Source organism: Ambystoma mexicanum, chromosome 13, assembly GCF_040938575.1.
Source record: "Ambystoma mexicanum isolate Mex_15411 chromosome 13, UKY_AmexF1_1, whole genome shotgun sequence".
NCBI classification, from domain to species: Eukaryota; Metazoa; Chordata; class Amphibia; order Caudata; family Ambystomatidae; genus Ambystoma; species Ambystoma mexicanum.
The window spans coordinates 572,397,114-572,469,202 of NC_090938.1; positions in this window are offsets into that span (position 1 = coordinate 572,397,114).

Sequence of the window (72,089 nt, forward strand, 5' to 3'; positions counted from 1 at the left end):
CTTTTGAGAAGATTTATCAGATTCTCCACCCTCCTTATCTTTGGACTTTTTCCCTTCCTCCTGCTTACCAGGATGAGTTTTGTCCTTATGGGACACTCAATGTGACACCCATAAATCTGCTGCAATGGCAAGCTTCTTAGGATCTATCTCCTTAGAATCCGCCAAATGCTGCTTAAGCTCTGGGGAAGAAGATGCAAAAATATGTTCCAGCATGACAAGACTTATCATGCCTTCAACGGTAGAAACCTTATAACTTTCGACCCAGCCAGTCAAGTTTTTTAAGGATTCGGTTACATAAGATACCCAAGTACCACCTTCTTTTTTCTTATACTCTCGGAATCGTTTTAAATATTGGGCAGGAGTCTTTCCAAACTTTAAAATGAGAGTTTGCTTCAACATTGCAAAATCCGCTCGCTCAGCCTTCGACATTTCCATAATGGCACTACAGCCAGAATGGGGCAGTCTGCTGAGTAACCAGGCAATCTTATCAGCATTGTCAACTTGTTGAACTTCACATGCATACTCAAACATATTCAGCCAGTCCATAATGTCATTCTTTTCCTCATAAACACTGAGCAGATCTTTTGGAAACCTTGGATGAGAGGAGGCCCCAGACCCATGTCCAGGACCCTTGGATCCATTTGCAACCTGAAGCTTGGCCGGTTTCAACTGGTGATCCCTGTCTTTCTGTTTTTCTGCCTGTTCGATTTTTAGTTTGGCCCTATTGAACTCAAGCTCTTCCTGGAGTTTGGCCATATTGAACTCAAGCTCCTTCTGCCTAAACAGCAGCTCTTGCTTCTTGAATTCAAGCATGGCATCCCCATCAACACTGGCAGAGGAAACATTAGACATCTCATCCTCCCTGTCCTCATGGTCGCAGTGGACCAGTGCAGCGGCAGAACCGTCGGTTCTACCAGTGAGAGCAGCCCCACCTCCTTCTGCACTGTCCTCGGAAGCTATAGCGTCAAGCTGAGCTTCTTGCCACGCCACGATTCTTTGGATCATATCCAATTTGGTGCCTTGAGAGGAGGCACCTCTCTCGGCACACATCTTTTCAATGTTTTGGATTTAGAAGCATTTAAAGTTAACAAGGTATTTGTTTCCATACTGTTAGATAGGACTATGGCCTTTTAAAAGTTATACTACAACAATTCACTATGTGTCCTGGTAGGAATAACTTGAAATGCCTTCGCTCGTGCGCAACACTGGAAACCTTCAGTCGTATCCCACCGCTGTACACCAATTTGTTAAGATGGATTTCTGAACACTGTCCTGGAGGCGCAGAGGTTCAGAAGGCCAGCCTTGTTTCTTGGAACAGGGTAACCTCTGGACAAGCCAGACCAATCAAGGTAGCGATCGCGGCGGTCAAGACTAGGTTTCAAGAGGGGTGAGGGTGACTGAAAGCCCGCAATGAGCACACAAAGCAAGGGCGCTTACAAATTACTCCACGCAGGTGTTATATTAAAAATATAGACACATTTATTACAAGGCCTTTGTAACATTGACCATAGTAAAGAATCACGATAAAACTCTAGTAAACCAACACATCACAATCAAATACAATATATATACAATTATCGAAGGGTCTAAAGAGTTAGAAGCACGAAATATGCAGACCACCTAGATGGGGAGGAAAACAGGCAGTGCAAGTAATCGTTTAGACCCAGTTCGCCTTCAGAGTCCACCTAACTAGAAGGAAGTCCGAACCCTACGAAGAGTGAAGCCTTGTGCTCAAAAGTACCTGCACACGCTGGTGCCAATGGGCCAAGGGGGAGTCTCTTCAAGGAAGTCAGGCAGTTCAGAGCGGTGAACAAAGGAGGGCGAACAGATCTCCGCTACTCAAGCGCGGCCTCCACTTGCGGACAGAAGCAGAGCGCGAGTGCGAAAAAGATGTGCTGTTTAACAAAGCGAGGAAAAGCTGCTGGCTACTGCAGGAGTGCGACCAGTTCCTAGCGTTTCTACTCACCGGTCCCCGATGCAGGCAGACCCAGGCTTCTCCACGTCAGTTTCAGTGCTGGCAGGTTCAGATACGAGCAGGGGACGTCTCGGCGTCGTGTAGATTCCGCGGCAGCAGAAGTTAGAGTTGAGGATGTCCCAAACGCAGTGAGCCCGCACAGATTGTTACCACAGCAGGGCAACGAAGCGGCCGTGTGTATTTCAGCCCAATGTACACTTCTCACTTCAGACCTGGGAATGCCAAGTGTACGAATCGTGTGAGAGTGTCAAGGACTCGGAATACAGCAGCAACCTGATGGCAGTTACAGAGCAAGACTCCTGGGTAAGCTGGTCAGCCCACTGGATGGTCCAGAGATGCTTCCGAAGGCTTACGTGCAGGAGATGATGTAGATGCCGAGAATAATTGTTCCCACTATTCCAAAGGGTCGAAGTACCAGTACAGGCCTTCTCGTTCAATCAGAGGCAGAATGGTTTCACAGAGCGGCAGCAGTGCAGAGGAGCAGTCCTTCAGCGGGTCACAAGCAATTCCTCGGTTCAGCCTCTTAGTTGCAGGATACTTGGCTCCTGTAACCGTTGTTCGTGAGAACTCAGGAGATCGACATGGTAGTAGTGTTTCCAGCCTCCTCTTATCCAGAGTTCCCTTCGCGCCAAAACAGAGAGGACCCAATGGGAGATCTTCTCACAAAACACACCATACATGGACCTATCACGGACCATGGTGGTCCCAGGCATTCAAGACACACTAGACTCTCTGGCACCCAGGATGTGTATTGGGACCAGACATCCTAGCCCACATCCTGGAGGCGCACACAAGGCATGCAGAAGCCTGTGAAAGCATCTGTGTTTCGCGGGAAAGTACATGCCCAAATAAGGATGGCCCCAGGTAGGCTCGACCTGGGGAAGGTGAAGGGGCAAGACGGTCAATGGACAGGACAAAGAACCTCGTGGCAGGGCCATTTTGGAAGCCAGGCCACCCATTTTGGCCAAACGCGAGAAGCGCAGTTAACAGGGCAAAAGGGAGTTCAAAAACACAAAGAAACGATCGCTGCCACCAGTCCCGTCCGTGACATACTTGCACAGTTCGTTATAAATCCATCGAGAGTTTCTAGGGCCTGTAGAGTGACTAGAGACCCAAGAGCGCGGTAATGTAAGTTACGGTGCACTCTTGTGCCATGTTGCGCGAAAGCTGCAACATGAGAAAAGAACTGCGGAAAAAAACGTTTCCAGGGCATTTCAGTTTCCCTGTAAGAATGGAGCGAAAGCCCAGAGGAGTGCGGCGGAAGGCTGCGCTTCTCTGGCAAAGTCTAGATCAGGGTGAAAACAACAGCAAAAAGTTTAGGGGTTGCCACATGGAAGGAAAATTGCCTACAATTAAGAAATCTTTCCTAACAGCAAGCAAAGCAGCTCACTCACATGGCACAACGGTGCCAGTGCTCCCGTGAAAAGTCTGCCTACCGTGGCCACTTCTTCCGGCAGGGTCAGACCTGTCCGGCACAGTTGCTCCGACCGGCAGACTTGTAGTTTGGCAGTCCAGAAACAAGGGTGCCGGTGAGCTTACCGACACCCTTGTTTCTGGACCGGCAACATTGTAATGAGGCTCATAGTCCAAAAGGGATGCTTATTCTAAATGCTTTTTGGAAGTTTGTGTCTGTTTCTGAAGGTAAATTTGAGGTGTTTAAGAACAGACTAAATCAGTGACTAACCCCCCACCAGTCCACACACCCACCAACCGCCCCTGAAGTGTGCCTGAAATAAACCTTACACGAGTCTAGCAATTATTGTATAGAATTCCAGAAAGACAAATGATTAATTATTCCTATTCTTTCTTATTTGTGGTTACTGCTCCAAGTGTTACACTTGTGGTACCCCCTGTTTTATTTAAGAGGCCTGAACATAAACGCCAGCCACTCCAGAAACAAAGAGCCACATGGCACTGGCCACAGCCCAGGAGCTTCAATTTAAAACACACATAAAATGTTTTTATTTTGTTGGGGTAGCCAGGGAGACCACAGGGGTAGCAATGGAGACCACAGGTACGACCCCCAAATTATGTCCCTGAGGAGCCCATACTTTAATGGAAGAGCCCCTAGTCTCTGTTTACAAGATAGCTCGTGCTTTAATTGAAAGTCCATGGCTCTGTTCACAAGAAGAGCCCACGCTTTAATAGAAGAATCCATTGATTTGTTCACAAGAAAAGCCTGTGTTTTAATGGAAGCGGCCATGGCTCTGTTCACAAGAAGAACCCGCGCTTTAATAGAAGTGCCCATGGCTCTGTTCACAAGAGGAGCCGCGCTTTAATGGAAGCGCCCATGGCTCTGTTCACAAGAAGAGCCCTCGCTTTAATGGAAGCGCCCATGGCTCTGTTCACAAGAAGAGCCGCACTTTAATGGAAGTGCCCATGGCTCTGTTCACAAGAAGAGCCCACGCCTAAATGGAAGAGCCCCTAGTCTCTGTTTAGAAGATAGCTCATGCTTTAATTGAAGAATCCATTGATTTGTTCACAAGAAGAGCCAGCGCTTTAATGGAAGCGCCCATGGCTCTGTTCACAAGAAAAGCCTGCGCTTTAATGGAAGCGCCCATGGCTCTGTTCACAAGAAGAGCCCGCGCTTTTATGCAAGCGCCCATGGCTCTGTTCACAAGAAGAGCCTGCGCTTTAATGGAAGCGCCCATGGCTCTGTTCACACAGAAGAGCCACTGCTTTAATGGAAGCGCCCATGGCTCTGTTCACAAGAAGAGCCCAGGCTTTAATGGAAGCGCCCATGGCTCTGTTCACACGAAGAGAAGAGCCCACACTTTAATGGAAGAGCCCCTAGTCTCTGTTTACAAGAAAGCTTATGCTTTAATGGAAGTGCCCATGGCTCTGTTCACAAGAAGAGCCCGCGCTTTTTTGCAAGCGCCCATGGCTCTGTTCACAAGAAGAGCCTGCGCTTTAATGGAAGCGCCCATGGCTCTGTTCACACAGAAGAGCCACCGCTTTAATGGAAGTGCCCATGGCTCTGTTCACAAGAAGAGCCCGCGCTTTTATGCAAGCGCCCATGGCTCTGTTCACAAGAAGAGCCTGCGCTTTAATGGAAGTGCCCATGGCTCTGTTCACACAGAAGAGCCACCGCTTTAATGGAAGTGCCCATGGCTCTGTTCACAAGAAGAGGCTGCGCTTTAACGGAAGTGCCCATGGCTCTGTTCACAAGAAGAGCCTGCGCTTTAATGGAAGCGCCCCTAGTCTCTGTTTACAAGAAAGCTCATGCTTTAATTGAAGAGTCCATGGCTCTGTTCACAAGAAGAGCCCTCACGATTTAATAGAAGAATCCATTGATTTGTTCACAAGAAGAGCCAGTGCTTTAATGGAAGTGCCCATGGCTCTGTTCACAAGAAGAGCCTGCGCTTTTATGCAAGCGCCCATGGCTCTGTTCACACAGAAGAGCCACCGCTTTAATGGAAGTGCCCATGGCTCTGTTCACAAGAAGAGGCTGCGCTTTAACGGAAGTGCCCATGGCTCTGTTCACAAGAAGAGCCTGCGCTTTAACGGTGGCTCTGTTCACAAGAAGAGCCTAGGCTTTAATGGAAGAGCCCCTAGACTCTGTTTACAAGATAGATCATGGTTTAATTGAAGAGTCCATGGCTCTGTCCACAAGAAGAGCCCACACTTTAATAGAAGAATCCATTGATTTGTTCACAAGAAGAGCCTGCTCTTTAATGGAAGCACCCATTGCTCTGTTCACAAGAAGAGCCCCCGCTTTAATGGAAGCGCCCATTGCTCTGTTCACAAAAAGAGCCTGCGCTTTAATGGAAGCGCCCATGGCTCTGTTCACAAGAAGAGCCCCCGCTTTAATGGAAGCGCCCATTGCTCTGTTCACAAAAAGAGCCTGCGCTTTAATGGAAGCGCCCATGGCTCTGTTCACACAGAAGAGCCACTGCTTTAATGGAAGCGCCCATGGCTCTGTTCACAAGAAGAGCCCAAGCTTTAATGGAAGCGCCCATTGCTCTGTTCACAAAAAGAGCCTGCGCTTTAATGGAAGCGCCCATGGCTCTGTTCACAAAAAGAGCCTGCGCTTTAATGGAAGCGCCCATGGCTCTGTTCACACAGAAGAGCCACTGCTTTAATGGAAGCGCCCATGGCTCTGTTCACAAGAAGAGCCCAAGCTTTAATGGAAGCGCCCATTGCTCTGTTCACAAAAAGAGCCTGCGCTTTAATGGAAGCGCCCATGGCTCTGTTCACAAGAAGAACCCGCGCTTTAATGGAAGCGCCCATGGCTCTGTTCACAAAAAGAACCCGCGCTTTAATGGAAGCGCCCATGGCTCTGTTCACAAGAAGAACCCGCGCTTTAATGGAAGCGCCCATGGCTCTGTTCACAAAAAGAACCCGCGCTTTAATGGAAGCGCCCATGGCTCTGTTCACAAGAAGAACCCGCGCTTTAATAGAAGCGCCCATGGCTCTGTTCACAAAAAGAACCCGCGCTTTAATGGAAGCGCCCATGGCTCTGTTCACAAGAAGAACCCGCGCTTTAATGGAAGCGCCCATGGCTCTGTTCACAAAAAGAACCCGCGCTTTAATGGAAGCGCCCATGGCTCTGTTCACAAGAAGAACCCGCGCTTTAATGGAAGCGCCCATGGCTCTGTTCACAAGAAGAACCCGCGCTTTAATGGAAGCGCCCATGGCTCTGTTCACAAGAAGAACCCGCGCTTTAATGGAAGCGCCCATGGCTCTGTTCACAAGAAGAACCCGCGCTTTAATGGAAGCGCCCATGGCTCTGTTCACAAAAAGAACCCGCGCTTTAATGGAAGCGCCCATGGCTCTGTTCACAAGAAGAACCCGCGCTTTAATGGAAGCGCCCATGGCTCTGTTCACAAAAAGAACCCGCGCTTTAATGGAAGCGCCCATGGCTCTGTTCACAAGAAGAACCCGCGCTTTAATGGAAGCGCCCATGGCTCTGTTCACAAGAAGAACCCGCGCTTTAATGGAAGCGCCCATGGCTCTGTTCACAAGAAGAACCCGCGCTTTAATGGAAGCGCCCATGGCTCTGTTCACAAGAAGAACCCGCGCTTTAATGGAAGCGCCCATGGCTCTGTTCACAAGAAGAACCCGCGCTTTAATGGAAGCGCCCATGGCTCTGTTCACAAGAAGAACCCGCGCTTTAATAGAAGCGCCCATGGCTCTGTTCACTACAACCGGAAAATTCAGTACATTTAGTTGGTGCTTATCCCTATTATAAATAATTCGAAACCACACAAAGGGGCCCATTAAAAAAAAAGTGCTGGTGGTGTATAAAATAAATACATATTCCATATTGTATTTCTGCTAGTTGTCAAGACCACATGGGCGTCTTCCTCGGTAAGGACTGCCCGAGGAAGAGACCCATATGGTGCTGAAATCTAGCATACACAAATATGGATACATGTATCATTGCTGCAATATCCACTGTTATTTTAAATAAAGAACCTTCATTGTTTTGTCAATGTACACTTCTGTGCATTTGTGCCCCTTCCATGCAGTTTTCCTCATTTGCAGTATTAAGGAGCATTGAGTAAGGCTTTTACGCCTTTCATTAACGTCATGCCTGATTTTCATCCATTTGTTTTTCATCCATTTGTATGGTGAAGAGCGGGGGCAGAATCCAACTTGGGTTCCCGCCACCCTTCTTCAACGCCATACAAATGCCACAGCATTTGCGCTGGCAAGCATTTTCATGCCGATACAAATGCTGGGGATTCCGATGGAGCCCACCTGCTTAATGCAACAGCATAAAGCAGGCCGACTCCATCGGTATCCAATGTAAACCCAGCCTGGCAGCGTGTACATTAAATGCTGCCCACCGTGCTCGCATGGCAGGCAGCCCTGACAATTACAATTAAATGCTGCCTACCTTGTGTGCTTGCAGGCATGTGTGCCTGATAGGCAGCGTTTATTCAGTTGTACTGCAGAATGTAAATCTTCAGGGCAAAAGGCGGCGTGCATTAACATTTGGCAGCGGGACATGGCTACACCTGGGCACGTCCTGCCGTCAAATTTCATTCATCTAAAAATGTGTTCTGAAAATCAAAAAAAGTGTTACAACTGGGGGATACAGGTTAACCTGTTTAGTTTTGCTTATAACGTGGTGCTTTAGTGCCACCTATAAGCCAAACCAATACATTGGAATAACGCTGGGGAGAGATGACATATGAGGTGGGATCAAAGCTTGTTAAATGTTAAATGTTAAATGCTTGTAGATGTTGTTTGGTTATTTACCCATCCATTGACTGGCCATGCTAATACCTATGACAATTACTACCCACTTCCTGCTGCTCCCAGTCCAAAACAAATCCTCCTGGATCTTTTTAAACTAACTTTAACAAGCCTTAAAATCAAACTTTGCACTCAGTGACTGCACGGGTTATTTCAAAGCAGTCTTCTGAGAGCTAATTGGTACTGCAAACATGCTACTGGTGTAATAAAAATGTCTTAATCAGGTCTGCCTTTACCAACTTGATTTATGAGCAGTATTCATGCACTTCACTAGAGCCTGTTAAAAACAAGAATTTGCAAAGCCAAACATTTTGGCTTGTGTGCCTGTATTAGATCAGCATGTGCCAGGCATTGCTGCCATATGCCCAGACTCATTACAAGGTCACCCTTTAGCCTGGCTCTAATAGACCTCTGCAAGGTCTAGTCTCCTAGATGCACTATATTGACTATATTCTTACTAAGGAAGACACAAGACAACAAAAAACGTTATATGGAGTATTTGTTTCCAAATACGAGGTGTAGAATCGTGCGCACCTCTTAGAGTCTCATACTTGAGATTTGCCTCTGTATATATTTACAATGTTTGATATTGAATGAGAAATTTGCATGAAGTAATGCTTTTGTTTTTGTTTTTGGGAATTTTTCCTCGCATGTGAAAATAACTTTTTTCTGTACCTTTCTCAATCATGAGATAGCTTGCATTGTGTTCTGTGAACCCCATTTGTGTCTTTGCTTACGTTGTTCACAGCCTTTTAAACTTATGTTTATGTTAAAAAAGCTTAAAAAAAATGTGTCAGCAATAAGAGAAAAAAACGGACTTCCACTAACCATATACAGTGTCTAGTTGTATTTGTACACAGCAGTGCATTACATGATAGTAAATAGAATGCTGCCAGTTTGCCGTATATGTAAGTAAATTTGCATTTGAATGAGTCGCAATGGAATAGAATTTTGACAGGCGGGACCCCCCCCCCTTTTCCTTGTTTACAGCATGTGCCCAGCCACGTCCACGATTTTCAAGCTGCTACAATTAATGGCCAGTTAGTGCCACTACGGCAATGCCAGACAAATATCTTTCCCATATCTATGCAAAAGTCCAAACTGTTGGCCTTGTCAATGCCTGTTTAGACTTAGGAATGCAAAGTTGTAAATGCCTTCCACTGTGTAACTAGTAGCCCATGATACGTCATTATCATATTTCTTGCTTGACTGTTTTCTGACACAAGGGATCTCATTACAAGTTTACCTGTAAAAAAACATTTTCCGTGATGTCAGTCCCTCTGTTTCCGGCAACCCCTGATGCCGGAAGTAACGGACGATCACAGGTTGTCGGGGGCACACATTCCGGCATGCCGGAAATGGTGGCACCGCCATTCCCGGTAACTCAATGAAAAGTGGCAAAAACTACTTCACCCTCACCGCCCGTGCCCCCAGATCCGGCATCAGGATGCCGGACCCAGTGTCACTGGAAACAGCAGCATCGGAAACAGCGGCACCAGTATTACCGTGACCGGAAATAATGTGATCGCCGGAACAGCAAACAGTCCGCCAGCCATCATAAAAACACAATCCCTTGCAATCTGCAGCATTCAGTTGCCATCCTCCCCTCCTAACTGCATAAATCCGTAGTGGACCATGTTAACTTGCATCCATGAGACCAGGCAGTGCAAGCAACGCTTCTCTGAAGTGGAGCTGAATATGCTTGCTGATACCATTGTCCTGCATGGAGGGGGGTTGTTTTCAACAAACCTGCGCTGCCAAACACAGCAGCGGAAAAAGTCCATATGGGAACAAGTGGCACAGAAGGTCTCAGCAGTGGGAACAAGCCCATGTACAGACAGGGATTGCCACAAGCAGTGGGATGACCTCGGCCTGAGGGTTCGGAACCTCCTATCTGCCCATCGCAGACAAAGCATGGCCACAGGTGGTGGACCCTCCTCGCCAATTAGGCTCATGCCCTGGGAGGAGAAATGAAGCAGTGTGCTGCACATGGAGTCCATAGAAGGGGTCAGCGCTGCGGAGGGCGGAACCGGGACACCCGATGACGCCGGTGAGTACACGTAGCCCCAAAATACTGAACAACTCCCCTGGCCACCCTGCCCCCAACGCTGTACCACCACATCACTGAGATGGGAATTGCACTGTCTCCATCCCCCAGAATTCACCCTGCAGGCACACACCCCCACACCTGAACCAACACCCAGGGAGCTGTTGTGGCCATACACCTTGTGCCCCTCAAAATGACCCATGCCTGTAATACATGTTAAACACTGCACAGGGACTCTGTACTGCAAAATGTGTAGAGTCATCTTCCCCCACACAGACACATGGCACCCTGCCACAGTGTACTGAATGCCTGCCTGGCATGCCACTACTTGCACCAAGAAACAAAAACGTTGTCCCTCAGCTCCACCCACACATTTCCACCCTCCCATACAATCGCAATGACCCGTGTCCCCCATGTCCCTGCCAGACCTGCCAAAGACCCCCAATACACATACTGGCCCTACAACTGGCTCATCCATTAGGCCCAGCCTTACCCCATCCAACCCCCCCCCACATCCCAACACCCCGCACTCTGACAGATCCCCCATACCACCATCCCCAGCAAATGTCAGGACACCATACGAGTAGTCCCAGTAGAGCAGTGTATCATGTACCAATATCCCACAACCTGCAACTGAGTTCGCACATCTGAAGCATGTGTGCACCATGCCATGTTCAATGCCATGTTCCCTCGCCAGCATGCATCAGAACCTACACATTGCATGTATCACTGCATCTTGAACCCACACTGGTCCCTAACATCATGCCTTTCTTCCATCCTCAGGCACCTCAAGGGGCACAAGACACCGACGACCGACAACTCCACAGACCACCACCACCATTCAGGAAACTGTAGAAACCACTGCAACTGTCACAACTGCCACTCCAACCCAGGCCGCACCTGCTGTGGCTACACCTGCTGCCCCCTCCACCCTTGCAGCACCTGCTGCGGCTACGCCTGCTGCCCCCTTGTTCTTGAGGTCCTAAGACCCCGATCTTGCCTTTTAACACCTCTTCCTCTCTTATAGGCTCTCCTGGACATTTGGGGCTCTCTGGGGTCTCTGGGGCTCTCTGGCATTTCAGCAAATGTACTCAGATAGCAGGCAGGAGACAGAGTCAGGTTCATCAGGTTTTATTCACGCCAGACTGACACAAACAGCATTGTTGTCAAGTACACAAACTCTGCCCCTCGCTGAAAACGGAGCTTCTTTTTATATATTTCTGAGAACAAGCGTCGAACCCCCACCCTTTTCTGACACATGCCCGGACAAAACTCTCCATTGACTTTACTTGCGTACCTGGCAATTATTTCTTATGTGCTTAAACCTCCAAATTGAAATACATGTTGGCACCCATCCTAGGATTGTCCCGGCCACACTACCCAAATATGGTCACGCAGCTGCCTTCCTTGGTGAGAAACTCAGACATGGCCTCATTATATGTCTGGTTTCAGACTGCTTATCTGGTTTCTGCAGGGCACCGTGGCCTTGAATTTTTCAAATCCAGGGCTGTCTCATGTTACCACCGCCCCCAGAGAGTTTCTTCATTTAATGCATTTGTTTTACTCTTTAAAGGTATTGTCAGTTAAAGGCATTGTCGGTTACACAAATCGTAGAGTTATTTTCTGTCTGGGTATAGTAAAAAAACATAATTATTTTCCTACTCAATTTTTAATAATATGCATTCTGTATCTTGCCTACTTACTAAACCATGATAAAAAATAATTTTCGACTTTATAAACACAACACCATTTAAAGTACTAATGTGTTCGTGAACATTTGGAAGGTGCTCTTCATGATTGGAGCGTTTTAAAGTTGCCTGCAAAACCCAACTTGTGCCCTGCAGCACTGCGAGCCGAGCTCTTGCTGCTTCCCCTGCTTCCTGGAGGAGGCGGGGCCTAGCGCGCACACGTGAGTGGTCACGTGATTCCAAGCCAGCATAAATTGCCGGGATATCCGCCCGAGCGGCGTGTGTTCGTGAACATTTGGAAGGTGCTCTTCATGATTGGAGCGTTTTAAAGTTGCCTGCAAAACCCAACTTGTGCCCTGCAGCACTGCGAGCCGAGCTCTTGCTGCTTCCCCTGCTTCCTGGAGGAGGCGGGGCCTTGCGCGCACACGTGAGTGGTCACGTGATTCCAAGCCAGCATAAATTGCCGGGATATCCGCCCGAGCGGCGTGTGTTCGTGAACATTTGGAAGGTGCTCTTCATGATTGGAGCGTTTAAAAGTTGCCTGCAAAACCCAACTTGTGCCCTGCAGCACTGCGAGCCGAGCTCTTGCTGCTTCCCCTGCTTCCTGGAGGAGGCGGGGCCTAGCGCGCACACGTGAGTGGTCACGTGATTCCAAGCCAGCATAAATTGCCGGGATATCCACCCTTGCGGCGTTAAGCCCTGGAGGAAGTAAGGGCTGGAGTCGCTGTTATGCTGTTCGGCTGTGAGCGGTGAGTGGTCTGAATCAAAGCTCTCAACTGCTAACCACACTTCCACTTATTTGACTAGTTCTCAGGGTTTGGGGTGGAGAGTCGGACTCTGGCAGCTCCATAAGCTGTCGGGCGTTCCCTTCCCTGGAAACCGAATAACTGCCTCAGACTATTTGGATGAATATCATTGCTTCGTGAAGAAAGAGGAAAAAAAGCTATCCTTTCTAATTGAAATAGCAATTCAAGTGCTCTTCTGGGTGGCGTATTAAATGCGCCGACGCTTTTATTATCTTAGATCAAACAAGCTGGCGGCAGCTCCATCCTCTTCCCCTCCTTTAGTTTCTCAGAAAAGAACAATAATGGGCAGTACACCGCGTCCACAAGTGACTTCAGCTTCCCGAGTTCCTAAAATTGCGAGATCTAAAGCAACAGTAGCGTCTCGTGATATACAGGAGATGCTTGCCATTATGGGCAAAGACAAAAGGCCCTGTAGCAGTGAATTACCTGATAATTGTGCTATGTCTGATATTCCATCGTCTATAATGCAGCCTAAACCCAAGCGCTCTATTTCAGATATAACTATGCTGAAAGATAGTGAAATTCCGATACAACCGGCTTCTTTGACAGATTCCTATACTGATCTGGGAAAATCAGTAAGCGACAAAGATCCACAGGCCACAAAAGAAGTGAGCACACAGTTACCGCAGAATGATAAATTTATGCCCATTAGCAAGCCTTTAGTTACATCTGGGTCAAATGGTCTATTAACTCCTGCTGCTTCGTGTATTCCTTCTATGTGTGGTACACCTTTTAACCCTACGGTTATAGTATTGGCTGATGAGTTTATAAAGGTTCAAGATGAACTTAACCACTGTCCTAATTCATCCTTTATCGATACTAATGTGGTGCTTGAAGCAAACTACGAATTACCAGAAATCTCCCACATATACTCTGATGATGAGAAACATATGTCTGTATCCTCATATTTAGCACCTACTCCCAGACGGTCTGACACCATGCCGAAACCCATTCTTTCTCCTTCCATGCCCTTGCCTTCTTTACCCCCTCCTTCTACTGCATGTCTGTCTTCTACAGTACTAATTGAAACCACCTTGCACGCTATGAATCTGGCTATATCATCATTGTTTAAACTATGTGAGACCTTGGATGAAAAACTTAAAATCCAAGATAAGCAACTTATTAAATTAAATAGATGGCAATCACAACTACGTTTACAACAGTTGAAATCATTTAATGACACTGCCCCCTTCTCTCCTAAAAAATCAAAGTTAACTTCTGCTGTATTATTACAGCAGGAAGCAACTAATGATTCTTCCCATAATCCATTAGAAAAACCAAAACTGTCCATGACAAATACGGCTACATCTGTCCAATTTACCCTCCCTACATTTCCACATATTATTCGGGAACTTCATTCCCCTACTGAGAAGTGTGCTCCTGTATGTCCATTTCCTAATACTGTGTTGCTCTCACCATCAGCGAATGAATCACAACCTTCCAAAGAACTATTCACAATTTTCTCGGGTGCTGTCCCGACCAAACAGACTCATACAAACCCCTTAAAAAAGAAAACAAAAAATCAACCAAAGCAGCACATTCCCTCCTCGATCGCCAAATCTTTTTTGAAAGGGCTAAAACCACCTGCCAAAAATAAAATGACTATAGCTGCTAAAGCAGTACGAGATAAATATGCAAAAATCGCTGCAGAGAAAAGCTTAAAAGAACCTGTAAATGTACAACCTCCAGCTGAACATTCACCCCTAAATAATATTGTGGCTTTGATTGACAATGAGTCTGCGATAATTGATAATCACCCAACATCAATCAGTGCTGCAAAAGTGAAAGATCTATTTGATACTGAGTTGTGTTTAAAACGCTCAGAGCTGCGTAAAGAAATAGACCTTTATTTAGAAGCTAAAAGCCTTAAACTTACTCCGGCTGAATCTAATATTAGTGGTGGATCTAAAATCAAAGATAGTGCTCTTTCCCAAATTGGAGCCAATAAGTTATCTCAACTTAGATTACCCTCTACAATAAAATCAGTACCACAGTCGCTTTCTCTTCCCTCCTTGGCAGATGCGAATAAAACGGAACAATGTAATTTATCTTCCATGCCATCAACCTTAGATCATATTATAGCTTCAGCCATTGAACAATACATGCTAAAATATCACCAGTCCTCTGATAATGGCACTAAGTACGACGAAGGCGGGCAGAAACTACCTTCATCTATTACTACTTCGAATCTAAACCAATCTGTATTTGCTGCCTCATCTTCAAAACAAACTCCATTTGCCCCTACTAAACACGTAAGTCCTCATGCGACACTCACCTCGAATCCAGATAGTACTCTAAATAGACTGAAAAAACCCGATGTAAAACAAAATCTTCACTCATTAATTATTAAATGTAGACCTTTGCCGTATCACTCATATGATTTGAATCGTGCTACCCTTTTAGCTATTTTTGGTGATATATACGCATTGGAGGATATCAACTCTGCTGATATTGAACAAGTTGAATTCTTAAATAATAACGACCTGTCCTTAGTGCGAATCTGGCTCCGCTCAAGAGTGGTTCTAAACACTCTTTGGGCCGCTCGCGCAGCCTTGTGGGATCTGGGTTTTGAGCTTACGATTGACCATCAAAGAAGCTCTGCTATTACAGTCCCATATAAAGATGCACAACTAACATTGGTTACCTCCACTAAAGTGAACTCGAGTGGTTCACAATGTAAACAACAGTGTGAATGTCGGTGTTCTACCTCCCAAGCATAGCGTCTCCCCTAGTAAGCATCTTTCATTGTTAAGCTGGAATACTAGAGGCTTCAAACATCTTTTCTCCGATGCTGTCATTAAACTAAGAGAGTACAATTTTATATTATTACAGGAAACATGGCTAACTAACTGCCCATCATGGGATGGATATTATCCCATCCTAAATCCTGCTATTTCTGCTATTAAAGGTCGACCAATGTCTGGCCTGTTAATCATGCTGAAAACATCTCCATCCATGAGTGTTATTTCACATGAATTCTTGACTCCGTATCTCCAGCTAGCACAACTATCTATTGACGATTGTCAATACTCTTTGATTAATACATATTGGAATCCAGTTGCTCTTTCCACTGATTCCTACTTGCGCTCCCTTGAACGCTTATGGGAAAAAATACATCAATACAAGAAACAAACGCACATAATTTTAGCGGGAGATTTAAATCTCCATTGTCTAAATAGTAGCAAAGTGTTATCTGACGATCGAGTACGAAGCTGGAATGCGTTTATACAATCGAAAGACATGTTCATGGTAAACGGATCATTTCCTGAGGACTCTCCTCCCCATCCGACATGGAAAAGGGGTAGTTCTGTGGCTATTATTGATTTCATTTATGTCAGCCGCTCCTTGTTCTATCTCCTAAAAGGGTTTCAGGTTCTGCCATCTTCCGCCAGTGACCACAATATGTTACATCTTCACTGGCCACTGAACTGCACTGTTCAAAGCACTGCTCCACCTATGACTCCTATAACAATGGAAGGAACTATTGAAGCGAATCTTGGTCGAAATCGCCTACGATGGACCAGTACGAAACTATTACATTTCACAGATTCTCTCAAACCATCAAGCGAAACCTCGCTAAACCACTGTAATTCTGATATTGATTATACAAAACTAATGTATCAATTTGCCAGTTCTACTAAGATAACAAGATCTTCGGTTGCAGCACACTCTTATAACCAAGATATGCAGAAAGCGAAAGCTCTATTTCGAAAAAATAAGAAAGCGATTCAATCTCTACCAGTAGATCAGCGCTTAGCTGCTCTTAAAGCAATTAAAACTAAACATAGGAACTGGAGAAGAACTTATCGTTCTTTATTATACCAGAAAGATGGTGAGGCAATGTTAGTTAAAATGTTGACTAAAAACACTGCAGGATGTTGGACATTAATATCAGACACATATAACACCACTCAATGTCAGATGCAGACTAATGACGTTGCTTCTACCATATGGATCTCCCATTTTACTGATCTTTATGCTCTTCTCCCTTCTACTAATTGCGTACCTCCTGTAAAACTTGAGGGATCCTTCTCAATAGATTTTACAATAGATGATATTCTTACTCTTATCCATAAAGCAAGTAGATCCCGTGCTCCAGGCCCCGATGGCCTTTCTAATGCCATGCTAAAAGAATTTCCGGACCTATGGGCCCCCATCCTGTTTGAAATCTTCTCTCAAGTTGTAATTACCCAAAAGATCCCCAAATCATGGTGTACCTCATTGATTGTACCCATTTATAAAAAAGGCGATAGACAAAACCCCGCAAACTATAGGCCAATTGCCCTGTTAGATGCTCCTGGGAAAATCTTTGCCTCATTAATTCTAAGAGATCTCCAACAATGGATTAATTCATCAAATATGAGAGATAGGTTTCAAACAGGATTTGTAGCTGGTAAGGGAACGGCTATAAATATCGTCTCCTTGACTGCAATCAAGGCACTCTGTTGTCAGCAAAAACAATCGCTATTCATTGCCTTTGTAGACTTCAAGGAAGCTTTCGACTCATTAGATCGCAATCTAATGCTGAAAAAATTGCTACTATTGGGCTGCCCCTATTCATTGGTTAAGTTAATATCTATCTTTCATGAAAATACATCAGTTCATATTCGTCTTACTCGTGACGGGATACTAACCCGCCCCATTTTAACATATCGAGGACTAAAACAGGGATGCATCTTGGCAGCTACATTGTTTAACTTATTCATCCTTGATATGGGTGAAAAGTTTCAGAATGTTAACTCTGATGCTCCTAAATTAGACCAAGAACAGATACCATGGATCCTTTATGCAGACGATCTTGTTCTATTATCAAAAACTCCTGCAGGTTTGCAACGTTTGATTAATGGATTATCGGAGTATACTGTAGAAAATGCTATGACTGTAAACTTAACGAAAACTCAAATTATGATGTGCCAAAATCGTAAAATGACAAAACACTTTCAATACAAGTGGTATATAAAAAAGGAGTCGATTCTTCTAACCTCAACATATAAATACTTGGGCATTATGATCACCCAGGGTAACAATGATAAGGTGTTAAAAAAAGAACTTGAATTGAAACTGCAAACCCTAATTTCCCAATCTAAGGCCATTTTATATAAATTTGGAAAGTTTACATGCAATCATATAATATCATTCTATTCCATGAAAGTAAAACCCATTATCTCGTATGGCTCTGAAGCTGCATCGATGCTGCCCCGTTTAGTGTGGGATCGATTAGAAGGAAAATATTGGCGCTCAATTTTTAATTTGCCTGCCTGTGTCCCCATTGCAATGATTCGTTTTGAATTAGGGCTGCTATCGCTATACAGTACTATTGCATGGAAATTGATAGCCTTGTTGAGAAAATGCATTCTGTCATTACAATGTCTAGACATATCCGGTATCTTGGGTAAATATTTACTGTACTCCGATCATCAATACCCAAAATGCTGGTTAAACACAGCTATAAATATCCTTTCAGATGCGGACATCTCTGTATATATTCTAATTCATAATCCAACGCAGGCTAAAACTAAATTATATCGGCAAGACTGGATACATACCTTGGAGAAATGTTCCCATTCTAAAGATTGGAACACTGCCCAGTTTGGCCATAAAAAATTTAGAGTTGCGGAACCATACATTTTAAAATACCCATCTCCAAAATTCAGAGATGACTATATTCGTTTTCGTCTAAATTTGTGGCACACAAGGGATATTTTATTTAGGCGAAAACTAATTGATGCCAGCGAGAACATCTGCCGTTTTTGTATGGATCCTGCAAATGCAGAAACGCTGAAACATGTTATTGTCTACTGTCCTGCATTATATGTCATACGTTGTAAATACTATTTCCATTGCTTTACAACGCAAACTGTAACTGATATGGAAGAATTATGGCTATTGATTTTTGGTACAAAGAGAATGTCAATTAGATTAGCTACAACGGGCTTTTTAAATGAAGTATATCCAAGGTGATTGTGAATGCTGTCATGAGAGAATGGTGATAGAAGGGAAAGAAAGAAAGGAAAAAAAAAAATGAGAGAAAAAGGGGAAAAAAAATGCTGCTGCTACAAAAATCTTTTATATATTGGGTGTCAGGTGCAAAATTTAAAAATGTGTTATATATTGATGAATTGAATTGTAATATGTTTTTGATATGTTTTTATCCATTTTGTAATTGTTGAAAGGTTGTTCTATACAGCCAAACAATAAATAATTTAAAAAAAAAAAAATGTCTTTTAACCCTGTGAGTTCTATTTTCACACATTTACAGTACTAAATCACTCCATACAAATTTCTCTGCCTAGCTTTAAGTGGTGGGGCCTGCCCCCTACTGCATTCAGTTGCTGCTACCTCATCTTCATTTTGGCACATCCGTTACACTCCCCCGTCTTGAAAGTTCTTCTTTGCAAAACAATTACTTTCAACCATATCCATGTCCACCCTCCTTGATACTTACCTAAAAAAAATATTCTGTCACAATTCTACAATTTGTTAAATATTAACATATTATTATTCTTTAAAAAAAACATGCGTGTGTCTCTAAACTTCTTTTATCTTCTTTCATCTAAGCCGCACCTGACTTTCTCATTTTACTTTAAACTAACTGTATGCCTTAGAAAATTTCACAGCCATTGTGAGACTCGAGAGGTTGGTCAAGCTTTGAGATAACCCATTAGCCCATTGTCTTTTCATATGTCACATCTTGTCTGCAACTCCGACCCCAACGAAATACAATCTCTCCTTGATCTTCTTCTTCTGCCCATACATATATACAATGTTTTCAAACTGTATCTTTCCCTCTTGTTCGACACATTTTCTTCTTCCGTATCTTCCACTTTAGTCATCTTAGTTTGGCATTGGTGGACTGTCTGTGTCCTGTCACTTTTGTCCTTTCTTTTGAGCTGTTTTCACAGTCAGTCCCCCAGGTTCTTTGATGCTTAGACTAGGAGTCCATTGTCTTTTTTCCTTTTTCACAAAGAGTTCACTTTTTCGCGAGCGTCTCTCTTTCAATAAATACATTGTTCAAATGAGTCCAAAAGAGGGGACGTTTCAGCATGGGGACATAAGGTTGGGGGAGTCTTTTGCAGACACAATTCAGACAATCAACCCTGGCAGGGCTTCCACTGGGGTGCTCTACAACCTCCCTCTTTCCTCACACGGTTCGACGTTAATTTCCTAAGGCATACAGGTTCCTCGATATATACCTATAAGATAAAACTGAATGAGTTTCTTTTGTAAAATAAACATGTGTCTTTTATTTGCCACATTCCCTATCAAACAATTTCCTTAAAAAACCCTCTGATTCACATTCCAGCTCTCATACCCCAGCTCCTAGAAAAACTGCAAGACATTCCCTCTTATTGAACACCCCTGCCTCCTAGAGAAACTACAAGTCATTTTCATTTAATCATTTATTTTATGGGTCATTCCTGCCTCATAAACAAAATACACCCCCATCTTTCACTCTGTGTCAGCCGCCTAGAACCTGAGTTTCTTTTTAATAATATACAATACATAAACTGTCCTTCATGGGACACATTTCTTTCTTGAGGGTGACGCATGCAACCCTAAGGAAATAAAAATAACAATTAAAGAAAGGCGTCTTCTTCTTTCCTGGTCTTCTAGGGACGTCTGTAGTAGATGACAGAGATGTCCTTGGGGATCCCCGTTGTCTGTAGAAAGTCAAAATAGGAACCAAAATCTTTCGTGTACTGATAAGGGGTCAGGTTTTCTTTCTAACTTCAACCCTTTCCTCCTTTTCTGCTATCAAATACCTTCTGGATCATTCTCCCCTACTCATTGGTGGACATTAACAACTATTTTCCAACCACCCCATAGGATACTTAGTTTAGGCTTGGTTCTTTGCTCAGCTTAGCTGTACGTGCTTCCTGATTAGCTGCAAGTACGTCTTCAGCTCAGCAGTAAATACTTGCTCCTTAGCAGCCATTCTTCCTTTTTTCTTCTTGTCTTTTGTTGGACCATGGCCTTTGCTTGTGCTTTGCGTTCATCCTATGGAGACAAAACAGAGGTGTTTCGCTGCACACCGTCCCTGCCTAACTTAATCTAGTGTACCCCTGTTTTTCGAGACTATGACACCAATTCTTACTATGTACCACCATTTTTATTGTACACAACAATGTTTGCCTCTTCTAATAATTGTATACCCCTATCACATCAACCTCCTTTGGCATTATGAACACAAAAATAATTACTCACCTTCAATTTGACTTCTGTTTTCTGTAGTTGTCTGAAATGGTCATGCTGTCATCTACTTCCTACTCTTTCCACACCTGATTGCACCTATCTTGGGAAAAACAGCTAAACACTTGAAGACATTGTGTCTGTTACTACCTCTTTTCCTGTAACTCACCTGGATCCTCTTTTAGTGCTGCTGAATTGTGTGTCGACACCCGTTTTAGCGTGAACTAGTACTTACCTTTCTCTTTTTCTATCTAATTAAGGCCATGCTGACATTTCTCGTGCTTACACGCAAGGTCCCCAACCTTTATCTGTAACAAAAATAAAAATTGTTACAGGCACTCAAACATTGTTTTTTACTTACCTCAATATATTTTCTTAAAATGACCTTGTGTATAATTTCCTCGTTTGGTTGACCTAGTTTTTTGTCAACCATACTCATTTTCTCTGTCTTCATGGTTACTGATGCTTTTTATTGCCCCAAGCTCCTTTTTACTGTTGGCGAGGAAACCCCATTAGTGCTATTTGTTTTCAAATGTTTTGATTTTTTGTCCGTTTTATGCTTTTGGGTTTATTCCCTATCATTTTATTAATTTGTCCAATTGTTCATTTCCTCAATTTTTCTTTTATTCATTTTTTATTTAAGATAATCAATCATTATCATCTTTTTCCAATACATTTTTTCTGATCCTGTGTAACAAAAGGCCTAAAGTCTGCCTAACATTTTTAATCCTTTTTCTAATCATCTTTTATTTATGTTGAGCACTTATTTCCTTTTTTCATGTATACTAAAACACACTTCCTTTCTTTTTCTGTGTGATGCTGTAAGAAAAGTACCATTTCATACTCCATTAAACCCTGAATGTCTGTATTGTCATCTATGACATTGTTTAACCTAAATCTTTTTATCTGAACCATCACTGTCCTTCATGATTCTTATTTCATTCTGTTTGCTTCTTAATCATTTGCCATGTTTCCCTACGTTATGGATGCCTCTAATTACCTGGAGGTCATCTGTCTCTCCCTCTTGTTCATAAATGTTCATGGCCTGCGCCTGAATTTATTAAATATTTTCATCATTTCTCTACCAGGTCACACAGCTGGCTATATTACCATGCTTTGCCATAATACTAAAATCCTTTAGTTTTTACCCAAATAATCTTATTGGCCTTCTGCCATTTTTTCATGCCTTCAAATTATGCTTGTGTCTAAATGGTGCATGTCCCAAATAAACAAATGTGCTTTCCTTGATAACCTAAACAATATCATTATGCTTTCAGGCTTTGTCATTCAATCCTTTCTTCAACCATCTGAAAATAATAGACTCTCAACTGTTAGTCCTGAATCAAAAAAGGTTTTTCACTATTTTACAAAGAATTTCCTCCATGCCAGCTGCCAAGGCCTCCAAAAATTATAAAATACTAACCCTGGTGTAACACCATTCAGGTTGTCCCATCACACAAGGTGGAGCTCATGGAAAAGGACCTTAAGGAGCTCCCCAACCCCCCATTCAGTACATTATGCTATCCTCAAAACTCCCCAAAAACAGGTCACAGAGGACCCAATAACCCCCTCCAACCTCAGAGGGCTTTGCAAGTCAAAAATAATAGAGAACATAAATAATATTAGACCATTCAGCTGCAAAGGCGATGCTGGACCCTGCCCGCACGTTAGTTTAAAAAACCCATGTAAAATCACTTACTACATATCTCATGACCTTAACCAATGCCTCCTTTAACCCCAACACTATTTCTGCTGCTGTAAAACAACCCTTAGGAGTGTTCCTCAACTCATACTTGTAAATGTCATGCCAGGTTACATGCTACAATCTGTTCTGTTGCACTTATCATTGAGTGCCATTGTCTCTGCTTCACTACTCAGTTCACTAATGCCATCAGCCCTTTCCTTTCCCCACAAATTTCCTGTGTCATTATCAGAGTTAAATTGGACTACTACACTGTCATCCATGCAGGCATCATAGTAATAAATCTTCACAGGCTCTAAATAGTGCGGAGTGATGTTGTGTGCAGCTCTCAGCATTCTCAAAAGAATACACATTAATCACGCCAGGTGAGCTGCTCACTGGCTACCCGTGAAGGGACAGTTAATCTCAAAATCCTAACCATCACGCACAAATGCATGTGTCACACAGCACCAGCATATCTAACTGATACTGTCAATAGAGTCCATTCAGCCTGAACCAAAAAGAAGTCACCATGTCACCCAACTGCAAGTCCCACTAATCAAAAGAGGTAATGCCGGGGGTCTAAGCTTCCCCCCACATTGCTCCCAAACCATGGAAGGTGTTCCCTAGCGAACTTAGAGCCAAACTATCCATCCTCATTTTTTGCAAAAACCCTCAAAACTACCCTATTTAACTAACCCTATTAGGTCCCCAGCAGTGTCTGTACGTATTCCCCCTGCTGCTTAATTAACCACTATGCCATGTGTTTACTCAATTTCTACTGTATCCAATGTAAGCTAAACATGCAACTTATCAATTGTAACTACAATGTGTATTTGTTTGTCCTATAACTACAGGCGAAGCTGTGGCATGCAACCACTTATGTATGCCATTTTCCTTGTAATCTGCAAGCCTCTTCTTTGTAACAGCACCACAATGCCTAAGGGCTTCTGTGTGCTCTACAAATTCTAGTAAATAAATAAATAAAGGGTTTTCCATACATTTAACCCTTTCCTCTCTAATAAGAATTGCTTATTCCTTGCCAAATTACAGTAGGTACCATTACTGGATCACTACAATGCCCCTTCTCTGGGCACTCATGGACAACTCCTCAATAAAATATATATCACACAGAATAATGCCTCTAGGCAATACTGAATATTCGCATATGGAAGCCTTTCATAAACCAGGAAAGAAGCGCACTGGCTATCAGTAAACAAATGCATTCCTTTTTTAAACTCATGGCCATCACACAAAAGATGCCTTTTTGTCCACGTTCTTTCATACTTATCAGAGTGAATCACTCTTATTAGTCTATCAGACCCTCCTGGTCAGTCCAATATATGTGCCTGCCTTTATAAATCCACAACTGGGGGGCCCAGCTTTAGCCATCTGGTTCCTAAAAACTGGAATGCCCTCCCACCAGTACTAGGAAATGAAAGAATCTTACATTAATTTCCTCAAAATGCTGAAAACATTCATGTTCAACCAAGCCTCTTCGTGATCTCCTCATGATGAATAGTCAAGCTGGCTACGGCAATGCCATCCATATGCTAATTCTTTTCTTTTCAATGTGGTCCTGTACCTGTACCATTGCCCCTGGGCTGATGTGCACCTTTATGTTTAAATAACTACCACTGAAAGGTGCCTATTGAAATTACACCAGCAATGCCACATCTGTAATCTTAAAAGCCGTCTTTGCTCCATGGATACACAGTCCCAATGTCTATCATTAGACCAAAAACCGTTTTTCTTGCCATGTACTCCTTGTATTCTATAACCCTAGTGCCACTTAACTCTTCTAAACACATCCGGTCCTCCTCCGGGGCTGTCCTACTGTGAAACACATTCATTTTTTTGTTTTGCAAAAAATATTTCTTATTTTTAGGTTGACACCTTTTATTCCCAGGTGTATCTGTGTATCCTGCATTTGCGTATTACTGAGCCTACATGTATGCTCACTTACTTGTCCACTTCAACAAATTAATTTTGCATGTAATGCACTTTATTTTCACAATGAATGCAACATATAAAACACAACTAGCTTGAGCATTTACCAGATCGCAAAAAATATTTTTCATCCAACAATTACAGCAGGTGCACACATAGCTGACACTCCCATGCATCATACAATGCTGTCTCTCTCTCGACTGTCTTGACCTATGGTTCTCGAGGATGTTCAACCTATCAGTGCTTTAAAATAATACCACTGATATGTAAGGCGCTATATGACTGCCAAATAACATGGCATGACATCCTTGCTCTTATTAACGTGTCTTTTTACCACACATTTTAAAATAATGTATCAAGTTTACCGCCTTGCTAAAAAATGACCACCATGAGTCATGATGAACCATAAATGCAGAATGCAGTGACCCAACCAAATCTGAGCCCTGTGCTCATCAGCCGTCCCACTAAAATATTCAGCTGCTGTCTCCTTTAAACACAAGGGAAGTATCGCCTTACCGCTGGGTTACTCAATGGGTCAGCTGTAACTGCACTTATAAATGCTTACAACTTGTGTTGACATTTATTCCATAATGTGCAACAATGCTCAGACAGACCCTTCGCATCTGTAATCTGTATTTGACACATTGTTTTTAATAAAGTAAAGCCTGTCTTTTACTGCACTTGTTTGTACGCGATATGTATGGCCTTGCAAAACGCATGATCATTTTGCATTTCTTCCAACATGGAGCGATTGCTTAACTTGGCAGTGTTATCTCAAAGAACTGCTACATTGCGCATTCCTGTCTTGATGAATCACCGTATTCACTCTCGTGGGTCATCCTAAACTTGCTTCTGGGTAAATGAAAACCACGGCACATAAACCCCAAGCATAACATTCCACAAAAAAACACAGCTTTGTTTCACTTCGGCGAGACACCCTTGTCAACACCTTTCTGAATTGAAACACAAATAAAACCGAGACTAGCATTCCACCATGCTATGCTTTTAACTTGAGAATCATTCACTCAATTCTTGTCTAACAACCAATTGTCTTGCGCATCTCACAGGCTCACAGTTCATTTCTTAAATCATAAATTACTATAATTTCAACTTGAGTTTTCTATCTCACACAGTTAAAAGGCACTCCTGCCTAATTTATTGGCTTTTTCAGAGCCAGCATCAGTGGAAACAGTGGCACCAGTATTACCGTGACTGGAAATAAAGTGATCGCCGTAACAGCAAACAGTCCGGCGGCCATCTTAAAAACACAATCCATTGCAATCTGCAGCATTCAGTTGCCATCCACCCCTCCTAACTGCATAAATCCGTAGTGGGCCATGTTAACTTGCATCCATGAGATCCAGCAGTGCAAGCAGTGCTTCTCTGAGGTGGAGCTGAACATGCTTTCATTGTCCTGCATGGAGTGGAGTTGTTTTCAACAGACCTGCACTGCCAAACCCAGCAGCGGAAAAAGTCCATATGGGAACAAGTGGCACCGAAGGTCACAGCAGTGGGGACAACTCCATGCACAGACAGGGATTGCCACAAGCAGTGGGATGACCTCGTCCTGAGGGTCCGGAACCTCTATCTGCCCACTGCAGACAAAGCATGGCCACAGGTGGTGGACCCTCTTTGCCAATTAGACTCATGCCCTGGGAGGAGAATTGCAGCAGTGTGCTGCACATGGAGTCCATTGAAGGGGTTGGCGCTGCGGAGGGCGGAACCGGGACACCCAATGAGACCTGTGAGTACACGTAGCCCCAAAACACTGAACAACCCCCCTGGCAACCCTGCCCCCAACGCCATACCACCACATCACTGAGATGGGAATTGCACTGTCTCCATCCCCCAGAATACACCCTGCAGGCACACACCCCCACACCCGAACCAACACCAAGGGCGCTGTCGTGGCCATACACCTTGGCCCCCTCACAATGACCCATGCATGTAATACATGTTACACACTGCCCAGGCACCCCGTACTGCAAAATGTGTAGAGTCATCTTCGACCACACAGACACATGGCACCCTGCCACCCTGCCACAGTGTACTGAATGCCTGCCATGTCGTCCATGGTGGAGTTGATGGCCCTGGATCAACAGGTCAGTGACACCTCACACAAGCCATCCACAAGCCCCACGCCTGCCAGTTCTCTCCGTGCAGCACTAGGTGGAGGTCAATGCACCTGTCAGGCACACAACACAAGGGCAACCCAGGTGTCAAGCGGGCCTGTAAATAGGCCAAGGACTATCATGTGCCATGGGAGTGTCCTGGGCTGAGACATCATGGACAACGTGCCACAATTTGGGGAGGGTGTGTGGAGAGGGATGGTTAGGGAAGGGCTATGGGGAGGGATAGTTGGGGTTAGGGGTGTGTTGAGGGATAGTTTGGGAGGGTGTGTTTGTCAACCTGTTATTTCTAATCATACATATCAATGCACTGGGTGTTGCATAGAAATCATGAGTGGACATTCATTTTTTATGCGAGTGTGTGATTTATTTGGTGTACGATGTAGATTGTGGTTGATGGCCTAGGCCATGTGCATATGTGTTGTGCTCAAAAGTAGTGGCTGATCCATTCATAGCGTGCATCACGCCCATCCATGGTAACCCTGCGATGGGGCAATGCAATTTCATCCTTGTCAGTGTTGTCCTCCGCCTCCGCTGGATGCATGTCCATGTCTGGGGGAAGGGGAATGTTAAGCCTGATGCAAAAGTTATGTAACATGGCACAGGCCAGGACTATCTTGCCCACCTTCACGTGGCTGTACATGAGTGAACCCCCAGACCTACTCAGGCAGCGGAACATTGCGTTCAGCAGCTCAAAGTGTGTTCTATGGTACACTGTGTTCTGTTATGTGCACAGTTGTAGGCATGCTCGTGCTAGTCTTGCGGTTGCCTGAAGGTGGTCATCAGCCATGGCATCAAGGGGTATCCTGCATCACCTGCATGGGAGTGACACAAGGGGGACAAAGTCAATGTGGTGGTAGTGGCATGGAAGCCAATTTTGAATGTTGGTCTGTGTCACATGGGGTTGGCACAATAACTAGGCAATGGCACAGATGACCCTAGTATCCGGTGCATTATGTTTAAGGCTTCCAGTTTTCAGTTTTTACTGATTTTTTACACATTCATGCAGACTGAAATCAACCTGCTTAGAGTCTGTATTTATTCGTGTAAATGGTGAATAAAGGTAAAACAGATCTCTCTGTCTGGTTCTCTATAATGCCATTCATATATCGCAGGGTAATCTCATTGCAGATTGGCAACATGGATAGTGCAATAGTTGTATGGGAATTGCAGTGAAGGTTATAGAATTGCTGACAGCATACACCGTAAGGCATCAGGAGTCACAGGAACTATCATTTGTTGCTATGGGATGAATGAAGCTAGGATTTCATTCCTATATGCCTACATGCATGCTTTAATTAATTTATTTTTGATTTGCAATTAAAGCAGATTAACACAGTTTGAGAATTAACTTTTCATATGACACCAGATAAATGCGGATAAATGCAGAATGAAAGGTCCGGAAATAAATGTGGCTGAATGCAGAATGAAAGCCCCCGAAATAAATGTGGGTGAATGCAGAATAAAAAGCCCAGAAATAAATGTGGATGAATGCAGAATGAAAGCCCCAGAAATAAATGTGGATGAATGCAGAAAGAAAGCCCCAGAAATAAATGTGGGTGAATGCAGAATGAAAGGCCCAGAAATAAATGTGGGTGAATGCAGAATGAAAGAGCCAGAAATAAATGTGGATGAATGCAGAATGAAAGGCCAAGAAATAAATGTGGATGAATGCAGGCTCAGAAATAAATGTGGGTGAATGCAGAATGAAAGGCCCAGAAATAAATATGGGTGAATGAATGAAAGGCCCCGAAATAAATGTGGATGAATGCAGAATGAAAGGCCCAGAAATAAATGTGGATGAATGCAGGCTCAGAAATAAATGTGGGTGAATGCAGAATGAAAGGCCCAGAAATAAATGTGGGTGAATGCTGAATGAAAGGCCCAGAAATAAATGTAGATGAATGCAGAATGAAAGGCCCAGAAACTAATGCGGGTGAATGAAGGCTCAGAAAAAAATGTGGGTGAATGCAGAATGAAAGGCCCAGAAATAAATGTAGATGAATGCAGAATGAAAGGCCCAGAAACGAATGTTGGTGAATGCAGAATGAAAGGCCCAGAAATAAATGTGGATGAATGAGGACGTAATTGGCAGTTAATATATGCCGGAAGCCTTAATCATGAAGCGGGGGGCGGCGGTTTCCGTTAAAATATCCCACACCATTTCAAACCAACATTGCCCATTGACCCTATGGCAACACCAGCTCCTCCCTTGTCCATTGTGCGTGCCACTTCTGGTTTCATTTGCATGTTGCTCAATGGTCATCTCACCCATTCGTTCATCTGTGTTAAAACATTGTTATATTTCATTTCAAATGCATATGGGTATGTGCACTTGTGACAGGCAGGTGATCTGGCTACATGCTGTGGGGTACAGTGCTTGGGGAAGTTACATTAGTCTGAAATGGCTGTGGCACAGGTGGTGTGGGATGTGTACAGTGTGTAGATGCTGGGGTGGGTGGCATGGGTGAAATGCATTCTGGTACCAGTACTGCATGTGCCATGCCAGTCTATCTGTGCAAAAATTGTGATGGGTTGTGCTCCATTTGCCCATGCTCCACATGTCAGACATGCCTTCCTGCTCATGCATGCTAACTGTGTATATGACATTACATTACGCACATGCACTGTTGCCAGTGGACAACCAACCCCCTGCCCGGCCGCCCCCTTTCCGCAGTGCTCATGCTGTGGTACTTTGACTCACCCAAAAGACAGGTCTGCTCTCTGCTGTGTCGTGCCATGTACCCTGGGAGCATGGAGTTCGACAGCACCATGGAATTGGGCGTGGAACCAGGGAAACGTGCGCAGCAGTGAGTGATGAGATCTGCATTGCACATAACCTGCACATTCAGAGACTGGTACAGTTTGTGGTTGCGGTAGACCACCTCATTTGCATGTCTGGCCACCAGCTCAACATGTGTGCAGTACAGCGCACCAATGATGGTGGGCATGCCAGTCAGGGCGTGGAACCCCACTTTGGTGGCATTCCCCTGGGCAGGTGTTCTGAGGAGGGCTATGTGGTCTGACACGTGCCACAGGAGTGCATCCAGGACCTGGAAAAGCACTGTGGAGAAAAAGGGTTGGGATAACCCATGCAGCTTTCTCAGGGTGTGTTGAAAGGTGCCAGTGGCCAAGAAATGCAGCACTGATTCCACCTTGAGCAAGGGGGGTATTGCAGTCCGGATGTTGATTAGGCTGCTGATGTCATCATGGATCAAATTAACAAGGGGTGTAATGGTCTCCCTGTCCAGTCGATACAGGGTGTGGCTCTGTGCTGCACTCAGGTTCCACGGTGTGGCCCTTAAGCAGGGTATGGGTGGCTGCCTGTGGGGTGCCACCTGCTGGCTATTGGTCATGGCCATGGCCCTCATCCTCCTCCTTCAACTCCTGCGCCTCCGCCGCCTCCTCTGCATTCTGCCTCTTCCAAATCCTCCTCATATTGGAGACCTGCATGCAGGGCCCCCAGCTCCATGACTGCTGCTGCAGCTGCCAGCATGGATGTGTTAGGAGGTGCGTGGGGTGTGGGTGTGGTGATTTTGAGCATTCTCAGTGCTAATAGTGTGCAGCTGGGCTGATTGTGTACACCTCTGGCCTGATGCTGCACTCCTGAGACTGCTTTCCGCCTGATCCGCGATGCTGGTGTTTCCGGCGCATTAATCACAGTGCTACCAGTATTTTTATGCCAGTGTTTCTGTGTTGGCAGTACTCAGAATGTGCCCGTACGACCGATGTGACAGTGTTTCAGGCACAGGCTCCAGGTGCAACTGTTGGTCGCGGTCATGGTGCTGCCAATAACGGTGGCACTGTGGGTCTTGTTTTCGGTAACAGTGTTTCCGGCACCGAGACTCAAAGTAAGGCTGTCTGGAAAAGGGTGCCGGTACTGTGCGACCGGCAACGCTATTTCCAGACTACCACAATTGTAATACGGCCCATGGCCTAGTTGAGGATGCTTATGGAAATTATTCTATTTTTCTTGTCTCGCAACTAGTTCATTGTACCATGAGAAACAATCCATGGTTTGCTTACATTTCTTCTTACATTACAGAAAATCAAGGTTAATAGATGCGATTGTAAAGATTTTCGGCCAGAGGAGCCTGTATATTCTCCTGAGTGGGTGGGGTTTAGCTTCTTCTAGGTGTTCAACAGATTTGACAAGGGCTAAAGAGTTAAAGCAATTTGTCAAATTTGTACTCGTTTTAAATATTTAAATATATAAACATATAATTGAACTATGTATAGATTATTTTCTGCAGGGGGAACAGGGGCCTCTGACATTTCATAATTGGGTTAATTCCTGTCAGTGCATGATTTCACCCCGCACAAAAGAATTGCTTTTCCACTGCACCTGCTCTATAGCAATCAGTGGATGTATTATTGCATAGCTCGATGCAAATGAAATTGGGTTCTTATATTGCGCTTAATGCCCGGGCTCTAAGGACTGGGTTTTGAACCCGTGCTGCTCTACATGCCTCGCACCACCACTATACATCATTCAGGCCCCGGCACGGCCCACAGTTTGAAGACCACTAACCTAACCCATCCTCCCAGATGACAGCGATGTTATCGACATTTGGTGATGCCATTTCATACTATGTTGGAATTGCATGGCATGTGGCCTCGGCATGGCTTTTCTGGCCTGTGTTGCATGCTTCTCATTTTTGGCACTTTATGAGGTCCCTTTCCCTGTGCATTGGAGCTTCATTTTATTTTATTTTATTTTATACACATATAAGCACTTAACGGGTTTGCATATCATACACACATATAATGGAGCTTCGTAACTGTAGGCTCCCAGTATTCTGCAAAGACTAGGATTTTCTGCGCCTTAGCACTGAAACTAGTAAAATGTTTGTCAATAAACCCTACCCCGGCCCTAGACCCAATCTTATTGGATACAGCAGACCTCTCAATTCAGATGGGTGGGTTCTCAACACCTCCAGGCGGCCCCCCTCCTCTCCTCACATCACACTACACACACTATTTTCCACCAGGAAACCAGGCTCTTGTTAGGGGGAGGGGGATGGAGTCACCTTCACAAGCTTTCATATGAATGGCGGAGGGGATCAGCCTCGAGCGGGCCCTACATGGGAGTAGGGCCCCCCGCTCACCTGATCCCTCTGTCCCCAAAATATATTCTTGTTATTCTTTATATGATGTTGTTATGGTCGGTTTTCTTTTGCACCATGGCTTGTACTAAAATAAAGCTTGTGGCCAAAGTGTTTTCACCTCACTTCCTGTTTGGCCTCCTCATTCCTGACACTGCCATTACTGTCATGTCATACTTGTCACTCGTCACTCATGACACCTGTCACCTGCATGCACCTCCCGCACAAAAGCACTTCCAGGCTTATTTCCACCAGGAAACCAGGCTCTTGTTAGGGGGAGGGGGATGGAGTCACCTTCCCTTCCACACTCTCTTTTGTGCGCCCCACGTTCTCCTTTACACATCTTCTTTTTGTCAGTCTCATCTGACAGCTGGCTTGGCAGTCTGAGGTGAATTCACTGGGGATTGGCAGGGCTGCTTAAAAACATTAACTGCCAATCAAGCCCTCACGCTTCAAGGGATGTACCGAGCGCATCTGGCGGCCATTGCACAGCCATGCTCTGATGAATTCTAGTAACGTCTTCCGAGAACTAGAAACTGCCATCAACGCAGAATGCTGGTTATCACGAGTTTCTGTTTTCCTTTTTCTAATCAGCATTCCGGCTTATCCACTGCCTATCCCTACACATGCCCCCTATAACTTCAACCACCTGCCCTCTTTCCTTAACTCACTCCTATCGTTCAAATTCTTTGCCTACACGTTTCCTATCCTTGCTCCCACCTTTACTTCTCAGCCAGCCCTTATTTTCCCTCCACAGAGGAAAGGTCTGGTTACCCAATGTGGGGGCAGGGATGGACAGGGAACCAAAATAGGCCATAGAAATAATGTTTAAAGTGGCCCCGTGTTACACGTTTTCAGAAAGCCTAACCCCTTCCCATGAGAAAAATAGGTTACCACCAGTGGTAGACGTGTACAAGCTGGCCTGCCCCCCACACACCCATCTCCACGCCCCTCCCAGAAGCAATCCAAACCCCCAATACCCTGCGGTTTAAGGGAATGTTCAGTGCTGCGCACTGAAGTGCAAGTTCCAACCTCTTCCTACACTTTAAAAAAAAAAAAAATTAAACCATTCAGTAACGGTTTCTTTTTAAAATAAAACTATAAGAACAGTACAACTTAAAAAAAAGAAAAAATAGAGGAGCACCGCTCCCGCCCACTTCGACCACTGGTTACCAAACAAAAGTTCCCCTAACACCAACCTCTGAAAGGACCGGAGCGCCTCAGCCCGACCGACCTGACACTTTAAATATCTTTGCATAAATGTTGTACCTGCTACTATACTATTTCTTATGCTTGTTACTTGAATGCTTGCACCTTGATGCCTCTGGGTTTAGCACGCTATACATATTAAATAAATAAATAAATCGATAATAGGCCCAAGGCGCAAAGGCCTACCAGGAAATCTCCAGAGTTCCCTATAGGCCATTACCTCCACATCCCTCTTCCTTGTCCCAGAACTTACCTCTGAAGCCCTGCCTCTGACCCAGGAATCCTTCTTCACTTTCTTTTCTTGTGATGTATAAAACAACCGCCTTACCTACCAGCCCCAGTTCAAATTTTCTTGTCCTGTGGTCAGGAATGTTTTCGGTACAGGGCACCGGAGGGCTACGGTTACTGCCCCCCATGGAGGTTGCTTTCTGTGGGGCTTTTGGGTCCCCTCCTATGGGGCATGCTCCTAGTTTTCCGATGAGCATAAAAGGGGATGGCCCCAAATGTGGTACAGCTAATGAGGGGGTCTCAAATATTTATACACAAGGAGTTACATCAGCTGTAAAAAATAAATTCAAGAAAGCTACTAATTCTAATGAACTCGGTATCCAACAAATGGATATCCTAACTTGGAACTACCCAGGGTAGCCATGAAAACCATACAGCAATGTAGAGTCACACCAAAAACATCTTGTTCAAAAATATATTACAAGTTTTTATTTCACAAAGGTAAGTACATTAAACAAATACATGAAATCCTACGCTTTAAACAAATACATGGATGTACTTTAAACAAATACATGGAGACAACAGAATTCAGCTTCTTTAGTGAATATCCTGATTTGCCATTAAGAGAAAGCACATACAGGAAGTCCTATACTTGAAACAAATACATGGATATGCTTAAAACAAATGCATGAAGACAACAAAATTCAACTTCTTTAGTAAATGTCCTGGTTTATCATTAAGATGAAAACCAAAAAGTTGAAGAAAACCAGAGTGAATTAATCAATTCGGTTGATTATGCCTAGTTTTCCCATGCGCAGGTTGGGGACCAGTTGAGCACGGAAACTCTTGCAGAGCTTTGGGGCTTGTGGAGGGTGGCGGGCTTGGATGTCTGCCCCGGGCTATTTGTCCCAGGGAGTGCAGGTTTGTTATACATGCTTTCTGCGCTGCTCTGCTGCAGTGGTGCTGACACCAGCCAGCCCATCCAGAGGGGCACACCAAGGTGTTCCTCTCTGTCCCCTTGCCAGGCCACAGGGGTTGGGGACACTCCTTCTCATGGTGCCTATGTGTCTGTTTATCACTGCTGGCTCTGGCGGGCGGTATTCTTTATTTCCCAGCCTGCCTCTCCAATGAGCTGCGGGCTTGTTCTTGCTGCCATGGTGCTGGGACTGCCGCGCTGGGCCTTGATGGTAGCCTAGTGTGGTGACGGCATGCAGGGGAGTTGCTAGGTCTGGAAAAGACCCGGGGCTAAGCTGATGTCGGAACTGTTGGGACTGGGGGCTAGCTAGTCTTTTGGCTGTAGCTCCTGAGATTCTATCCGGGGCTACAACCAAAAGATCAGGGGCTATAGGCCCCTTAGCCCCCCCCCTAGCAACGCCCCTGACGGCATGTCTGCTGCGAGGGATGCAGGCACTCAGGACTTCTCCCATCTCTTTGCGGTGCCTGGTTTGAACATACATTGGGGGTCATTACGAGTTAGAAGGTAGCCATGCCGCTATTAGTGGCATGGCTACCCTCTTACCGGGTACTGGGTCCGGGTTCCTTAAATGAGGAATTACCGGGCCAGTCCAACCTTGGAGGGCCCGGTAATTCGTCATTCAAGGAACCCGGACCCGGTACACCCCCATTCGAGCCCCCATAGGACTCAATGGGAATGGGGAGCAGGCTAACAATGGGACCGTTAATAACGGACCCGTTGTTAGCATGCTGGGCTGCTTGCGGGACCCGCTAAGGCCGCCTGGTAAAACCTAGTAAAACCAGGCGGCCTTAGCGGGTCCCGCGAGCAGACCTCGTAATAGGGCGGTAAGGGGTTAACGGCTCCGGCACCTTTACCGGTGCCGTTAACCCCTTACCTCCCTCCTCGAAATGAGGCCCATTGTGTGATTGCCCAGCCTAAGCACTCTGTCTCTATCAGTGCTCTGTAGTTCTGGTATTTGTTTCCCGTGCTACGACTCTGCCTTTTTGCCTGGTAGCTCTTTTGGCAGGAAGGACTGGTGCTGCTCCTGGTGTGCCTAGTCCCATGACCCTCCACTCTTGGGTCCCACTGAGGTGTTCTCTGCCAGGAGTTGTGCTCTGATGCAGACTAGTCTGTCGCGCTTTTTGGGGTCTCATGTTACTGATAGCTAATGAAGAGAGTCAAATGAATGTGGCCATCATTACTTCGGCCCTACCCCCATTTCAACCGTATAAGCATGAGCGGTGCAATTCACTCATAGCGTTTACCCCCTTACTGCAGCTATATCGCCAATGCGAGAGATGTTATTTTCTGAGACAATTATACAGACCCCACCCAGATGACATAACCGAAACAATAAACCTGCAAATGATGGAAGCCTTGGACAAGCTAAAGGCACGAAGAAGACAAATGATGTCACTGCTAGGGCCAACACACATAGACGCATTAGACACGGAGCACATGAATCCAAGCATAAAGATACACGAACACTAGGTCAAACTGCATTCAGAAACTAAGAACATGCTTGCAGTCACTAGGGTAGAAAACACACACTCTCTCTTTTTCCTATGCTGAAACGCACGTCGCACAAGGATACACATAAACACTTGATTAATGCAGAATGCAACTAAAATGAGTAGCCATGTAAATCAAGATGGAGGACGCAGTCGCGTTAGGTGAATGGGAGACATTGGGAAGCCATAAGACAGCTGGGAGCCCCTGTCTTGCTGAGCCGGCAACCAAGCCAAGCTTGAACAGCACAGATAGCAAATGCCCGGATTGCCAAGGTTAACGGAGAAAGACAGGTTCGGACCAGCATTGGAAAAAACAATGGGCCTCATTACAAGTTTGCCGGTCCGGTAACAATGGTACCAGTAAGCTTGCCGGTACCGTTGTTACCAGACCGGTAAACTACGAGTTCTGCTAGTGAGTGCCTTCCCGCCTGCCAGGTCTGACCTGGCGGGCATACCGGCACCCGCAAGCAGACACTACTGGTAGCACCGGCACCATTCTGAATGGTGCCGGTGCTATCAGCCTCCCCATTCCCATTGAGCCCTACGCGGCTCACATGGGAATGGGGAGGAAAGGTTTCCGTCCCCTGGCAATGGGGAAATACAGGGTCCACCAGGGTTGTGATGGCCCTGTATTTCCCCATTACTAGGGGTCGGAAAAATTCACAAGTTTGGCAGCAGCCTGCTGGTTTTACCGCCAAACTTGTAATGAGGCCATGAGGCCCAATGTGCAGATCCCAGACTACAGACACAGCTTTATCTAAATCAACAAGAAACAAGTGTTGTGGGAAGGTCAGGTTCTCATCAGCTTACACTTGACACCGAGGAGAGGGTAGCTCAAACAGTATTACCCAAATTGACCTTTTACAATTGACCTCTTGAACAATTGACTTAATTATAGTGGTCCTAATTGACCTTCTGCACAATTGACCTTTATATTATTTTAGTTATTTTATACATGTATTGGGCTGGTTTTGGATAAAAATTATATAAGGGGATTGGGTGGGGGATTGTGGGGGGTTTTGGATTGGATGAGGGGTTGCGGGGGGTTTCCCCCTGCACATATGTCCTAATTGACCTTCTAAATTAGGTAAATTCTCCCGAGGTTAATTCTCCCGAGGGCAATTGTGAAAAGGTCAATTAGTATACAACCGCTCAAACAAGTCTCCAGAGGCAAGGAAGGGAATAACACACATCGTAAAATCAGCTAAAATGTGTATTAATTGCTGAACAGGATAAGTTGAAGTATGGTCCCCACACGTGACTTGCCGCTGATAGAGAATGCCTATTAATTAGAGCCAGACATGGGCAGACAGAGACCTTCGTTCCTATCCATTTCTGTGGGACGAAAGATCCAATAAATTGTAAAGTTGAAAGCAAAATGTCCTGGCTCGACAGCTAGGGAATCAGGGAATGGTAACTTTGGTGGGACATGCAGCATCTTGGGGCCATTCTCATCACCTTCAATTATTTCTCATGTGCTGGTAACCGTCCACCAACCAAGGCTGAGAAGCGACCCTTCACCAATCCCCGTCCACCTTCCATGTCACCATAACAGTGTTGTACCAGCCACTCATAATTTGCCCTGATGACATGTTTCCATGTGTCCTTTTTGTAGGTGGTCGTAGGAAGAGTTAATCAGTATCACCAGACCAATTAGAAGACTAATACCATATAGAAAATATATGCTACCATACTATTCACCCAATCACATCCCACCCCAGGTTTAATCAATCTATTTGGTATTAAGGGCATTATAAATAACCTATCATATCATGTCATTATCATATCTATCATTTGTTCATGATAAAACAGTGTCTTTTGCCACACTAGTGGTCTCGTCCGTTTTCATTGGGTGTGGGATGTTCCTGGCCTGTCCGCTGCATACCTGAGTGAGGGGGTGCCCCCCTCATAACTTGACAAATGGTAGCAGAGGATGGTCACCAACACCCTTGGTGACTATACCACCTTTTTCCCACTACGAGACTGAAGAGCCCTTCAGTCTCGTAGTGGGAACTATCTGTTGAATAATAATATTGCGTCATGCCCTGTGAAGACCGGATTGCCAATCGCATGAAAACTCAGACAGTCATCAGGAGCCCCCTTGGAAAACGTCCTGCCCTCTCGCTGCGGGACGATTTGCAAACCAGAGGGTGGAGTGGCATATTGTGGGAGAATGTGGTTCCAAAGGTGTTAGGTGACTAACGGATATAAGTATGAGAACAGTCTTCTAGCAAATGTAGTTGGGGAGGGAAATATTGTATACATTATGGGGAGAAAATAGAGACAGGTTCCCTGTGACAAGAGTTTTTTTGCTTAAAGAAAAAAGAATGATATAAAAAAAAAATAGAAGATTGCCTGTGACTGATTGAGGCATAGAAGAAGGGCCACGCCCCCCATGGCCTAACGGGGCTGTTATAATTGATGATTCCCTTGCCATGAGTGGACAGGAAGATGGCCGTAGGGGGTATTGTGTTGGTTTACACATTCACTTATGTGTTGTATGCATATAGCAGTTGTGGTTGGAGATGAGTTGTAACCACACTTTGCACTTTATAGAATTGGCAGAAGGAGGTTGCTGACCCAGGAGGAGGGACACTCCGATTGTCATAGGTTGGTGGAGACAATCTTGGTCTTTTGGGACAAAAGGGGACTGGCTTGAGGATTATCCAGGTTGTTGAGGGTGCGAAATAGAGATTCTCGAGGTTGTGGTCTTGAAGTCGTGAGGAAAGTTTGCTTTGACATTAGTACAGGCTCTATGAGCACGTGGAGGTTTGGATTGGCCTAAAGGGCAGAGTTGGAAGAAGGGGCAGCGACTGTGGTGTGTGCTCCGAAATGGTGTTGGTGGAGCAAGAGAGGCTTGTGGGAAGGATCAAGAAGTATTGAACATTGGAGTAAATATATTATAGATTGATGAAGGATTGTGGAAATTAAAGTGAGGATATTTGAGGTATAAACAAAAAACCCATTTTGAGGTCACACAGTATAAGGTCACAATTTGCAAGTGTAGTGCAGAAAGGACTTGTGAGACAGAGGGCAAGATGATAAAACCTTGTCCCTGGGAGGGCAGTATGACGAATCAACTTCCGGGGCACCAGTGGTCCAGGGATGAATGTCGGTTTCTAAACCATCAATCAACCCCACACCTCTAGTACAACTGAATGGATCCGAACAGATTGGAAACACAAGCTCATTTTAAACCTCCTTGTCCAATTTTGGTAACGTGGCCAGAACGGCAGGTTTATCTCTGCAAGGTCGTGTATCGTTGGTTAGTTGCAACACAGCGAAAATACAATTATCACCCAATGATAAAAGGAACTGTCCAATCAAGGATTCATACAAATGTCTACTTTATTATTATTCAACAGATAGTTCTAGCACACTACACAATACAACCCACCCTGTCCTCTGGATACTGACAGGAGGGTAGTCAGTAAAGTAATTAATCCCAATAGTTCAAGGATACTTGGTTTCAACACAAAGGGAACATTTGGTTGTAAAATGTCACTAGGGGCCTTTGGAGAAGGACCAGGAGGACAGAACCAGAATGTATCTTGTGCTTGTAGAGGTTCTTGGTGCTTGACAGGATCGAGCTGGTTTCAGGGCGCTTTGCTGCTCCAGCGATAGAGTTCAAGAAAGGAGATAGCTGCGAGTATCAAGGGACAGGCAGTTCAGCGAACGAGGCTGGACGGATGGCTGCAGGCAGGCCTACATGGCGGCTCTGGGTCATCAATCATCTCAGTGCTGGTTGGCGGGTGTGAAGCACTGGTCGAGGCGTCTCGGACCACATTAGCGACTGCGGCATTAGAACAGTCAACGGTGCAGTTGGTTGCAGCTCGAGGTGCTCGACTGGTCAAAAATGTCCTTTAAGGCAGACGCTGGTTGATGCTTGTCGATGCACTCCTAGCTTCTTCATTGGGCTTGTGTCGTCCTTTAAGGCAGATGGCCCAAAGCTGAAGAGAGTGTTGCAGGCAACGGCCTTGTCCTTGGTTTGTTTTAGAGACTCTCTGGCACTTCCTACCTAGGAAGCTTTCTTGCAGAGCCTATCAGGGCATGCTGTGTGCTGACAGGGTACCGGTTCTGGAGCTGCTGGAGGGCCCTCTGGATTCAGTATCTCCCATTGCTCCCTGGAAGATGTTTAGGGGGAGGGATCTTGCTTCCCTTTTTGGAAATCCTGGCCTTCCTTCAAAGGGGAAGCGGCAAGGCAGACTCTACCTTCAGCCAGGGTCCAAATGAGTTCTTCTTGTTACTCCTTGCAAAGTCTTCAGATGATCTGCACAAAGGAGGGGCTCAGGCTTCTTTTAAAGCCAAATGGGCCACAGTGATTGGTGTAGGTTAAGCCTACCTCAATGAACCAATACTGGGTCCCCACCAACAATCTCCTGTATGCCTGAGGGCATAACCAGAGTGCTTTGCACCAGAAAAGGTAAAGGAGTGAAAACATGTAATACTAAGTCCCACCCATCTTCCTTTCGTTGTGGATCAAAGGGTCTCTCTGGTTAATTGAGCTCTCTGTGGTTCCTGCTTAAAGTGGCAGGTCTGTGGCGAGAACAGACATTTTGTCTCCATCAAATCACATACTCCTACCCTCTGAATGGGGCCCCCCTGTGGGAGTTGCCTACTGTAAACACGTAACAGACATGACTGCTCACTGTCATGGATACTTTAGTGTGGGGACTGGCTTGAGGTTTACACAGTGTATATGAATGGGTTGTTGGGGTTTCCTGTCTCCTCTGTTTCAGCCTCTGCAGCCAGGCCTCATATGGGCACCTTTGAAGTATACTCTATTAGTATGTTAATTATGTTAATTGCCGCCACCATTTGCAGAGGGTAAACAAATGGACAGGACGGATCTATGGAGCCTTTGATAGTAAATTAGGCTGGTCATGGCAGGAGGAAGCTTTTGCACTCCCCCTTCTGAGATGCCTTGATGTAATCTTGGCTGTCATATTCCAAATAAATATGACAGCGGGGACGGCGCCTGAAGGCTGTTTCCACCCAGAGTACACAGGTCTATGTGTAGATTGTGCAGTGAGCATAGGAAAATGTGTGTGGATTAGCCCCACACATTTTCTGGAGGTTTATCTACATCATTCAATTTCTTTTAAAATTTCAAAAAATCCCAGACGAGCGCACACCCACCGTAGGAATGGTCCGATTCCTCACAGGCAGTTTTTTTAAACCTATGCTGCAACACATAACCACTTATTTACTTGCTGCACATACTGCCCAAAAGTTCCAAAACAGAATAGTGGTTCTAGAATTATGAAGATGTTCGGGGACGAGGAGGCGGACTCACCTATGAGAGAGTGGATTCTGAATCAGCATGATGCAGGGGGGGCACACACGGCTCCTCCTCATCAGAGTACCAACCTGCCAAACAAAGGACAGGGGTTTTACACATTGAATGAATTAAAGGCAGCGGCAGGATACACCAACCCGGTGTATACGCCTGCCGCATATGGCAGCGGAGGCACAATAAGCGAAACCACGTTAAATTATTCCAGCCGAGACGGACAGGAAGAAGAACCATGACAGAAACAGAAGTTAGAGGAGGAAAGAGAATGGGATATAGCAATAGAAGAAGTAGAGGGAAGCGAGAGTAGAGAAAGAAGATGGCAGGAGAGAAGAAGAAGGGAATTAGAGAAAGCAGAGGGGGAGAGGCAGAAGGAAGAGGCTGGGAGCATAGCAAGAGGAGCAAAGGAGGAAAAAGAGAGACAGGTGCAACTGAACGAAGAAACAAGGAGATGGGAGGTTGAAAGACTTGCTTGAGAGCATATACGCATGACTGAGGAGGAAAATAGATGGCAGGAGTGGGCAAGAGCGAGAAGCTGAGAAAGACGAGTAAAGGAAGTGGAGGAAATAATGAAAAACTGTACGCTCCCATAGGAAGACGAGGGAGAGAGGATAAAGAGGAGGATTGGAACATTATATCGGGACAGAAGAGATGGTGGGGCTACATCTAAGGCAGCAAAGAGCACAGCAGGGACTCTACAGGAAGAGAGCGAAGATCATTAGATAGAGCTCTGAAGGGGAACAGGGGGAGGGGTATGCTCAAATGACTAAACTATGCGAGTGATGAGGGGAGCGATGATAGCTGCGGAACCATGGGGTCAGGCGAGGGAAGGGGTGGCAGGTGAGCATTGGGAGAAATGAAGAGAGACACTAAACCCCTCAGAAGAGGCAGCCTTAGACTAGTAAACACAGTGGTCAGAAGACGAAGGGCCTGTACTTGGGACACGCGTTAAGCACCTAAGTGGTCACTCATGCAGCGTGGACAAAATTACCCCATATGCTTAGAGGTTGGGGGCGTTACCGGAACGGAAGATGGCGATCTTGACCGGACTGACGGGAGCATTTACAGTGACAAAGGGGCTGGATCTGCACAAAAATAACAGATATAACTCAATACCCAGTGTTGGAGAAAGGGGGGCATCAACAATACATACCATGGTCTTAGATGGATAAGTGTCAACTATGTGTGGGAATCCCCTTGATTCGTAGACAGGTGGGAATGGTTACAATGAAACTACAAGTGTGGTGTCTCACGAAATGGTCACTCCAATTATTTCATTTTATAAAAAGGGCTTTGACTGGGGACTAAAAAAAAATCAGATTTATCCAGCATTAGGGCGAGTAGTAGAACATAAGAATGTATAGAGAGTACGATAAAAATTGAAAGTGCAAAAAGCAATTTGACTTTCTCTATTCATGAGCATTTAGGTTATTTCTTTTATATTGCACGTATCCCTATCTACAGAGCCTATAGGTTTGGGTGCCTTAAAATGTTTACAAGTTCATACGATACAATCATTTATCACATAATTCATACAAAATAGACATTTGCCAACTAAAGGTAGTTTAGAGGTACATCTGTCTCCTCAAGCTTTTTACATAGAACTTCCCTTATCTTAGTGTCGATCGAGCAACATCTAGGGCTGCAGTAGCAATGATGCCTGTCTTCCTCAGGACTGGACCGTCATTAACAAGTAGTGTTTAAAATCTTCAAAAACATCTTCACGCAGTCTTTATCATTCTCTAAAAAAACATACATAAAAGCAATTAAAATGTTTTTCTATTTCGCAAAACTAACTGTCCATTGACCATATATGAGATCGAGAAATTTACAACAGGAACAACGTCAGCAGTAGGTGATATTAAAAGCTTACTCTCGGAGACCACCAGTGGGCGCAGATGATATGCCCCAAGCCCTGGGTCGCACAAATTGCGGCGCGATGGAGGGCCTGGGGGGGGGTAGGCGCAGGGTGGGGGCGAGATGGCGTGAAAACACAAGGGGAGGGGCAGCCAGGTGGCGCCCCCACCCCAGCATTGCCAGGGCAGCAGCAGCAACACGAGGAAAGGTTTGAGGGAAACCAGCATGGGGGCCGGGGGAGGGCCAGCCCCCCCACGGAATGACAAAGGGCTGAGGAGTATAAGTAGGGCCCAACAGCAAGGAAAAAGCACAAACCAGATAAGAAGCTCACCTCGCTCGGGTAAGCTTCTAGGACCTGAAAGGGAGAAAGAAACGTTTTCCACCCAACCCACCCTACAACTGCAGAAAGTAGGAGACACGTGTCCAGGAACAGATGCCCGAGGGTAACAGAGACTTGCCAAGGCGTAGGATGGCATCTCCAACCCTGGACACGGTGTGCCCAAAAGCAACGTATTTGTTATATAATTGTGGCTGTGTATTTTCTGTAGAAAATAAATGCCTACAGCCAATAATTTGTCCACAACAAAACTGTCGGTGATTCATTCCAGGGAATGGGAGGTAGGAACAACCATGAGCAAGGGGAAGCCCACCAGGGGCGTTGCTAGGGGGGGGCTAAGGGGGCTATAGCCCCTGATCTTTTGGTTGTAGCCCCGGATAGAATCTCAGGAGCTACAGTCAAAAGACTAGCTAGCCCCCAGTCCCAACAGTACCGATATCAGCTTAGCCCCGGGTCTTTTCTAGACCTAGCAACTCCCCTGAAGCCCACACTACACAGCCTATGGCTTCCTGAGCCTTCGTCTTCCCTGAAGCCCACGAGGGAATGGCGGCGCATTTCAGCCAACTCAACCCGTTTAAAATAATTAGCAGATGGGTGAAGAGGGGAAGCGGCCGGCACCATGCAGGTCGTGTCCTGGACAGAATCGGTGAGCTCAGGCGGATGATATGACTGCCTGAGCCTCCGTCTTCCCTCGTGGGCTTCAGGGAAGACAAAGGCTCAGGCCGCCATATCATCATGTATTGCAGCATAGGTGCCTGACCCTGAGGCCCGGCCACAGCACTTGCTGATTCTTGAGCATGCACACGGCTCCACCCGACGCTCAACGCAACGGATCGGGAGGGAGAGACAGCGGTGTCAGAAAGAGTGGGGAAGAAATCCCTAAGCGCCAGCCATATACAGCGAGGAGAGCACAGAGAGCGGAGGGGCAGGCATTGCCCGGAGTGACCTTGTGAGCTACAACCCAAGAGAGGTCATTGCCCAGAAAGTGAATTGGTGGGAAAAGAAGCATTTCCCCTTGAAAAGCAAGTGCTCCCCGTGAGCAGCAAGCAACACCCAGCTTAGCGGGGCTCCCGGGGCCTGGCCCACCATTCTCCCGCTCCACTTCAATCAACGTGGGCACACGCACAATTCACAGCCCTAGATAGAAGAGTCTGCCTTCAGCCTCCTATAACAAGTGGAAAACATGACATCCACGTGTGCTAGCACACACAACATCACGAGCCGAGCAAAGGAACACGGGGGAAGTGTGTTTGGGATCTCTTCACGTGCACACGTGCAAGGCCCTGCATGAACCCAGCCCCCCGACTGCAAAGAGAAGCGAAAACCGGCTGCCCCCAGCATGTGGTGTAAGCGGTATAGCACAGTCGCAGAAGTGCATACAGTGTTTTGCTGCCACCACCCCCCACCCCAGGCCACCAGTGTGCAAGGACTGAGAGCACCTAAAGAACAGACAGGCCGTGGAGACACAGAACCACACGCTGAACCAGCCCACCTGGCACAACAGACTTGCAGCACTAAAACAAACTCTACACAGCAGCACGCATACCCATGTGCTACTCAATCATGGCAGTGTAACCCACCATCATCGCAATCACCCGGAGCAGGGGACCAAAATCAAACACTGGCTCAAGCGCAAAATGGAAAACACTGCCCACCATCAGCAACAGTTACCATAAAGTTCACATGCCTGGAGAATTAGACCCTGCAACCGTACACAAGCTGCGAGGGTTTCGTTACAAGACTCCAAACATGGTGACTCAACCTCCTACAGACCCACCAATCATATGGGAGCAGATCAGGATGCCTCCACAAAAGCAGATATTCGTCTACTCCTGGATGAAATCAGGTCGCTGAACAGCAGAATGACAACTACAGTAAACACCTTGCAAGACAGAGTCAACAGTATCAAGGACAAGGTAGAGGCTCTGGAAAATTACCAACTGTTGACTGACATGGTGGAAATGAAAATGGAAGATCTCTTCCATGACCTGGAGCAGAGAAATGTAGACCATGGCGGCCAAGGTTGGTGACCTCGGGAACCGGGAAAGGAAGTCTAACATATGTATACAAGGTCTCAAGGAGAGGCCAAACGAGACCTCGTCGGGCCTGGAAAGGCAAGTGAAAGCCTTAGTCAACTCTCTCTTCACCTCCCCCCTAATGCCAGGCCTGGAGTTTGAAAGAGCGCACCGGCAGGAGGCCCCCCGAATGGTCCGAGGTTGGTCCTAGCAAAATGAAGCGAAGGCAACTGGAAGGAGTCATTTGGGCATCAGCACCAGTCAAAACGGGTGGTGTGGGGATGCTATATCGGGCATCATTGGGGTTTCAAATAACACAAACTCACAGAAATATGAAAGGGAGGTATCTGGTAATAAATGGGATCATTCGATCGAGGGCAGTCACCTTGTGCTCAGCTTATGCACCTAACAGCCAGCAAATTGCATTTAGTAGGGAACATTTCGCCTTTCTAGAAAAATGGAGAACGCGGGCTCTGATCTGTGGAGGGGACTTCAACATGGTGATGGATCCGGCTGCGGACTGGGTTTCATACAGAGAAGGAGCTGTTCCGCCGCTGGGGAAAGGGCTTTTCCAGCCCCTTTTGCAAGAACACTTCTTGGTAGATTCATAGAGATCCCACCACCTGCAAACTAGAGCTTACATATTTTACTCTCCCCCGCATCAAACATTCACCCACATAGATGACATCTTTCTGGACGTGGCACATGAGCACAACATTGAGAGAGCAGCCATTGAATTAGTTGGTTGGTCAGACCACGACATGTGCACCATAAATGAAGATTTAGGCCCGGGCACAATGACAGACAAAAGATGGATCTGTAACAACACACTTTTCAAAGACCAGGTCTTTAGGGAATCACTTGACCCCGAAATAAGGGAAATGTTTGAACGAAACGACACAGGCGAGATCTCACAACTCACTCTATCGGAAGCAGCAAAAGCAATGATAAAGGGGCTCATTATAGCATAGGGGACATTTAGGAAGAGAAACAGACTGCTGCGGGAAAAACGAAAAAAGAAACAAAGAAGCAGTTCTGTCAGGCAGGAGGGGGAACACTATACAAACATTGGCAGAAATAAAAGAGCTTAGACCAGAACTTAAAGAATTGTGGAGCGGGAAAGCACTGACACACCTTCGGTATGTCAAACAAATGTTTTATGAAAAAGGGGATAAAGCTCACACACTTTTGGCAGCCAGACTAAGAGGACAGAGAGCTGAAAGAGCGGTATACAAAATTAAGGATGGGAAGGGAGCAATACTGAACAAACCCACCGAAATCACAGCTCGATTCGCCCAGTTTTATGAACAATTGTACACATCAGATAACACATCCACCCAGGAAAACATAGAGAGTTTCTTAGAGAGCTTTACATTTGAACCATTGCAAAGCCCAGATAGAGACCAATCGGACACCCCAATAAAAGCAGAAGAAGTAAGTGCCGCCATCTCAAAACTAAAGGCAGGATCGGCAGCAGGGCAGGACGGCTTCACTCCAGCATTCTATAAGACCTTCAATGGGGCGATGACTCCCTGTTTGACCCTCCTCTTTAACAGCATAATGGAAACAGGCCAGGCCCCAGTATCCTTCACAGAGGCCTGTATCATTCTTCTCCCCAAAGAAGGGAAAGACAAGCTTGAGTGTGGTTCCTACAGGCCAATCTCCCTGTTGAACGTCAATGCCAAAATCTATGCTAGCATCCTCACAAACAGGTTAAGTAGGGGTCTTCCGAAGCTTATACACAATGACCAGGTCGGCTACGTGAAAGAACGACAAGGTTCAGACAACATCCGCAAAACACTGGACCTAATGGCGCAATCGACCCACAAGACTCAGACCCCCACCTTAGTCTCAGTGGATGCTGAAAAAGCATTCGAGAGGGTGGAGTGGCCGTTTATGTTAAATGTCCTGCAGAAAGCCAACTTGGGGCCCACTGGAATATGGGGGCATAAGCTCTGTACTGCAACACAAAAGCAAAGGTAGTGGTCAATGGAGTCGCATCCCCTCTTTTTGCCTTAAGTCGGGGGACTAGGCATGGCTGCCCCTATTGCCTTTGATTTTTGCATTAGTGATGGAGCCCCTGGCCCAGAACATCCTTGAAAATGCCACAATCAATGGGATTACTAAATTTGGGAAGAAATACAAATTGGCGTTGTTCGTAGGGCCTCATTACGAGTTCGGCGGTAACAGCGGCGGTAAAACTGCCTGGTTACCGCCGGACTCGTATTACCATTCCGCCTCCGTGACTCCCGGAATTACCAGGGCATTACAGCACCAGTGTCCCGGGAGTCACGGAGGCGGAATGGTGTTAATCCCATTCCCATTGAGTCCCATAGGACTCAATGGGAATGGGGAATTGGAAACACCGGCACCATCTCGTGATGGTGCTGGTGTTTCCACGTCCGCCTGCAGGCGGGAGGTGTTCAACCCGTCAGGTCAGACCTGTCGGGAAGATCACCTTTCGCTTGCAGGGGTCGGGATCGGGCGGTCCAGAATTAACAGTGGCGGTGGGTTTACCGCCACTGTTAATTCCGGACTGCCCGAACCCGTAATGAGGCCCGATGTCTTAGTTTGCATGATGCACACATCCCGGTCCATCCCAGCATTTTTAGCTGCAATGGAGAAATATGGGACCCACTCTGGTTTTCGCGTAAATTGAAGAAAAACAGTTATCCTATTAATGAAAGACGGCAGGTGCCTCTCAGTTAATGCATTGAAAAGCTGGCGCCTGAAGCAGAATCATGACGCCATCCAATACTTGGGGGTAACCATCACAAAACAGTTGAGTGACCTGTACCAGGCCAATTTTGCCCCTCTCTGGACGGCGTTTAAAAGGGACATCCAGAAATAGTCAAAACTAAAACTCTGCTGGGCGGGAAGGTTCACAACAATTAAAATGAACGTGCTCCCGCGACTTCTCTTCCTTTTCCAGTCACTCCCGGTGATACTCCCAGATTACTTCCACGCGGATGTTAAGCACTCCCTGTTAACCTTTCTGTGGGAATGGAAGAGGCCTTGCATCGCTTACAAAACAATGATCCTTCCAAAAAACAAGGGGGGCATGGCGTACCCAGACATTTCTGAGTACTATAGAGTAGCACAATTCCATGTGTTATTAGACCATCTGAGAGAATCACTAGACAAGCACTGGGTACACCTAGAGAATGGATGCTTTGCACCAGTCATGCTGGGAGAATGACTATGGATCCCTTAAAATCATTGCTGAGAAGAGGGCCCGAACACCCAATCCTGGCAGTGTTATGGACCCTTTGGAAAAAGAAAACAGACCTGAGCGATTTCACCATATGGCCCTCTCCCCTGAGATGCATCTGGGCACCTCCAGTTAGAGACCTAATAGCAGACCCAATTCGCTTTCAACCGCAATACAAGCAGGGTTTGGTATGGGTAGGGCAACTGTGGAAGGACGGGACCTTTCTGACAAAGGATGAGATAGACAGCGCTCAACAAGGCCAACAGATTCAACCATTGTTATACATGCAACTAAAAAGTGCACTTACAGACCCACTGTGGAACAAACAACCCCAGAGACAACTTACTCCATTTGAGAGCATGCTTAACACTGACACAGGCTCCAGCGGGTTGATTGCAAAATGTTATCGTGCCTTTCTGGAAAAGGGACACCTACCAACACCACACACACAAGCTTGGTGGGAGAGAGACCTGGGATGTGTGTGTCGCAGTATACAGAGCTGCCTGGAACTCCACTATTTCAGTCCAGTACAAAATGCACAACAGCAGGTTGCTTATGCAATGGCACTTCACCCCAGAGAAGCTTCAGAAAATGTACTTGAGGGTAGGCCCATATTGTTGGAGGGGTTGCCCACTGGCTAGCAACTATTGGCACTAATGGTGGGATTGTCCTAAAGTTCACACCTATTGAAAGGAAATCCTGGGCAGGATTCATGACATAGAGGGAATCTGGAGAGTTGCAACCCCACTCCTGGTTTTGTTTGGTGTTGAGCTCGTAGAATATTTGGTGTTACAGCACATGTCCAGGAATTTACTTCTTGCTGCCCGGGTGTGTTAAACGATACGGTGGAAGAGCAGCATGCTCCAGACAAAAAAGGAGTGGCTGCGCAAAAAGCAAAGGCGATATTTGATATGGAAAGCCTTACTGCAACACTAATGGAATCACGCATGCACATAGACACAATGTGGCTCCCATTTCTAGAGTATTGGGAAAAGAACAAATTAGCACCTGAAAGCCCCGACTTTGGCTGTTATCTCTTCCGCAAAAGTTTGATTGCATGCTAGCTCAAACAGCCCCTCAGGGTGCTGCAATCACGAACAATACTGTAAGCCAATTGCCAGAAGTGTATTTAACAAGTGCTGAATGCTTGCTGTTCTTTCGAAGTATGTTTTCTGTCAGGGGCAGGGAAGAGGTAAGAGGGAGGAGGGAGGAGGGAGAGAGAGGAGGGGAGAAATTAAAAACTAGATCGAAGCACGTGGACTGATTGGTGACTGTAAGTACTGTAACTCACTGTACCTGTTGATCTTCAATAAAATTCAATTTTCAAAAAGAAAAAAAGCTTACTCTCCACCATCCTTGGGGAGTGAACGGACCACATTTGGAAGCAGACCGGGTATCCTGACATATCAGACTTAGCTGCAAGTATGGCATGCAAAATGCATGAGGACGAAGACTCAATTGAATATTTTCAGGAGATCGAAGAGCGTTGGCGCCTCGAATCGTGTGAACCGTGGGATAACACAGTGGGTCTATTTTATCAAATATTATGTCAGTGACTGCCAGAGTACACACAGAAGTAGCTGAAGAAAGTAGTGGGAATGGAAGCAAGACCGTGGCTAGAAATATAACTGACAATAATACACCACTGTTTGTTAATGCAAGAGAATGATATGAAGAAAGAAAACAGGACGGAGCAAAATTAGTTCATAGGAAGTTGTCAAAATATTCAATGGAAGGGGTGGTGCTGATGAGTGGAGAGGGCATGGTTGTGCAAGATCAGCTGTGCAACCAGGCAATGGCAGGAGGGAGCTCTGCAGGAAGGGGAGAGTATCTCAACTGGCTCCATGGAAGGGGGGCATGTTCAGAGGGAGAGGAGGTGGATTTTAAAACACTGAATGGATGAGGAGGATTTAACGGAGGAAAGCCCAGAACTTTGGGACCACCAAAGTGTTGGACATGTGGGAAGATGGCCTTATCGCATATATTTAGGAGTAGGGGAGGGATGCAACAGGATTGGCAAGATCCAAGAGGGGAGTCAACATATCCACCTGCATATACAGCAGAGCCACCTGACTATTATGACCAGGATCACACGCAATACCAGACACATTCGCCTCAAATGCAACAAGCCCCCCAAGGGCCAGTACAGCCACAACAGACACAACCACAGACACCGCCACAGCAGGCATACATGCAGATACCACCTCAAACACCAATGCAGCAAGGCCCCCGCACCCAAATTAGGGAATGTGACATTAGTGGGAGGGACCCTTTAACTGGGACCAGGATAAACCTATACCCACAATAAGACAGCTCACAGACTGACTCGATGTGTTCCATCCGATCTGTCACACCTGACCCCCAAGAGGAGCCACAAGTGCCAGTGACCATAGGTGACAAGACATTCTCTTTCCTTGTAGATATGGGGGCCACTAGATCCTGTGTAAGGGTAGGGAGATACCCAATGTGATGCATTGCCATGAATGGACAAGGTTTTCCTGGGGCTACAAATTTGGTTCCCTTCATTGACGAATTGCTCCTCAAAGTTGACATTACTTGACCTTACCATGCCACTATTATATTCCTGTCACACCTTAGTGAACATAATGGGAAAGGATATAATGAGTAAGCTCAACATGACCATCTCATTTACTGAACAGGGGATAGTGTGTTCTACTCCAAGGATCTACTACATTAATGCAGGAGAACTTATCCTAACATTCTGTGGGCAGGCACTACAGAGGTGGGCACCCCTAGAAATGTAGGTGTTTTTGTATGGGGTAAGCCTTATTCTAGCATGGCTGCCCTGGATTCAGGGTAGAAGGTTGGGGTTGCCTATAGACATCCTATTCAGGCCAGAAATTCCCACGGAGCAGGAAGAGGGACACGTGTTTGCACTAGAATTAGAAGCTGTTATCATCAGGGACTAGTGAGTGGTTCTCCATGGGACAGATGATGAGGGGAAAGCCTGATGACTGCTAATTGCCCTGGATGAAGGGCACGGACTGACTGACCTGACTGACGAAGAACTATTTAGTGATGAGACAGAGAAGTGGTTTTCCTGTGAGCATTACTTTGTTGGATGAGAATAGAATACAAGGAAGTGTCACAGAGAATGACACTTATAAAAAAAGACAGCATTGTTCCTGGAATACGACTTGGCACAGGTGCCAGCTGTCTTGTGGACCAACAGTCCTTATGAAGTTGGGCTACTAAAGGGAGTAGGAGCAGTAAAAATAAAACTAAAGCCAGGAGTAATTTTACCCGGAGTGAAGCAATATCCCATATCCAGGGAAGCAGGAAAAGGCATTTTTGAAACAATTTCAGTGCTAGAGCAACAGGGAATTCTAGTGCCATCGGGGTCCCTGTGTAACATGGTGGTGTACCCAGTGAAGAAGGCAACAGGGGTTGTGGAGTTTTATACAGGATTCACACCCCATAAACAACATTGTTGAGGCAGAGTTTCCATTGGTTCCCAACCCAGCCACCATATTATGTAATATTCCAACGGCAGCCACACAGTCATTGATCTAGAAAATGTGTTCTTGTCAATCCCCCTTCATGAAGACTCACAAGACCAGAGCTAATTTTCAAAATAGAAACCGGACTTGGAAACATAAAAGATTACCGCAGGGATACTGCAAGTCCCTGTTTATATTCAACAGGGTTCTTCAGACGGATTTGGGGAACAAACACATGGACAGCATGGTAATTCAGTATGTGGATGACATTTTTGTGTGCAGTGAGACAGAGGAACAGTACAGATGAGACTCAATACAACTAATGACCGTTTTGGCAGACAAAGGGGTACAAGGTGGAGAAAGCAAAACTATAGTACTGTCAGAAAGAGGTTTTATATTTTGGACAGTTGATTTAAGAGGGAGGCAGGAAGGTAAACCCAGAAAGAGCAGAAGCAATAACCAAAGAACCACAGCCAAATACAGTGAAGGAGATGCAACAGTTTCTAGGCTTCTGCAGCTATTGCAGGGCATAGGTATTTGATTTCAGCATATACGTTAGGCCACTCCTAAAGGTAGTAGTAATGATGAGAGCAGTGCTCATACAGAATGCTATACTGGGACACAAACCACTGGCCTACTACAGTGGGCTGTTAGATCCAGTGAAAAAGGGCCATTACCCTTGTGAGCAAGCATTGACTGCAGCAGCCTTTGCACTGAAGAAGTCAGCAAATATTACCATGGGCTGTGGAACAGCCCTGTATTTGGAGCATGCCCTTTTTTGCCATCCTTGAGAAACCCAAGAGCACACTGATGATGCAGAGGGTGTCAGGTTATGAAGTAATCAATTGAATTCCATTAATGAAAGCAATGAGATGTAATGTAGTAAACTCCACAACATTCATAGCAGCACCCGTTGAGGAGGGGGATTATCTACACGACTGCCCCAAATACACAGAATACTATGATGACATATCCCACATGAGAGAAAATGCCCTTGGAGGCGGGTGATACGTACTCTTTGTCGACAGGTCTTCAACAATTAACCAGACTTCAAGTAAAAGTCACATTGGGATGTCAGTCTTAAAGTAAAAACAGAATGGGACTTTTGAGGTAGTAGCAAGTGCGAGACTGCCCTCATATTTTTCAGCGCAAGCAGTAGAGCTAGTAGAACTTATTGAAGCCCTTGAATCACATGAGGACGAGAAAGTCACAGTTTAGTCAGACTCCACCAACGTGACATCAACAGTACATGCAGGACTGTCACAGTGGAAAAGGCAGGACTTTCTATGTGCTGATGGCACACCGGTGCAGCACGCAACCCTATTGGACAGACTCATAAAGACACTACAGTTCCCAGTGGCCATTGCCATTGTGAAGTGCACGGGCCACACATGGGGTGGACCTAATCTCCCGGGGCAATGCAGCTGCAGATGCAGAGGCCAAGAGAGCAGCATATTTTCCTGAAATCACAGAGTTTGACACCCCACCCAACAAGCACATGCAAACACATTACATGATTCTAAGGGAAGGGTTTAATTCACTACCCCTCGCCCAAATCACAGAATTGCAAGGGAAGAGCTCCACTGGAAGAAAAGGAGCTGTGGAGGAAAAGGGCATGTTCAGTGTCCCCCGCGGATGCCTTACAGGGTCGGATTGGCCCCTCTGCTTTTCAGCCTGTGGCCGGGTCAAAATCATCCCTGTGGAGTGGGGGCCGGTTTCTGGCCATGCCTGGGGTGGTTTGCAAGAAGAAAATGAAAAAAAAAATATTTTGTAAATGAAGTTCTTCAGCATATCACAACTCTGCTGGTGATCAAACATACATTTTCCTGCGCGTATCAACCACAAGCATTTGGAGTTTGTGAGTGTCACAATGGCCTGCTCAAGGAGAAAATAGCCAAATTAAAGACAACACTGAAAAGGTGGTGGCTTACATTGGAATCTGTATAATTTACCAGAAATACAAAACAAATTTATTTTGGATTTGTTTGAATTTTGGCTGTACGAAAATAACGTGCAGCTGAAAAATTCTAACACATCTACCACTCAGTACCATTGTAGCGAACAAGGGGAACTAGAATGTCCCCTGCACCCTTGTTCATTACAATGGCTTCGGGGGCTGCAGGGGTGTCCCCGCTACGTCAAATAAAAGTTTGAAAAAAAGGACCCTGAAGCACCGGTTCCCATGCACGTAAGTGAAGGGAACCAATGTCACAGAGGGATAGCTGAGTTGGCAGCACACAGTGAAGTGTGCCACCAAAAGGTAAGTAAGTGGGTGTGGGGGTGCAGGATACCAGACATTTTCGGGGGAGTAAAAACCTAAAGTCATTTTCATTCAAATGTTTTACTGCTTTTTTCTCCCTCGTACATTTTTGGTTCGGTTAAATCATGGACAATCAGCTAAATTGCCTTCCCCTGGCACTCTTCGCATTATGAAAACAACCCAGTTCTGATCACCATTTAACTCCTCATGAGTTGGTGGCAAGACACCACATGAGTATCCCACTTGCTCCTCCCACTAGCATTGACTGATGCCCAGACTGCTGCTGTCATTTTAGAAAATTAGATGCATAACTACCTTGCGGCTATGATGGCAAGTGTTTCTTTTATCTCCTAACAAGTTTGAGTGAGGCAGGGGAGGTAAAACAAGAATGAGGAAGATGATGCAGCAGAGGATCCCTAATACAGCCCCTCCCTTATATCCAGGGAGAATGTCCTCTTTAAGAATTTTAACAGGATATGGCACAAACCTAGATTTAATGGCCCATTCCCGTTGGAGAATGTCACCCCCACTGCCATCAAGCTCCTGGGAAAAAGATCCTGGTTCCATCTCAGAGACAACAAGCGCTTTACCGGAGGGGCTCCCCTGTCTCACAACCCAGATGAAGCAACCCAAGAAGAAGATGAAGAAGGAGATGTGCTGACAAGGGCCATGACTAGAAGTAGACTAGCCATAACAGAAAATAGTATAGGCACACTGTTCTTTCCTTACCCAAGCCTACAAATGTGCACAAAGGAGCAATGCTTTAGAGCAGAAAACCTCTACATACAGAATGAAGAGAGCCATTTAAAGTACACTTGACACGCTGAAACTCAAACATTCAATGTTTCCTATCCATTTTCTTATATGTGCCTTTCTAGCATACGTTGCCAAGCACCTACCCATTCTTTGCTAGGAGCAAAGTGCCTGTTGCCATCTTACTCAGTGACCCAAAGACACGATTACTCTTTGAACGCACCTTAGTAGCAGTTCTTCCACAAGTCTCTCATAATAATCTGATTCCTTGACACAAGTGTGAGAAATGCAAACAATGGCAGCAAAATGATCGTTCCTCATAATGTTGTTGATTTGGCTAAACGTAAAGTGATTGCTTACAGACAAAGAAATAGACGTGCACACGTGCAACACATGGCTCATACAAAGAGAATGATTGTGATAATGTTCCTCACATTGTGCTGTCTCTACCGCTTTACCCTCCTAGCGTTGAAAAAGGTGATAATGTATTATGCCCATGAACAAACATATGGCAACGTTACATCCCTCTCCTACTAACCTAAGTAACAACCCCATCCCTTACCAGCACCACCCAAGAGATTGACTGAAGCATCACTGATAACCTTGAACGTGTGAATGTGTATATGGCTAATTCAACCTCACATCACCAATAACGTGGTATCAAGACATGACCTGTGTGGGGAGAGAGGCTTCAGAGGAAAGCTGCTATGTTTGTTCACTCATTACCTGCACCTTGAGCACCTCAAGGACATTCATAGCCTCTGAGATTCCAGCAACATGGGCACAGTGCCTATTGCATCTGGCGCTTTGCATCTCTAAAGGCCAATTTCAAGGGAAATGGGCTTTAGCTGAGATGGATGTCACAGAAGACATTTCCATTTGAGAACAGCTATATAAAAGACCCAAACAATGATGGAAGACTATTGGAGCTGAATAAAAATGCTACTATACATATTGGAAGGCCCACGTAGGGGGGAGGGTAGGATATTAGAACAAAAGGAGCTGCATTGCCTGAAGACAGGTAGAAGAGAGATAGGAGGAATGGCAGGATGTTGGGAAAGACCCCAGCTGTTAGTGTATGGACAAGTCTTCACAGAGATGAGTGGGTCAACGGACTGATGAGGTGTAAAGCATACACACTCCTGACAGTTCCGGTGCAAGTGGTGCAGAAAGAACACAATGAGAGTCTCAAGGACTTGGCAGTGTATTCAAATTTGCTTACATGGGTAAAAAACAAAGCTAGTCCCTTGCTCTTAGTACCCCTGAAGAATGCATCATTATGCTACCAGAATGATGGTTTAGTAAAGGTTGGAGAGAAAAAAGGCTGCAAATGCATCTCAGAGATACCTGTCATGAAGATAGGAACAGCAGTGCTGATGGATCACTACTGGGCCTGTGGGTCCCAAGAATGCATGCATCTGCCCCCTGACTGGGGCAGAATATGTTCCTAGTACTACTGAACAGACCAACTGTGGAGAAACTCAGAAGGACATCAAGCTAGATGGTTTCCCTAGAATGGACAAACACTTGAGGACAAACGAACTGTGGAGCCGAGCAGAGCGAAGAGAGGAAATTACATGTCCAAGAAGATGGAAGAATCACTTGACGCAATACCAGAAGAGCAGAGGCTGTTCAGCATAACTGAGATGTGCTTTGCCTCTGTCGTTCCTGGTATACAAAGGAACATGCGTGGCTGCAGATCACATGATGGGAGATGCTGTAGACAATCAACTCAACAGTGATGGGCTTCAACGCTATAAAGAGGAAACTCTAAGCCATGAGGCTCATGACTCTTCACAATAGGTATGTCCTTGATCTTTTCATAGCAATGGAGGATGGTCTGTGCAGAAAAATCAGGCCGTCCTGTTGCACATACACACCCGCCCATGATGAGCATAATGGGACCCTCACAGGAGAGATGACGTTGCTGTCAGACCTACATACTAAGATGGAACAAGAGACTAATGCAATTGAGGCAGAGGATGACTGAACATCTTTTCCTGGATTCAACCCTGGATGGCGAATAGTCTAAAAGTCCTCAAAGCTGCCCTAGTGTTAGCAATATTCGGATTCTGTGTCATTAGGATAATAATAGCACAATGTAAAAAGACTACCTGGAAAACAACAGGGATGAAAATTCTAGTAGACATGAGTACAAAGGCAGATGAGAACACACAAACTCTCGGAGTGCTGTTGTCACACAATAAACAGAGTCCCCTCTTTCCTCCAGGTACAAAATTCTTTCATCCACAGGATGCTCGCAATTACGTAGGACGTTGGGTGTTCTGCAAACAAGATGGGGAGGGCTGCTGCATGACCTGGAGTGTGGATGAACATATAAGGAATTCAGGTAACCTGCGGAGGGTGATGGAGGTGTGGATCCCCAAAACACTAGGCAGTGGGAGAGGAACTTCAGTTGGTGCGGTTGATGACTCAACCAGAGGGGGGGGGGGAAGAGAGGCAAATGAAAGTGTCCATCATTGCTTTAGACCTCTCCCTGTTTCAATGGTATAGGCATGAGAGGTGCACTTCATTCATAGCGTCTACCCCCTCACCCCTGCTATATCACTGATGCGAGAAACATTATTCCCTGAGACAACCACACAGACCCCACCCAGATGACGTCACTGAAACAATAAACCTGCAAGCGATGGAACCCCTGCACAAGCTATAGGCACAAAGAAGACAAATAACGTCGCTGCTAGCGTCAACACACGTCAGGTGCATTAGACACGAAGCACATGCATCCAAGCATGAAGATACACGAACACTAGGTCAAACTGCATTCAGACACAAAGAACATGCTTACAATCACTAGGGTAGAAAACACACACTCTCTCTCTCCTATGATGAAACATAAGTTGCATGAGAATACACAAACATTTGCTTAATGCAGAATGTAACTAAAATGAGTAGCCATGTAAAGCAAGATGGAGGACGCAGGTGCATTATGTGAATGGAAGACATTGGGTAGCCATAAGATAGGAGGGAGACCGTGTCTTGCTGAGCTGGCAGCAGAGCCAAGCTTGGACAGCACAGATAGCAAGTGCACAGGTTGTCAAGGTCAGCGGAGAAAGGTTCGGAACAGCATTGGAAAAGTACAGACAATGGGCAGATCCCAGACTGCAGACACAGCTTTATCTAAATCAACAAGAAACAAATGTTGGGGGAAGGCCAGGTTCTCATCAGCTCACACCTGACACCAAGGAAAGAGTAGCTCAAACAAGTCTCCAGAGGCTAGGAAGGGAATAACACCCGTAGTAAAATCAGCCAAAATTTGTATAAATTGCTGAACAGGATAACTCAAAGTATGGTCCCCCACACTTGTGATTTACAGCTGACAGAGAATGCCTATTTATTAGAGCCAGACATGGGCATACAGAAACCTTCATTCCCATCCATCTCTTTGGGATAAAAGTTACAATACAGTGTAAAGTTGAAAGCTGAATGTCCTGACTCGAGGCCTAGGGAGTCAGGGCATGGTAACTTTCATGGGACACACAGAATCTTGGGTCCATTCTCATCACTTTCAATTGTTGTTTATGTGCTGGTAACCATCCACCAGCCAAGGCTGAGAAGCTACCCTTGACTAATCCCGGTCCACCTTCCACGTTCACCATAACAGAGCTGTAGCAGCCACTCATAATTTGCCCTGAGGACAAGTTCGCCATGTATCCTTTTTGTAGGTTGTCCTAGGTAGTATTACTCATTATCGCCAGACCAATTAGAAGACTAATCCTATATGAAGAGAGGCAGATGTACACGTCATCTATAGAGTCCACCCCCTCACCTCCATCATACCAGAAGAACAGCAAGAAAACACTGTGCATGACACCTGGTATCATTGCAATACCAAAAAGAAGCTATGACAGATGTTAAGCGCTCAGACAACCGTTTTGAAGCTACAATTTGATTGTTCGCCAGGTTTCTATACTTTATCAAACTGATAATAATATTGCCATAGTCTTTGAGTATGTCCTGTTATTTGGGCCTGAGATAATTTATTTGGTAATCCTATTCGGCACTTGGAATGCTACAGGTTGTCTATCATGAACAGTATTGCAACATATGACAACATACTTACATGCTGTGTACACAGGGAAGAAGCTACAGAAAAGGTTAGCTATTTTAGAGCTATGGAAAATGTATCTGAGGTAGAGAGAAGACCCACCCGAGAGGGAGTGGATGCTGAATGAGCATGAAGGGGAGAGCACAGCACCCTCAGCTCCTCTTTCTCCTTCCGGAGACAAGAGTACAGGCACTGAGAAACAGGAATTTTATCCTTTAAAGGAGTTAAAAACAGCAGCAGGGTATATTAATCCAAAATATGCACCTCCTACTATAGCAGTGAATATAGTACAGAAGAAGGTAAGATTAAAGAATGCAAATCCATGTCCAGACATGGTAAAACTGAGGAGCGAAAAAAGGGACAGATTTTAGAGATAGAAGAGACCAAGGGACAAAAAGAAGAGAAAGACACAACTAGTGAAGTGACAATTATACAGAATGAGTGGATGGGAGGACAAACATTACTTAAATTAGATCGAAAGGGTATCAACAAAGTTAAAGAAAGAGAAGAAAGAGGAACAGGAGAGAAAGGAAAAAGAATGAGCAAGGGCATACGAAGATGAGAAGGAAAAAGAGAGGGAGTGAAAGGAAGAATGAAGAAGGCATGAAGAGCACATAAAAAAGAAAGAGAAAAGATGGGTGGAAAAAAAACATGAGAAAATTGAAACACAGAGATTGAAAGAATGAAGGTTGGAAAGAAGGCGAGAGGAAGAAGAGAAGATGGAGATGAGAAGACGGGAAGAGGAAGACCAAAAAGAAATGAGAATAAGTAGAGAACAAAGGGAAAATGAAATAGATCACATCATTAACAGATGTGCAATGCCAGTTAGAGAATGAGCACCGACATGGGCTGATGAGCATGAGGCAGAAGTCATAGGGAAACGGATGGTGGAATTATATAGATCGATGAGGAAAAAAGATGGTTACGAGACCAGAGGGAGTTTTGAAGGACCTCCATTAAGAGAAACAAGTGATAGATCAGATGACATAATGATGGACAAGCATAGAATGCTGTCCCTAAGCAGATTAGATCTTGATGACGAGGAAAGGGATAACAGCCATACCAGTTGGGGTATAATCATGTCAGACGAAGAAAGGGAAGAAAACAAGAGAGCGTGAGCAGAGGGCGCGTGTGGCTCTTCGATAGATCCAGATGTAGGAAAAGGGGTTAAATGGTCATATTTAGAAGAACCATAAATAAAAACACCAGAACCTATAACATATCCTGAACAACCACAAGGATGGTCACATAGCATAGGGGAAATGTCCCTGCTTTATGTAAGCAGATTGAGGTGATTGCCAGGATGAAGATGAATGGGCAAAACTAGCCCTACCTGGAAGACGAGAAGCATGGTTGGATACGAATGGAAAAAAATGGTTCACACAATTCCCGTTACTGGAGAAAGGTGGAGGACAACCACAATGTATTCTGTGGCCGCAGATGGATAAGATAATTTGAAATGCAAATTACCTAGTTTGACCTCAGGAGCGGGTAAATGGATTTATGAGCTAGAGAGAATGACCGTGGGAATGACATTAGCAATAGGTGACATACAAGGCCTACTAGCAGCTATCCAAGGGGAGAGATCTGACAATATTTGGAGACGAGCGGGATATGCGAGTGTGAGAGCTCACAACACGGCACAAGATGGACACCATTTAATAATTGCAGAGAGGACGTATGGAGGGCACTTAGGTATAGTATCCTGATATGTCAGATATGGGCACAATTATGACAAGGAAAATGGGAGAGAACGAAGATCCTGATGCTTATATTCAGGAGATTCAAGAACATTGGTGTCTCAAGACGAGGGAACTGTGGGATTAGACCGTAGCATTATTTTATCATATTTTATGTCAGGGGCTACCCGAGACAGTGCAGAGGCAGATGAAAAAATAAGTAGGGATGGAAGCCAAGCCACAAACAGAAATACAGTTGACTTTTGTACATCATTGTTGATTGTTACAGGAGAATGATAAAAAAAAGCAGAGACTAGGAAGCTTGAGGAAGCAAAGTTAGTTCAGAAACAATTGTCAAAATTCACCATAGAAGGAGCAGTATTGACAAGCGATGAAGGAGTGGTTACATAAGAGTTACAGTTTACACAGCCAATCAATATAGGCTTCCAGTATATCAGGGTGGGTAACATTTTAGGCCACGTGGTAGAGGGTATGGACCTAGAGGACGAGGAGGCAGATTTTCACAGTATAGTACAGAACCAACTGAGTATTATGCCCCATATCACATGCAGTATCAGACATGTGCGCTGCAAATGCAGCTAACGCAGCAGAATCCGCTGCAATCACAATTGCCACAAGGGCAACCACAGCAAGCCACTATGCAACCACAACAGGCAATTATGCCACAATGGAATGAGAATACAGGATCCCCACAAACACCTACACCCAGGATAGGGAGTGTGACAGTGGTGGGCGGAAATCCTTTTACGGGTTCATGGATGAATGTATACCCACAATAAGAAAGCCCACAGAGCGACCTGATGTGTTCAGTACTATCAGTGACACCAGACCCCCAAGAGGAACCAAGGGTCAGGTTAACGATAGGAGGCAAGGCATTTTCATTTCTTGTAGACACAGGAGTGACTCGTTCCTGTGTTAGAGCATGAAAGCACCCAATGTCTGCCATTGCCATACATGCGCAGGGATTCTGTTGGGGCTATGAGTTTAGTTCATTTTACTGACAAATGTCCAATTTCAATAGGAAAACATGATGTATCTATGCCACTATTGTATTCTCGACAGACATCAGTTAATAGATTAGGACGTGACTTGATGACACAACTTAACATGCCAATATCATTTTCTGACAAAGGGATACGTTACATGAATGTAGAGAGTTTATATTAGCATTACAGGCCAAATAAAGCATTATGATTTATCCCTTTAGACCCAGAAGTATTTTTGTATATAAATATGTTGTTGACATGGCTTCCTGGATTTATAGATAAATTGTTGACGATACCTGATGATATTTTGTTTAGACCACAAATACGTATGGTTGACAAGGAAGAACAGGATATTCTGATAGAACTAGAATCAGCAATAGTAAGATAAGAAAGGATTGTTGTTCATGGGACAGATGAAGCAAGAGCATGGAGAACAGTAATAGCTCTTGACGAAGGCTATAGACTAAAAGACTTGACAGACGAAGAGTTGTTCAGAGACGAGTATTCAGACAATGAACTAGTATTTTTTATAAGCCTTACCTATAGGATAAAATGTGAGAATAAAGAAATACCACAGAGAATGGTATTGGTAAAAAAGAAACTGTCTTTCTTCCAAGAGGATTTGGAAAAGGTGCCAAGCATCTTGTGGACCAACAGTCCATATTACGTGGTCTATTAAGTGGAGCAGGTGCAGTCAAAATTAAGCTTAAGCCAGGAGCAATTTCACCATGAGCAAAACAGTACCCCATGTCCAGAGAAGCAGATGAAGGTGTTTTTGAAACCATTTCGACTTTAGTACAGCAGGGAAAATTAGTACCATCAGACTCCATGTGTAACAAGGCTGCTTACCCAGCTAAGAAATCAATGGGCAGGTCATAGAGATTTATTCACAGTCTACGCCCCCTAAACAATATTGTCCAAACAGACTTTCCTCTGGTTCTAAATGTAGCTATGATATTATGTAACATCCCACCTACAGCTAAATATGTTACAGTAGTTTATTTAAAGAACACTTTCTCTTTAAGTTCCACTTCATGAGGATTCCCAGAATTTGACCTAATTTTCTCATAGAAATCAGTGGTGGGAATATACAAGATTACCACAGGAGTACTGTGAGTCCCCATCAATATTTAATAGGGTTCTTCAGATGGACCTAGGTAATGTACAACTTGAGAGCACAATAATTCAGTATGTAGATTACATGTACAGCCCCTGCGTTAGGGATTCCAGATTATAATGAAGAGTTTTATTTATTCTCATATTCAAATGGAGTTGTAATGACAGCAGTCGTCACACAGAAAACATTAGGACATGGACATAAACCATTGGCTTATTACAGTGGGATTCTAGACCTAGTGATGAGAGGGCATTACCCTCGCGAACAAGCATTAACTGCTGCCACTTTTGCAATTGAAAAAGCTGCAAGTATTACAATGGGGTGCTCAATGACGTTATTCATCGAGCATTCCTTATTCGCCATTTTGGAGAAACCTGAAAGTACGTTTACTACGCAGAGAGTGTCAGATTGTGAGGAGATTATTTCAAACCCAGCAATCAAAATGTTTAGATGCAGAGTAGTGAATCCAGCGAGATTCATACCAGAGCCAGTAGGAAAGTAGGACTATGTACATGATTGCACAACATATACTGAGTTTTATGATGACATTCCTCAGGTTAAATAAAATGCTCTAGAAGAGGGACATTTCTATTCATTGATGCTTCTTCAAAAACTGTCCAAACGACAAGAGAACGGCATACAGGATCGGCAGTTGTGAAGTTAAAAAAGAATGGTGAATTTGAAATAGTGACAATTGTAAGATTGCCTTCACATTGTTCAGCACAGGCTGCAGAATTAGTGGTGCTTATTGCCACACTTCAGAGATATGAGGATGAGGAAGTGACAGTGTACTCTGACTCTGCCTATGTGACATGAGCCATACACGCAGGATTGTCACGCTGGAAGAGGAGGGTCTTCCTACGTGCAGACGGCACACCAGTGCAACATGCGCCACTATTGGACAAGCTGGGCCTAGAGACCCAAGCTACTCCTCACTGATGAGCCCCAACAAGGGCGAAACATGTTTGGGGATGCTTGTGGTCTCGTGTAGAAGGGATGTGACCTAGAAGTTTGGGCTGGACTACCCCTTTTGGGGTGGGGCCAAGCCTGATTTGCATGTGGTCTTTCTTCTTCTGTAATGGCTTGGCAGGCAAAGAATGGTGGTCTGAAGGGTTGCCCAGAGCAATGCCAGTGGTTAAGATTCATTCTAAACTTTCCAGCCATCACCTCTTTGTTTTTAGCTTATTAAGGTACTAAAGCTCCCATTGGCTATCACCGTGGTGAAGTGTGCAGCCCATACTAAGAAGGCAGACATGATTTCTCATGATAATGAAGCTGCAGAAGCTGTAGCAAAAAGTACCAAATGTTTCCACTTTTGAAGTAGAAAGTGTTCATAAAAATGTTGAAATGTTGCATGATGATGAAAGAAGGCTTTAATGTGTTATCCGTTGTACAGTTAATTGAGCTGCAAGGTCAAGCTCCACAGGAAGAACAGGATTTATGGAAGAGTCATGGTGTTCTTTATCCCCCACAGAGGCTATATGGAGACAAGATAGTACTGGAAAGCTGGTTATGCCTCTAGAATTATAGAGAGTTGTGCTGGATCAGCTTCATTATTCTGCACATACAACCAGAGATAATCTTGCTGCCACGATCGCACAAGACTGTTTTTTGCCAAATTTATTTGAACATGTTTCACGGTTTATTGTGAATTGCGTTGACTGCCAGAAATTCACAGCAGGCCATATCTTGCGAACAGTAGAGGAGCAATACCCCACCCTAATGGTCCTTTTCAGTATCTTCATATTGATTATGTGGATATGTTACAAACATGCAATGATTATATACACGTGCTAGTAGTAGGGTGTCCTTTTTCCCAATGGATTGAGGCAGGTCCATGCACATACCCCGATGCAACATGTATTGTCAAGTTTCTCGTATGTGAGGCATTTCCTAGATGGGGTGTGTGCGGAGTCCTGTGGTCTGATAATGGCCCACATTTTGTAAATGAGATGTTTGGACAGATTACTCTTCTATTAGGCATAAAGCATAAGTTTTCATCTGCTTATCAACCACAGGCAAATGGTGTTTGTGAGCATTTAAACTGACTCCTTAAAAAAAGGATAGCTTAAATCAAGATGACTTTGAAGAAGCAATGGCTACATTGCCTACCCCTTGCTCTATATGCATTGAGAAACCAGACTGGCTCAGATCACCATCTGACTCCTCATGAGTTGGTGGCTGGACGCCGCATGAGAGGGCCCCTTAGTCCTCCAACTCAAATAGAAACTGATGCTCATAGTGTAGCAAAAACATTAGGAGATGAGATGCATGATTATTTGACAAATATGACAGCTAGTGTTTATTTTGTTTAAGAACAGATCAAAAATCGGAGGGAAGGGTCGAAGAAGATTGAAGAAGACAGCCAAACGATCAATCCTGTAGAACTGTTGAAGCCACCTAGTTTGTATCCAGGGGAACAAGTGCTTTTAAAGAGTTTCGTTCACACTTGGAATAAGCCCCGCTTTGAAGGACTGAATCTAGTAGAGGAAGTGACCCCCACTGCAGTGAAGCTCCAAGGAAGAGGAACCAGGCTGTATCTGAATGATCTAAAAATGTACAAAAGAGAGACCCTTACCCCTCGTCCACCGATCGACAGTGAAGCAAGAGAAGAAGTTCTGCCAATGCAGACCCGATCGGCTACCAAGAGCCAACAAGAACAGATGAAAGAGGAACAATTTGAACTTCTATTATTCCCAAGCTTAAAAATTATTCCTGATAGGTTTAAGAGACAATGTTTGGAAAATTAGAAAAAAAAGAAGAGCACAAGGCACTTTATGTTGCCTGTAATGTTACACATATTCTTGTATGCTGTTTCACTTATATATTTCGATCTTATCTAGCTCTAGTGAGACGAAACATCGATATTGTCAGCTTTTTTGGAAATCCAAAGACAGACCCTATTATTCAAAGGATCATCATTGCAATAATATTACATTTTATGTTATAAAAGAGTGTGATTATTATAAAGTGCTACAGGAATTACACTTTGATAAAACAAAATGGGAATTTTTCAGTTTGTTAAAGAAACATTGCTAGCAAGACAACCTATTGTAAGGAAGGCATGGTATCAAACAGTAAGACAAACACAAGGGACCACAGTTCAAGGGTGTTTACTGAACTTCAATGGGGTTTGAAAAACACCTATCTAATCCTGAATCTAAAGATGGGAGCAAGCTACGGCCATCAAATAATAATAATGCAGTCCTAGTTTGGTCTGTCAAGATAAAAGGGCTCAGACCCACTTTAAGACAAAGCTTTCACTTGATCTCCCTCTGTCGGGCTCGGACCAAATCCATGTACTTTTTCAAACTTTTATCTACCTCATTAACAAATTGAGGACTTTCGACTGAGCGCAGGATTTAACTTGACCCGTCGCAGGACCACTGCTATTCACATTTATTCATTCTCTCTTAATTGATTTCCCTCTGCCAGGCTCGGACCAGCTTTATCTACTTTTATCACTTATTAACTAGCTACCTTACAGAGACCTTTGATTGAGCGCATACGGACCGCTCTGTCAAAGGTATTGTAGTTTGCTTTAAAGTTCAATAACTCATCAGCAGTTTAACTTCATTCAAGTCTCTTATCACACGTGTTTTAACAATGTTTGTTCCAACGCTCGCCTTGCAATGTTGCTGCTTGCAACCTTAGCTTCAATACAGAAACTGGTCTTGTATCGGTCTCCCCAAATCACCGGCTGTGTTGCTTTCACTGAAGCGGCTTTGATCTTGGAGCCAAAGACAGTACCACGGTGGCTGGAGATTCTCCCCACCTTGATTACTGACGCAGGATGGGCCGGTTCCCTCCGACACACAATGCAGGATTCTTCAGCCTGGTTTCCTGGTCTTACGCTTTCTCTCGTGGTATCATGAAAGTAACAGTTCCTTATTGAAAAGGTCAAGGGAACTTTCCTCCTTGTGACCCCTTTCTATTTCTCTGCCTTTCTACTCTCATTAAACTGCCATCTTGGAACTGCTATTTCCTCGTGTGCTTTGCCTCACTCAGAGCGCGCTCTGGTGCAGTTCCAGTGCTAGGCGTGTGCAGTATGTGTGGGTGAACTTAGCCCTGCGCCTGCAAGGGCCTCGCGCCAAGGGAGCCATTGACTCTCACTAGCAGGCTGCAGCATGGGTGTGTGCTCAGAGTCCATAAACTTGCTGCAGTCCACTATGAGCTCAAGGAAGGCACACGCTGCTGCATGCATGATGACAGGGAAGCTTGCCGCCAAATCATTTTCAAAAGCGGCTGTTGTCCCTCAAGGTTTGACTCCCTTTTGTTTCTTCTGGTGAGGTAACTTGTCACCTGTCAACCTCTTGCTGTGACTCTGAGGAGACAAATGCGCCACTCTCACAGCGGCCCAATAGGCGCTGCAGTCCTCATAAACACTGCTGATCACTTGTTTTCTTAAAGCAGGCCGTTTAAAGTGGGTGAAATGTACTATTGAAGGCTTATTTAAGAGACCATTGTTGTGTTAAGAACTGCAAAGGGGCATTTCTATTTTGAAAGCACATGCAAAGCAACATTTACCTGCCTACACTCTGTGCCTTCCTCCAGCACAACTAAACATATTGCACAAAACCGCTTTAGCTATTTGTCTTATTTCCACATGTTTATATTTACCAAGCCAAAAAGCGTTTAAGTATAATGTAACATTTTCCTCAAGCATTCAAGTGAGCCATGAATATTCACCAAGGGTGTGGCAAGAGAGGTTGCCATCCTGGAGACTGGAGGGGATATTTTCTCTGGTTCTGGGCCTGTACAGTTCTAGCCCACGCACAAGTGGATACATGTGCGTAGCCACGTGCACCCACTTTTTACAATGGGTAAACACAACCATGTTTCTGTGTTTTTGAGGCCGGCATTGAAAAAGTGTGCTTGCTCAAGTGTTCAGCTACTAGGATTTCACACCAGGTAAATTGTTGTGCTTAAAAGGTGGGCACCGTTTATACTTCGCTAGTGTTGTTATTGGAAATTCTCCTCTCGGATTACCATGTTTTTGCTGCTGCCTACATACGTGGTGGTCATTATCTTGTGATGCCACATCATGTAATGTCCCTTCCTGTGATGTTATCAAATGCGAATTAAGGGTCCCCTCGCTTAATTTGCTGCACTTGGCCCTGCAAATCCTAGGGCCTGCCTTGCTCTCGTGCTCTGCCTTTTATCCGTGCGGGGAAGTGTAATGGAAGTCAGGTGTGTGTGTGATGATCAGTAAGTGCCTGACCTTGCCTGACCATTATATTGGGACATGTCAGGTACACGACTCAGGTGTTAGTTTGGTTTTCCTTAGAGCGGGCTGTCAGTGAGAAAGGGTTTGTTTTGGAAAAGGGGGTTGTAGAGTTCCTAAATATCCTACCGGGTAGGATGGGGTAAAGGTGTTATAAGGAAGGAGATACCGTGTCCCCGAAGACCCCTCTCCCAGGTGATCCTCCCCCACTAGTCCACCTTCAGGAACTGGATCCAAAAGTGATGGCCGTGTCCTGGGCTCCTGGATGACAGCTCGCCGGGGACTAGTGGGTTAGACACCTTCTGGTTTCTCACATTATTAATACACAATATTCAGTAAGATGTTTGAATTCTTTGGCAATCTTTCTTGTGGCTACGTTTTGTGCAATGTGCAGGCTTTATTTTCTTATAATTATAGCATTTCGTCAAATGATGTTTTACAATATAGTTGGAATGTTTAGCAATGAGAGATTTATTTCTATCCCTAACAAAAGCATGAGTGATATTTTCCCGGATATTTCCAAGCAAATTATCCGAGTTAAGAGGGATGCTGAAGATCATTAGGATATAAAAGCATATCCTGATAACTCAGCACATTTACAGAATAACATGTGGTAAAGCAACATGAAGGAATTGGGAGAACATCAGAGGAGAACTGCTATGTATGTTTTCTCATCCCTTATGCCATGAGCACAGCTAGAGCATTTATTGCAAGAGAAATACCTACACATGATGCAAACTGTCTCACTCATCAAGCAGCACGCATGACAAGAGGACAATTCAAAGGAAAATGAGCAACCCAAAATGAATGTCAAAAAAGAATGTTCCCATATGATATGATATGATATTTTATTTGTATCGCGCTCATACACAAGTGTTTCAGAGTGCGACGTGGCAAGGGAGGGGAACAAGGGAGGACAAAACAACAATCTTACTAGGCCCAGTGACATTGAAAACGCGCAAGTGCAGGGGAGAGGGAAGGGGGAGAGTTCAAGGGAGAGGGGAGGAGTGGAAAGTGCTGAGCAAGGGATAAAACAACAACAACTGGTAGTGCAGCCAGCAAGGTGGCAAGTGCAAGGTTAACGCGCAGACAAGGGGTGTCTGCTAAGTGCAGGTAAGGGGACTATAGGGTTGCAGATACAGACCCAAGTGCAAGGGTTGCCAGGAGGCAGTTCAGGTGTGTGGCTGGGTGGGCAGGGGCATGGGCCTGAAAATCAGAGGGTAACCAGGTGCTCGGTGCTGAAGCAGACAGATCAGTAGGGAGAGAAAGAGCAAAGGCAGAAGCAAAGAGGAAGGTCTTGAGGTACTTCTGGAACCGCAGATGGTTCTCCTCAAGTAAGATGAAGATGCTTACATAAAAACGAAGAAGATGGAAAAAGACTTGAGTTGGAAAAACAGAATGCTCCTGTACTCTTTCAGTGGTATGACTGGAGAACAGATGAGGATTGTTGAACAAACGAGACTGAATTGTGCAGACACATGGGAAACACCAGGATTGCCAGAATGCTGGGAAAGACCTTAGCTATTGGTATATGTACGAGTAGCCACCAGTACAGGATGGGAAGAAGAAATGTTGGGATGCAGTGCTCACTTATTGATGATAGCACCAGTACAGATAGTGCAAATAGTGAATGATGAATGCCTTAAGGAATGGGCCAAGTATTAAAAATTATTAACATGGTTTGAAAATGAAGCAGAACCAGTGCCAATACTGTCAATTAAGAATGCAACACTGTGTTTCAGAAACAGTGCCCCGACCAAAGTTGGAAAAAATAAAGGATGAATGCAAATAATTAATGTGCCAGGACTGAATGGCGGAACTTCCATGTTAATGGACCACTATTGGGCCTGTCAATCCAAGGCTTATATGAAGCTGCCTAAGAATTGTGGTGGAATATGCTCCATAGTGATAATACATGTGTCTGCACTAGTGTTCCCTCAAAGTGATCTCTGCATTGACAACTTTCTGAAAAAATTGATGCACATCAAAGAAAGAAGAGGTCGCTCAACCTCATCCGACAGAAGAGAGATAACTATTTTTTCAGCTAAATCCATAGAAGCTTATCACAACATCCCAGATGAGCACAAATTGTTCAGTATAACGGCAGTGATATTTACAGCAATATTCATAAAAGGAATTAAAACTGCAGTGAACGCCAAGTGGTTACAAATCACCAGGTGGGAGCTCCTACAAACAATTAACGCAACAAATGGTGGCGCTAGAGAGCCCGGCCAAGATGGTGGTCTCTCTTTGAGCTCCGTCTGAGGCTCCTACAAATCCTGATAAAATAGCAGTTTCTGAGGCAGCCCAACCTCCAAGAACGGTGCAACAGGGTGCAGTTAGAGGCCCCTTCCTGCACCTTGCAATCCGGTGTGAGAGTGACGCCTGCTGTGCCCGCATAGCAGCCCCGACTGAGCCGCCGGCATGAGGAGGAACCGGCGAGCAGCGGAAGGTGTGCTGAGCCCGGCCTGGGTGAGGCTGCGAGGAAATTGCAGGACATGACTGGAGGCGGCGGGAAGGAGAGCCGGAGGGCGGTGCGGCCTGGCCCGGGCAGCGGTGAGGGAGCAGAGCACTGGAGATACATGACCGGCCCGGGAGCGGAGGCAGTTTGGAGCATGCCCCCGAGGCCGACATCAAGGACCACGGCCGCCAGACTACACAGGCGGTGAAGGTGAGGGACAGGGGGGTTAGACAGCCCAGGGACCCATCCTCAACCCCCACCACCTCCCCAGAAAAAGCACAGAGGGGCAACCCCTCCCCCATGGGGAGAGGCTGTAACCTACCCGTAGTCCCGGGGAGCAGCGTAACATGTCCTGAGGGTGGAGGCAGTTGGGAGCCTCCCCCTGGGCCCAAAATCCTTCCTGGATCCCCGGACAGGTTGGTAGAAGGACCCAGTAGTGGGTCACACCTTGCCAGCCACAAGACTCACTGTTGGTGGTGCTGCAGAAGGGAAAGCATCCCTTGCCTAACGGGACAACAGCACTTCCACAGCTCCATAGTGGACAGCTACGGAGCAGAGGCAGTTTGGAGCCTGATCCAAACTGGGCGACAGATTGCCACAGAGCTGGAAAGGGGCCCTGGAGGAGGGGGCACTTAGCTGGTGATACCTCCCTGTGCCTGGATAGCGTGCTGAGAGGGGCTGACACTGAGGACAGCGGGGTGCCAACCCGGTGCTGGGGTTGGTAGACGGGGCTGACCTGAGTGGACTGGAGCGCAGGTGAGTCCAGAAAGACGGTGCAGAGGTGGCAATGTGACTAGTAGTTGGACCCGAAAGATAGAAGTGCCTTGGGGACAGACCCTCCCAGATAATTTGTTGATGAAAGCCGGGCCTCTGCAATATACTCGGCCTCACGGTGCGACCCGTCGCCCCCTCTCTTGGAACAGGTGGTCGGCCTGGCTGTTCCCCTCTCCAGCCACCAATAGGGGACCCTCGGACCCAGTGAGCTCCACCGAAAGGACTCTACTTCAGCCTCGCTGGAGCGTATCACACAATCAGAGCACAGAGTCATCGTAGTGGCAGGCAATCCAGATGACTCCCCCTACGGCGACAGGCCCAGTGAAGGGCCACAGCTGCACCGAAGCTGGTCCCGCTGCTGGGCCCGCTGCTGGGCCCGCTGCTGGGCCGGCTGCTGGCACATTCACCACCAACTCCCCCTGTGCCCGAGGTTACCCTCCCGCAACATGGGCAAGACTGATAAAACCCAACAAAAACTCCCCTTCGAGGGGGGGGGAGACCTCCTCGAAGACATCCACATCACAGCATCAGGTGGAGACACCAGAGGCTGCAGAAGCGATGGCAGAGGGAGCCGCCATGATCCCAGAAGCGGACATCAGGGAAATGTTCGACCTCAAGGCGGGCATTTGGGGACTCGACTCCAAACTGGACTCTCTCTGCTCCAAGGTCGACCTACTTCAACATCGGCTGAACAAACACAGCGATTGCTTGGACGAGGTAGAGTAAAGGGTATTCGGATTGGAAGATGGGTCAGCCTTGCTTGTCGCCAGAGTGTCATCCCTCAAAGTGCAGGTCAAAGTGGTAATGGTTAAAAATTAAGATTTGGAAGGAAGGACCCGTAGAAATAATATTCGCCTGGTGGGGGTCCGTGAAAGACATCAACAGTTCAAGAT